This window comes from Glycine max, chromosome 12, assembly GCF_000004515.6.
Source record: "Glycine max cultivar Williams 82 chromosome 12, Glycine_max_v4.0, whole genome shotgun sequence".
Taxonomy (NCBI): Eukaryota; Viridiplantae; Streptophyta; class Magnoliopsida; order Fabales; family Fabaceae; genus Glycine; species Glycine max.
In genome coordinates this window covers 18,553,920-18,626,008 of record NC_038248.2, presented here as the reverse complement: position 1 = coordinate 18,626,008, position 72,089 = coordinate 18,553,920, and the positions used below count along the sequence as shown (strand labels likewise).

The 72,089-nt window shown below is 37.3% G+C and overlaps 1 protein-coding gene across 1 annotated transcript; it reads right to left on the bottom strand.

The window, feature by feature from the left end:
- Window positions 1-55,960: 55,960 nt before the first annotated feature.
- LOC112998560 (uncharacterized) lies at window positions 55,961-57,122 on the bottom strand. The gene is made up of 3 exons (XM_026124675.1): window positions 56,862-57,122; window positions 56,406-56,769; window positions 55,961-56,064 (listed from the first exon to the last, which is right to left on the bottom strand). Exons 1-3 carry the CDS (start codon window positions 57,120-57,122, stop codon window positions 55,961-55,963), a joined length of 729 nt encoding a protein of 242 aa, XP_025980460.1.
- Window positions 57,123-72,089: the final 14,967 nt, after the last annotated feature.

Genomic DNA, 72,089 nt, shown 5'->3' with positions numbered 1-72,089 from the left:
TCGAATGCATTGTGTTTTTTCATCAAAGATCATACCAACCTCGGGTGCACTTGTTGGTGGTTGTACATTATGTTGTTGTTGAATGAAATGGTGTCGATCAATATAGTGTGGTAGGTGGTCAAGGTTCAAGTCGACTGGACACCTAGATTGGTGATATTGCAACGGAGGTGACAAAGGTGTCGTTGGTCCACCAACACCCTCGTCATTGCTTTGGTCATCACTTTGGTCATCGCTTTGGTGATTGATGTGATCAAAGAACTGTTGATCCTCATCCCCACTAAAATCATCCATGTTTTCCTCATGAAATCGTATAATGGGATGTTCATTTCGGTTTGATGTTTGTGTTTGTGGTTGTTGTGAGGGTGACCTAAAGGGGATGACGGATGGTTTTGTTTGTCAAAAGAGGTTTGTTGGGCATAAAAAAAAGAATCATTTTTGGATAATAGTTGTCTGTATGAAGTATAAATGTCAAATGCGTCTTGTATTTCAATGTTGTTGTATGAAGACACTGATCATTGAGGTTCAAGTTGTTGTACGATAATTTTTGTGGAGGAGGTAGTTGTAGTTGTGGACATGACGATTGTGGAGACGATGGTTGTGGTTGAGGAATATGGTCACTAACAACATAAAATTCGACATAATTTAATTATGGATTCTAGAGAATTGTTTCCATCACGCCTCTAAGATCATCATTGTTGAGAAGTTGTGCTGAAATATAACATGTCTGACCCTGATGAAATGAAATAGGGACACAAAATAACAATTAAGCAACTTTTGTAGTTTCTCAAGTAGGGAGACAATTGTTAATTTTCTGAATCAATTGTGTTACTGTAATAGAACGACTGACGTAAATAAAGATTAGGTTCGCACATGTGTACACCGATCCCTGAACTGGGTTGTCTGTAATGTGACCATGGTGGTAAATGACGGTCACAATTTCTTTAGGTGGAGCCATGGTGGTGTTTATAGGATATGAGTGGAAATAATGTGAGTGTTATAGAGTTTGGTTTTGTGAGAATGTTATTGCGTGTGACATGTTGTCAAATGGTGAGATTATATATAAGGTGAGAAAGTTTAGTACAAGAGTTAGGTGACAAAGTTAGGTAGGAGATTAAGATTGGAAGGTTAGGTGAGAGGGTTAGGTGGCAAAGTTAGTTATGAAGGTTAAGTGGCAAAGTTAGGTACAAGGGATAGGTGGAAAAGTTAGGTAAGAAAGTTAGGCGAGAGGCATAGGTAGGATATTCAGTCCATATGAGTGAATATTGTGCAGATGAGGAACGGTGTAGCATGTGAGTGAACAATGAGCAAGACCATACATTAATGTACATGATAGACTGTCTATTGCATCATGAGTGTTGACCGTGGTGTTCTGCATCGCACGCTGAGCTCACGCGGATTATTGAGAACCACGTTAATGGGGGTAAACATATGCATGTGAGTGAACAATGTGCAACACCAAACATTAATGTGCTTGTCAGTGCATGTGAAGGTTAGGTATGACATTGCTCCGTATCTCTGAAATCATGCATGTGTAGACTATTATTATTGAAGTAAATTGAAAACAAAGAGAGCAAGCAAAATGAGTTAAGAGCCAATTTGTGCATACGTTTATATCAAGGGTGAAATCATTCAAAGTTCAAGTGCAAATGCAGTTTTCAAAGGTGACAAGACAAAATCATTACTCTTGAATCCAACAATGATGCTGCCGGACATAATCACCACAATACAGTCATCAATTACAAATAATAATGTTACGCCTATAATTACTGCACTTTGGTATCGCTGTCCTGTATATGAATTCAATGGTCAAGTTCAATATAGGACAATTCAAATTATTGACGAAGAAGGTGTTTTATGCATGTTTCATACATTTGTGAATATGGAAAGTGTAATATGTATGGAACTTCAAAGTTAATGTTCATAATTCATTATCACCTACTCAAGTTAATGACCTAAGAGTAAAAGCAAACACTTTTACTTTGATGTTTTGATTATGCCATACGATCATGATGTTTTGATGCCATATGAACATGCGCTTCTCAAGTTAAGATCAAGACAAAAATCCAAGAGATTCAAGATACATCATCAAGAAGATCTCTAGTGATTTAGGGAGAGAATTCCAAATTTAAATAGCAAGAGGTTTGACCAAGAAATTTAAGCAAAAATGTCTTTTTCAAGAGATTTACTCTCTGGTAATCGATTACCAGAGGATGTAATTGATTACCGGTGGTCAAAATGATTTATAACAGCCATTAGAAATTTAAATTCAAATTTTACACTGTGTAATCGATTACACGTGGATGGTAATCGATTACCAACAGTTACTGAACATTTTGATTCAAATTTTAAAGCCTGTAATCGATTACACAAGTTTTGTAATTGATTACTAGAGGAGATTTTCAGAAAATTATTTCCAAGGGTCACATCTGTTCAAGTGATTTTTACATGGTCATCAAAGGTCTATTTATATGTGACTTGGAACACGAATTTGCTCAGAGTTTTTCAGAACAAAAAGGTCTTATCCTTTCAAAAAGCAAAATTATCTTATCCTCTTAAAAATTCCTTGGCCAATACACTTGCAATTCAATAAGGAATTATTTGAGTGCTCAATTGTTCAATCTATCTCTTTCAAGAGAGATTTCTTCTTCTCTTCATCTTATTTCTAAAAAGGGATTAAGAGACCGAGGGTCTCTTATTGTAAAGTAATCTGAACACGAAGGAAGGGTTGTCCTTGGGTGGTTCAGAACTTGTAAAGGGCTTTTGCAAGATAGTGGAACTCTCAAGCGGGTTGCTTGGAAACTGGACATAGGTACAAGGGTGTGGCCGAACCAGTATAGATCTGAGTTTACATTTTCTATTCCCTTAAACTCCTTCATTTATTATTGCTTATTGCTTCTATTCAGTAATATTAATTTGCATAATTCTTTAGGAGTTCATTTTGAAAGGAATCTTGGGATTTGGGTTAAAATCAAAATAGAATTTTTAATCTTAAAAAGTTTGTGATATCTTAATTCAACCCCCCCCCCCTCTTATGATATTTGAGGCCACTTGTCTAACAAGTGGTATCAGAGCTTCTTTCTTGTATAAAGTTTAGAGCTTCAAGAATAATGGTCTCAACAAACTTCTTATTCCCATAAGGAAATTCAATAAATAGGCCTCCTATTTTTAATGGAGAAGGTTACCACTATTGGAAAACCCTTATGCAAATTTTCATTGAGGCAATAGACTTAAACATTTGGGAAGCCATAGAAGTTGGACCTTATGTACCCACCATGGTGGCTAGAAATATAACAATAGAGAAACCTAGAGAAGAGTGGTCTGAAGATGAAAGAAGATTAGTGTAGTACAATTTAAAGGCTAAAAACATCATTATTTCTGCCTTAGGAATGGATGAATATTTTAGGGTTTCAAATTGTAAAAATGCTAAGGATATGTGGGACACTCTACAAGTTACACATGAGGGAACAACTGATGTCAAACGATCTAGGATAAATATTTTAACTCATGAGTATGAATTATTTAGGATGAAGACAAATGAAAGTATACAAGATATGCAGAAAAGATTCACACATATAGTTAATCATCTTGCATCATTAGGAAGAATTTTTCCAAATGAGGATCTCATAAATCAAAGAAGACAACACTTCAAGCCTAAAAGAAGGACTGGAGAGTCATTTCAAACTCCAACATGCTTTGAGTGCAATCAACCCGGACATTTGAGGGCTGATTGTCCAATCTTTAAGAAAAAAATAGAGAAGTCTGAAAAGAAGACTATTGGAGAAAAGAAGGCCTACACCACATGGGATGATAACGACTTAGAATCGTCTGATGATTCTGAAAAAGAAATGATTAATCTATGTCTAATGGGCAAAAACAATGAAAGCGACGAAGAGGTAACATCTTCTAACAAATCTATTTCTTTTGATGAGTTACAAGATGCATTTGCTGAATTACATAGTGAATCAATTAAACTAGCAAAACTTGTTTCTTCATCTAAGAAAACAATTTCAGATTTAGAGAAAGAAATTTCAAAATTGAACAAAGAAATAGATCTTCTTAAAACTGAAGTTTCAATCTCTAAATCTAATGATAAAGTTTATATTTCTACTATGACTAATGAAAAAGTAAATTCAGAAAATATAATTCTCCTTTCATTACATGTTTTTATTGTGAAAGAAAAGGGCACGACACATCTACATGTTATTTTAAGAAAAATTGCAACAATATCAAAATGATATGGGTCTCAAAAGGATCTTTAGTTAATACTAACACACAAGGACCCAATAAAGTTTGGGTACCTAAGTCACAAACTTGATCATGTAGGTATCTTTGAAGAAGAAATGGTACATAGATAGCGGTTGTTCAAAACATATGACGGGAGATTCATCAAAGTTCACACATATCTCTCCCAAGAAAAGTGGGCATGTTACTTATGGTGACAACAACAAAGGTAGAATTCTTAGAGTTGAAAAAATAGGTACGAATTCTTCAAACTCCATTGAAAATGTTCTTCTTGTTGAAGGCCTTAAGCACAACTTGCTTAGTGTTAGTCAATTATGTGATAAGGGCTATCTAGTATCATTTGATTCTCAAAAACGTCTCATTAAACATAAACATGATACAAATATAAAGCATGTAGGGTATAAAGTTAACAATGTTTATATTATAGACTTAAGCCCAAAACTAGATAATAATAAATGTTTTCTTAGCAAAGATGATGATCCATGGCTATGGCATAAACATATTGCTCACATAAACATGGAACACTTAAACAAATTAATTTCAAAAGATTTAGTTGTTGGTTTGCCAAAACTAAAATTTGAAAAAGATAGACTATGTGATGCATGCCAAAAGGGAAAACAAACTAGAGTTTCATTCAAATCCAAAAACATTGTTTCAACTACTCAACCTTTACAATTACTACACATGGATCTATTTGGCCCTTCTAAAATCATGAGTCTTGGAGGAAGTTACTATGCCCTTGTTATAGTGGATGACTTTTCTAGATACACTTGGACACTATTTATCACTCATAAGAATGATGCATTTCAAGCATTTATGAAACTTGCAAAAATGATTCAAAACAAGAAAAATCTCAAAATTATATCTACTAGAAGTGATCATGGGGGTGAATTTGAAAATAAAGAATTTGAATTATTTTGTGATAAGCATGGCATTGAACATAACTTTTCTGCACCTAGAACCCCTCAACAAAATGGAGTTGTTGAAAGGAAAAATAGATCTTTGGAAGAAATTGCTAGAACCTTATTAAATGACACTCCTTTTCCAAAATATTTTTGGGCTGAAGCCGTTAATACTGCATGCTATATCATGAACAGGGCTTTAATAAGACCCATTTTAAAGAAAACTCCATATGAACTGTTTAATGGTAGAAAACCCAACATTTCACACCTTCATGTTTTTGGTTGCAAATGTTTTGTATTAAATAATGGAAAAGAAAACTTAGGAAAGTTTGATGCTAAGTCAGATGAAGGAATTTTCCTTGGTTATTCCTTGCATAGTAAAGCTTATAGAATATATAATAAGAGAACTATGACTATTGAAGAATCTATTCATGTTTCTTTTGATGAGTCTAATGTTATTTCTCCAAGAAAGGATATTTTAGATGATATTGCAGAATCTTTAGAACAAATGCACATTCATGGGCAAGATTCTAAAGGAAAAGGAGAAGGAAGCAATGAAGATCCTCTAGTAGAAGTCAAAGCAAATAATGATCTTCCAAGAGAGTGGAAAGCTTCAAGAGATCATCCCCTTGACAACATTATTGGTGACATCTCAAAAGGGGTAAAAACTAGACATTCTCTCAAAGATTTATGCAATAACATGGCTTTTGCATCTATGATTGAACCTAAAAATTTAAATGAAGCCATAATAAATGAAAATTGGATAATAGCTATGCAGGAAGAACTAAACCAATTTGAAAGAAATAATGTTTGGGAGTTAGTTGAGAAACCTTAAAACTACCCAATCATTGGGACAAAATGGGTGTTTAGAAATAAATTAGATGAAAATGGCATAGTTATAAGGAATAAGGCGAGATTAGTCGCCAAAGGATATAATCAAGAAGAGGGAATAGATTATGAAGAGACATATGCTCCAGTTGCTAGATTAGAAGCCATCAGAATGCTATTAGCTTATTCATCCATAATGAATTTTAAGCTTTATCAAATGGATGTAAAAAGTGCATTCTTAAATGGCTTTATCCAAGAGGAAGTATATGTTGATCAACCCCCTGGATTTGAAAACTCAGACAAGCCTAATCATGTTTTTAAATTAAAAAAGGCTTTATATGGCTTAAAGCAAGCCCCTAGGGGAAAATTAGATACTACTCTTTTCATAAAGAGAAAATCACATGATATTTTATTGGTTCAAATTTATGTTGATGATATTATCTTTGGATCTACTAATGAATTATTGTGCAAGGAATTCTCTCATGACATGCAAAGTGAGTTTGAAATGTCAATGATGGGAGAACTTAATTTCTTTCTTGGATTACAAATTAAACAAACCAAGGATGGTATTTTTGTTAATCAAACCAAGTACTGCAAAAAGTTAATTCACAGATTTGACATGGAAAATGCTAAGCACATGGCTACACCAATGAGCACTGCTTGTTATTTAGATAAAGATGAAACCGGTTAGTCAATAGATGTTAAGCAATATCGAGGTATGATCGAATCCCTTCTTTATTTATCTGCTAGCAGACCTGATATAATGTTTAGTGTGTGTATGTGTGCTAGATTTCAATCAAATCCCAAACAATCGCATCTTAGTGCCGTTAAAAGAATCATAAGATATTTATTAAGCATTATGAATATAGGTTTATGGTATCCTAGGAATTCCACATGCACCTTAATAGGATACTCTGATTCAGAATTTGCCAGTTCTAAAACAGATAGAAAGAGCACAAGTGGAACTTGTCAATTCATTGGATCTGCTCTAGTTTCTTGGCATAGTAAGAAACAAAACAGTGTTGCTTTATCTACTGTAGAAGCGGAATATATTTCTGTTGGCAGTTGTTGTGCACAGATTTTATGGATGAAGCAAAAACTCTCTGATTATGGAATCTTTCTTGACCATATACCTATTAGGTGTGACAATACCAGTGCAATCAATCTATCCAAAAATCCAATTCAACACTCTAGAACCAAGCATATAGAAATTAGGCACCATTTTCTAAGAGATCATGTTCTGAAGGGAGATTGTGTGCTAGAGTTTGTTGATACAAAGAATCAACTTGTTGATATCTTCAAAAAACCTCTCCCCAAAGAAACATTCTTTTCCATTAGAAGGGAATTAGGCCTCTTAGATATTAGTGATTTGGATAAATAAGGATTGATTGGTTTTTTGAAATCTTAATGTTTCATGATTGATTGATTTTTGATTCTAAGGTGTTAATTATGTTTGATTGGTATGTTATTGTGTGATTGATACTTGTTTGATTGAATTAAATGAGTATTAGTATTGATAATTGACATAGATAGATGTTTTTAGCTTAGACATAACTTTCCTTAAGGGAACAACCTAAATAATGTTCTGGTAATCGATTACCATCACGTGTAATTGATTACACAAGAACAGATAGCTAGTAATCGATTACAACATCCTGTAATCGATTACTAGAAGGCTAAATGCTCCTGTAATCGATTACCAAACCTTGTAATCGATTACATCACGCCCTCTTCTATAAATACTCATGAAAACCAGTAGCACTACGCAGCCACACTCCTCTCTACGTGCCTTCTTTTCCCTAATCTTCAAATCTTCTTAACTCCCTCAATTCTTAACCAAAACATGTCCCACAAAGCCCAATCTTCATCATTTTCACTCCTCTTTCGATTCCACCGATTGAAATTCATTAAAACTTCATCAAATGGCAAAATCGTCGAAGAAGAGAAAGGGAACATCCTCCACCACCACTGTTGTTGGCCTTCGCCGCCACGAACCATCTGAAGCACCCACAGCACCAATTCATCCTTCCTTGTCATCTTCATGATCATCTACTCTATTTTCTTCAGATGATCAACATCTACGGTACAATTCTTAATTTTCTTCTAGGATCATCTTAGACCCTAAGTACCTAGACATAGATTTCTTCAATGATGAGACATTTGACTGTTATCAAGTGTTTCAAAACTCTAGATTAGTTGATTTTATGTCCTTAAAATTGCCATATTATCTTGAACTAGTTAGAGTCTTTTACAACAATTTAAAAATTTAGGATGGTATTATTCATTCTAAGGTGCATGGTATTTCTATGATCATTGATCAATCTATGTTCTTTTCATTAACTAAATTACCCAATCAAGGTGCACCTTTTGAGGGCACCATTGTTGATGACTGGAAGTTTGATTATTCTAGTCATGATGCTTGTCGTATGGTCTGTAATGACCAGGCTGATATGACCAGTAGATTGCTGGTCGGATCATTAACCTTTGATTGTCGCATCATGCACTATATTATCGCTAGAATTATGCTTCCCCGTTCTTCTAATCTGGCTCAAGCCTCTGAGGAGGACTTGATTTTGATGTGGGCTTTCCTTACCGGTTTTCAGATCGACTAGGTTCACTTGGTTAGGTACCAAATGCATAAGGCATTACGGGCCAATGCACCTCTTCCATATCCTCAATTGGTCACCCTTTTTCTCTGTCATTTTCAAATTCCTCTTGATGATGAACCTTTTGTTCAAGTCAAGAGATCTTTTGCTATAGGTGCTGGTGTAGTAACTTCATTTGGTTACTGTAAGGATCGTGATGGACAATGGCTGAAGAAGGACGCACTACCTCCACAAGACGAGCGTACTCCTTCTCCTCCTTCTCAAAGAGATTATTCCTTAGTCCTTATGAATGAAGTTCTTTCAGAATTACGGGGTCTCTGCACATATGTTGGCGAACGCTTTGATTCCTTGGATGGTCGCTTTGAAGGAATGGATACCCGTATCATGCAGCTTGAAGAGGATGTGACTTATCTTCGTCGGTGCTTCGACCTTCCACCACCTTCCCTTTTTTAGATCATTATTATCTTTTATTTTAAGCCGTGTATTTGGCTATGCTTTTTAAGTTATCATTTTCTGAACTTTCGTTATATTTTGGTATTTGGCACTTAGCATTTTATAGTTGGATTATATTTGGCACTTAGTATTTTATGATTGGATTATATTTGGTTTTGACTTATGAATGATTATGTGAACTTTAGTTATCATTTTCTTCCATCTTGTGTTGCTTACCACGTTCTTTGGCTTTGCCAAAGAGGGAGAGAAATAGGGTGGTTTAGAAGCTTAGAAATCATGTGATCATATGATCATTAAGTCCAAAACATAGGGGGAGTATAAAATGAGTGAACACAACATTATATCTTGCATATACTTTCCTTGTATCTTGATTTCAGGAATTAAATTGTCATCATAAAAAAGGGGGGATTGTAGAAGCAAAGACTTTGACTTTGATGTTTTGATGATGTCATATGATCATGATGTTTTGGTGCCATATGAACATGCGCTTCTCAAGTTAAGATCAAGACAAAAATCCAAGAGATTCAATATACATCATCAAGAAGATCTCTAGTGATTTAGGGAGGGAATTCCAAATTAAACATCAAGAGGTTTGGCCAAGAAATTTAAGCAAAAATGTCTTTTTCAAGAGATTTACTCTTTGGTAATTGATTACCAGAGGATGTAATCGATTACCGGTGGTCAAAATGATTTATAACATCCATTAGAAATTTAAATTCAAATTTTACATTGTGTAATCGATTACACATGGATGATAATCGATTAGCAGCAGTTACTGAACGTTTTGATTCAAATTTTAAAGCCTGTAATCGATTACACAAGTCTTGTAATCGATTACTAGAGGAGATTTTCAGAAAATTATTTCCAAGGGTCACATCTGTTCAAGTGGTTTTTACATGACCATCAAAGGTCTATTTATATGTGACTTGGAACATAAATTTGCTCAGAGTTTTTCAGAACAAAAAGGTCTTATCCTCTCAAAAAGCAAAATTATCTTATCCTCTTAAAAATTCCTTGGCCAATACACTTAAAATTCAAGAAGGAATTATTTGAGTGCTCAATTGTTCAATCTATCTCTTTCAAGAGAGATTTCTTCTTCTCTTCATCTTACTTCTAAAAAGGGATTAAGAGATCGAGGGTCTCTTGTTGTAAAGTAATCTAAACACAAAGGAAGGGTTGTCCTTGTGTGGTTCAAAACTTGTAAAGGGCTTCTGCAAGATAGTGGAACTCTCAAGCGGGTTGCTTGGGGACTGGACGTAGGCACAAGGGTGTGGCTGAACCAGTATAAATCTGAGTTTGCATTTTCTCTTCCCTTAAACTCCTTTATTTATTATTGCTTATTGCTTCTATTTAGTAATGTTAATTTTCATAATTCTTTAGGAGTTCATTTTGAAAGGAATCTTGGGATTTGGGTTAAAATCAAAATACAATTTTTAATCTTAAAAAGTTTGTGATATCTTAATTCAACCCCCCTTCTTAAGATATCTGAGGCCACTTGTCTAACACTAAGTTGGGCCAACATAGAGCAAAAGCTGGACAATTCCCTGAAATTAGAATGAATAATTTAATATAATTTGTTGTTGTATTGCGTTTAAGTTTTTCTCAATCTTTATTATGTAGTTGTATGTGAGTGAAGAATGTGCAACACCAAACATTAATGGGGTTGTCGGTGCATGTGAGGGTTATGTATGACATTGCTCTACATCTCTGAAATCATGCATGTGTAGGCTATTATTATTGAAGTAAATTGAGAAAAACTTAAATGCAATACAACAACTACAACTACATAATAAAGATTGATAAATACTTAAACGCAATAAAACAACAAAATATATTAAATTATTCATTCTAATTTTAGGGAATTGTCCCACTTTTGCTCTATGTCAGCCCAACTTAAGTCATTAACTTGAGTAGGTGATAATGAATTATGAACATCAACTTTAAGTTCCATACATATTACACTTGCCATATTCACAAATGTATGAAACATGCTCAAAACACCTTCTTCCTTAATAATTTGAATTTCCCTATATTAAACTTGACCATTGAATTCATATACAGGACAACGATACCAAAGTGCAGTAATTATAGGTGTAACATCATTATCTGTAATTGATGACTGTATTGCAATGATTATGTTTGGCAGCATCATTGTTAGATTCAAGAGTAATGATTTTGTCTTGCCACCTTTGAAAATTGCATTTGCACTTGAACTTTGAATGACTTCACCCTTGATATAAACGTACGCACAAATTGGCTTTTACCTCATTTTGCTTGCTCTCTTTGTTTGCTCTCACAATTTGATATAACGCAACTGTACAAAGTCTTTGGTGATATAGTGCATTTATATATACAATCAATGAGGGGTCCATGATTCATATGAATTAGAATCTCGATGCGTGATACTGGCACATTCGAGTTAACATGCTTTCAAATCTCTAGGCATTAAAATGTGCTTTGGAATCTCGACGCCTTATAATGAGATAAAGTGTAATGTCGAGCCCATGCAGATTGTTGAGAACCATGTTAATGCGGTAAACATATGCATGTGAGTGAACAGTGTGCAACACCACACATTAATGGGGTTCTCGATGCATGTGAGGGTTAGGTACAACACTATTCCGCATCTCTGAAATCATGCATGCGTAGGCTATTTTTATTGAATTAAATTGAAAAAAACAACTTCAAAGCATGGAACAACTACAAATACATAATAAAGATTGAGAAAAACTTAAATGTAATACGACAACAAAATATGTTAAATTATTCATTCTAATTTCAAGGAACTGTCCAACTTTTGCTCCATTGATTCAACAACAATGATTTTGTCTTGTCATCATTGATATAAACGTACGCACAAATCTTTGGTGAGATGGTACATTTATACATACAATTAATCATGGGTCCATGGTTCACGTGAATTGGAATCTTGATGCATGACACTAGCACAATCGTGTTAGCGTGCTTTCGAATCTCAAGGCCTTACAATGAGAAAAATTATAAATGTGCTTTGGAATCTCGAGGCCTTACAATGAGATAAAGTGTGTCATACCCTAATTTCGTCCGGGGACCTTTGCTTGATGACATGCGACCTTTGTTTGGTCCTTGTAAGGTGCTTGGCACCCATCATTAGGCAATTTGTGAAATTCCGGGACATGCCGGAAAACAAAAGAAAATATTGATGCACAATCCGTAAGGTTCCGTGACACACCGAAAATCAAATGGAAGCATCGTTGCACTATTAGTGAGGTTCCGTAACATTCCGTAAGTCAAAAAGGGGATGATTATGTAATCCGCAAGGTTCCATAGCATTACGGAAAGAAAACAAGTATCGTTACGAAATTCGTAAGTTTCCGTAACTTTACGAAAAAAGAATCACCAAAAAAGGCAGGGGGGTGTACTTAGTAAAAATAGGGGTGCAAATAGCAACCAGGCCCAAGATTCCTCCAGAAGGCTGTTGCTTCTGGAGGAAGCAACCCTGCTCGCCTGGGCGAGCTGGGCGGCAACCATCTCCCCTATTTTGCTATAAATAGGGGAGGAAGTGAGAAGGAAAAGGGTTCAGTCCCTTAGGCACTTCTCTCTCTTTCGAATTTGCTTGGAAAAATTGTTTCCGTGAAGAAAATCTAAGCCGAGGCGCTTCCGAAACGTTTCCGTAAGGAATTTCGCGAAGGTTTTCGACCGTTCTTCGACGTTCTTCATTCGTTCTTCGATCTTCAACGGGTAAGTACCTCGAACCAAGCTTTTCGATTCATTCTATGTACCCGTGGTGGTCCACATTGTGTTTTGTGTATTTTTATTCTCGTTTCATTTACTTTTCATACCCCATTTTGACGTGCTTAAAGCCATTTTATTTAAGTCATTTCTCGTTTAACCTAAAAATAAAATAAATTTCCACCGATCGTTTGAATTGTATTATCCGTTAACTTCGGTTAAAATGAATTCCGACCGTTCGGTCGTGCCGTAACCACGTTGGAAATAAAAGAGGTAAAAAATAATATAATAATAAAAAAAATACCTTTTAGTAAAATAAAGCGGAAAATCAATCGGACGTTTTCTCTTTGGGATTTCTCATTCTTAATTGAATTGACTAATAACTAAAGTGAAACTAAGGCTAAAATCAACTCGCCTAGACAAGCTCGTCCATAAAAATAGGTTTTTGAAGTTTGTCATTTCAATTTCTTACTAAGTAAAATGGATCATTTTCAAGGTCCAACGCCTTAAAATGATCACCTTTTATGTAAAAAGAATCACTTGATAAGAAAGAACTACGTAGGTCTGATTTCCTCATCGCAATTGAGGAATACGTAGGAGCAAAAGGAAACACCCTTGTCGACCATAAAAAGAGAAAAAATATAAAAAGGGTATAAAGGATATAAGGACATAAAAGGGAACGTAAAAATCAAAGTCATGTTTGCACATTCGATTAAAGGCTGCCGTCCCTTGTGACGGACGTGTGGGGTGCTAATACCTTCCCCGCGCATAAATACAACTCCCGAGCCTTTCACTTAAAAGTTCGTAGATCGCGTCTTTTCTGGTTTTTCTGACGTTTTCCTCAAATAAACGTTGGTGGCGACTCCGCGCATATTCCTTTCGTGGAACACGCATCCCGCGAGTCACACGTCGCCCTCCCGCCGAAGGGTAGGTTGCGACAGTTGGCGACTCCACTGGGGACTGTTTTTAGAGAGTTAGGCCATTTAATCTTGTGCAATGTTTTACCGTGACTTACCCCTTTGTTGGTTTCCCTTCATTATGTTCTTCTGTATATAAACTCTTTGTTGCTTTTAGTGCGTTTTAAAATGTATGCATGATGTAAATATTTATTCATTTGATGCACACAAAACACCAACACTATTTGCACACACTGTGAGTGAAAAAAGGGCCCTATACCCGGGTTCATGGGAACATAAGGAGTGGAGGTGAATCTGTGATCATGCTAGGTCTCCGACTTGCTTGATTACAGTGAACCCTCATCTAGAGCTTTTCTCTTTGAAAACTTATTGTTGCTAGTAGTCCCTACTGCTGCAATATGTTCTTCGAAGAGGATGATACCTCTAGAAACCATCAAGAGAGATGTGACTATCTTGGGGGTTATCACTAAATGCCTAGTTAGCTCTCTCCCTTATAGGCCCCTTAAATAGGGGCACGGAGCAAACACGCTGCGTGCCATTTTTTCACACTGCCATGCATAAATAGTCATATACCCTTTTGCTTATGCTCAGTGAATTTTGTCATACTATGTACATTCCTGTATTGCGTCTTTTGCATATGCATCGCATACGGGTTCTGTCTTGATCCCCTCTATAGACAAATCAACCAAGGGTCCGGGTCACCGTCTTAAATACATACGTTGGGGCACTCTGCTACCCCTAGACGTTGTGTCTAAGAAGGAGACAGTTCCCCGGGTTCCCGCATTCCTAAGATACATCTGTGTCATATGCATTCCTTCATGCATTCATCCATTCCACCTATGAGATGTCGGAGTTTTGATTTGCACCAGCTTTTTGTCTCACTTTAGTAAGCATAGGGACAAATCAAACCAGCAAGAGGTTTTACCAAGTCAAGGTTAAAAGCTTAGATACCACCAGCATCAAGGAATTAGGGCGGTTGATGGAACCCCTCCAAATGCAAGCCTTCCGCAAGATTTACGGAAAGATCTTAGAGTTGACCATAGCAGAAATATCCATAGAAGCCATTGCATCACTCACCCAATACTACGACCAGCCTTTGAGATGCTTCACGTTCGGAGACTTCCAATTGGTACCAACCATTGAAGAATTTGAGGAAATTCTAGGATGTCCTCTTGGGGGAAGAAAACCATACCTTTCCTCCGGGTGTCTCCCCTCTTTGAGCAGAATTGCAACTGTGGCCAAGGATTCAGCAAGAGGTTTGGACCGCATAAAACAGACTCGAAACGGCATAGCGGGCCTACCACGGAAGTACCTAGAAGACAAGGCGAGGGGTATGGCCAATCAAGGAGATTGGGTCCCGTTTATGGATGTGTTAGCTTTGCTAATTTTTGGGGTCGTCCTCTTTCCAAACGTGATGGTTTGGTGGACCTAGCAGCAATCGACGCTTTCCTTGCATACCACCATAGCAAGGAAAGTCCGGTGGTAGCTGTCTTGGCAGATTTATTCGACACATTTGACCGAAGGTGCAAGAAGAGTAGCACACGGATCGTCTGTTGCTTGCCCGCTCTCTGTGTTTGGTTGGTTTCGCACCTATTCCTGCAAGACACTAGGCATCCATGTCCGCTCCAGAGCCATCGCTCGTGTACTGAAAAGAGAAGAATAGATTGGGACCAGCTTTTGGCTGGGATAGGAGGTAGAACAATCAATTGGTTCCCCCGATGGAAGGAAGGAAAAGAGGGAGTCCTTTTCTCATGTGGAGGGTACCCAAACATTCCGCTGATAGGAATGAGGGGTTGTATTAACTACAATCCCGCGCTCGCTATAAGACAACTAGGGTACCCCATGAGGGGAGCACCGACGGAAGAAAGCATGTCTCCTTTCCTTGTAAGGGATTTCGGCGCGCAAAATTTCAAGGCTATACAAAGAATCCATAAGGCATGGGAAACCCCGTTAAGAAAAGATCAAGAGCTTAGGGGCATTCGTAATGGCATCATTGGGGGTTACCATGAATGGCTGAAAATTCATATACGAGGTTTAGATTGGCTCGCCAAGTTAAAAGTCGTCAGCGAAGAAAGTTTTGAAGCACCGGAAGAGGACGAAGAAGTCCAAGCTCTCAAAAGTGAGTTAGGAAAGGCGAAACTTGCCAAGGAGAAGTTCAAGTTGGCCGCTACACACATCCGGAAGGAGTGTGCCGGATTACGGGAAGAGAATGCAACTACCGCAAGAGCCCTTGAACAAGAGACCAAGAGGGCTCGCAAGGAAGAGTATGGCCGTAACAAATTTCGCGGAGCTCTGTGGGGTAGCAACAGTGAACTCAAGCTGCGAAGGGAAGAGAGGGACCAGTCGCGAGCACATAGCATGGTCTTGAAAGAGGAGTTAGTTGCCTGTTCAAGGTCCAAAAGGAGCTTGTCTCAGCGTTTATGCGAGACAGAGACCAACATGCTAGCTATCATCGCCAAGTACCAAGAAGAGTTAGGTCTAGCCACGGCCCACGAGCATAGGGTCGCGGACGAGTATGCCTAAGTATACACGGAAAAAGAGGCTAGAGGAAGGGTGATCGACTCTTTACACCAAGAGGCAACCATGTGGATGGATCGGTTTGCTCTTACCTTGAACGGGAGTCAAGAACTTCCCCGATTGTTAGCCAAGTCCAAGGCGATGGCGGACACCTACTCCGCCCCCGAAGAAATCCATGGGCTTCTCGGCTATTGTCAGCATATGATAGACTTAATGACCCACATAATTAGAAATCGCTAGGAAACTTGTATGGTCTCTCAGACCTTGACTAGATACAACTTTTTGAAATAAAATGAGTTGGTCCCATGTTTCTACTCCAAAAAGCTTGTGCGAATCAAATCACTCCCGCATCTTATCTCTAGCATGCATTCTTTCTTTCTTTACCCACTCCTCACGTTTGGTTTTTTAGGGAAAAACAACATAACTAAACGCGCCACAAGGCATCCCTATCGCACCAGATCCAAATCTAGATCGATGGGTCATCAAGAGGAGACACAGGAACAGATGAAAGTCGACATGTCGGCTTTGAAAGAACAGATGGCTTCCATGATGGAGGCCATGTTAGGAATGAGGCAGCTCATGGAGAAAAATGTGGCCACCACTGCCGCTGTCAGTTCGGCTGCCGAAGCAGACCCAACTCTCTTGGCAACCGCGCACCATCCTCCCTCAAACATAGTAGGATGGGGAAGGGACACACTGGGGCACGATGGCAACCCTCACCTGGGATACAACCGAGCTGCTTACCCTTATGGATTGCCGCCCAACTACTCACCACCCGTCCTGCAAGACGATGCGGGCCATCTTGCTTCTCCCGTCCTTGAAAGAGAACCTCCTCAACAGCCCGAAGAGGTCCACAAAGACCCTCAAGACTATGCTCGAAGGGATGTCGAGTTCTATCCCCCGATCCCCGAGGGGCCGGCACCCAGCACGTTGCCTCAGCCCAACATCACGACACAACCAATAGTTTTGTCCACAGAAGGACCGCCCCCGGCAACTGAAGAAAGGAGGAAGCTCGATCTCCTCGAGGAAAGATTGAGAGCCGTGGAAGGATTTGGGGACTATCCGTTCGCAGACATGACGGATCTTTGCTTAGTACCCGATGTTGTTATCCCCCCGAAGTTCAAAGTGCCGGACTTCGACAAGTATAAAGGGACGACTTGTCCCAAAAACCATCTCAAGATGTACTGTCGCAAGATGGGCGCACACTCTAAGGATGAGAAGCTATTAATACACTTCTTTCAAGATAGCTTGGCCGGAGCCGTGGTAGTTTGGTACACTAATTTAGAAGCTTCCCGTATCCGTACTTAGAAGGATCTGATTACTGCCTTCTTAAGGCAATATTAGTATAACTCCGATATGGCTCCTGATCACACTCAGCTGCAGAATATGTTCAAGAAAGAGGGCGAAACCTTTAAAGAATACGCCCAGCGATGGAGAGATTTGGCGGCACAAGTAGCTCCTCCCATGGTTGAGAGAGAGATGATCACCATGATGGTAGACACTCTGCCAGTGTTCTACTATGAGAAGCTAGTAGGTTATAAGCCGTCCAGCTTCGCGGACCTAGTGTTCGTCGGGGAAAGAATCGAGGTAGGGTTGAAAAGAGGAAAGTTCGATTACGTTTCCTCCACGAGTGTGAATGCCAAAAGAATCGGGGCAACAGGGGCAAAAAGGAAGGAAGGAGATGCCCATGCCGTCTCTTCAACGCCCGCGTGGGTCAAACCCCCGCAGACACCTCACGGTACCCATCAGTATGCGCAACATCACCCGAGCTTCTCGGCTCATACCGGGAACGCCTCTAGTTCAGCACCCGAGCAGCCTAAGGCACCCATCCAGAGGGAAGCTCCCCAGGTTCCAACTCCGAACACGACTCGCCCGGCCGGTAATTCCAACGCGACAAGGAACTTCCCTCCGAGGCCATTTCAAGAATTCACCCCACTCCCAATGACGTACGAAGACCTCTTGTCGTCCCTCATCGCCAACCATTTGGCTGTGGTAACTCCCGGAAAGGTCCTCCAACCCCCTTTCCCAAAGTGGTATGACCCTAATGCAACTTGCAAGTACCATGGGGGTGTCCCGGGGCATTCCGTTGAAAAATGCTTGGCTCTTAAATACAAGGTCCAACATTTGATGGATGCTGGATGGCTGACCTTCCAAGAGGATCGGCCCAATGTGAGAACCAACCCGCTTGCCAATCATGGAGGGGGAGCAGTTAACGCCGTTGAGTCCGATAGGCCGCGCAAGTCTAAACCTTTAAGGGATGTGGCAACCCCTAGGAGGTTTATCTTTGAGGCCCTACAAAAGGGAGGTGTGATTCCCCATAGTGGGTGTAAGGAGGATTCTTGTTTGCTGCATTCCGGCGAGCTGCATGACATGGAAACGTGTTTGGGAGTAGAGGAATTGTTACAGCGGATGATAGATCAAGGTCGACTGGAAGTTGGCAGTGAAGGAAGAGAAGAGCAGCACATATGCATGCAGTCCACGGATGGGAGCAGTGTCGCGAAGCCCAAACCCTTGGTGATATACTTCACTATGGGCACAGCTTCACAAAAGCCCGGACACCCCTTAGCAGCTAAACCTGTTCCTTTCCCGTACCAAAATAGCCACGCGGTCCCATGGAGATATACACCTCTGAGGGGGAAGGAAGAAGAAGCCACCGACGTCAGCTCGTTGTCGGCTAAGGTAACAAATATCACGGGACTGAGTGGTGTGACCCGTAGCGGTCGTGTGTTTACGTCTCCGGACCTACCAGTCCAACCTGCGAACGTCAAGGGAAAAGGAAAAGTGGTGGAGGAACAAGATGACGAAGCACCCCATGCTTCGAATAAAGATATTCCGGCAAAAGGCCTTCCGGAGAAAAAGGATGGTAAAAAGGAGGTGTCGCTAGAGGAAGCCAGCGAGTTCCTCCGTATAATTCAGCAGAGCGAATTTAAGGTTATCGAACAGCTCAACAAAACCCCGGCCAGGGTCTCACTGTTGGAGTTACTCATGAGCTCCGAGCCTCATCGGGCTCTGCTAGTAAAAGTTCTGAACGAGGCCCATGTGGCCCAAGACATCTCGGTAGAAGGTTTCGGAGGGCTGGTCAATAATATCACTGCCAATAACTATCTTGCCTTCGCCGAAGAAGAAATCCCCGCCGAGGGGAGAGGGCATAATAAAGCTTTGCACGTATCGGTCAAGTGTATGGACCATGTCGTAGCCAAAGTGCTCATCGATAATGGTTCCAGTTTAAACGTAATGCCTAAAAGCACGTTGGAGAAATTACCATTCAATGCTTCCCACTTAAAACCGAGTTCAATGGTGGTTCGTGCCTTCGACGGCACCCGCCGAGAGGTTAGGGGAGAGATCGATCTCCCAGTACAGATAGGCCCTCACACCTGTCAAGTCACCTTCCAAATAATGGATATTAACCCCCCCTACAGCTGTCTGTTGGGGCGCCCGTGGATCCACTCAGTGGGAGTTGTTCCCTCTACACTCCACCAAAAGCTGAAATTCGTAGTGGAGGGGCATTTGGTCATCGTGTCCGGCGAGGAAGACATCCTAGTGAGCTGCCCGTCCTTTATGCCTTATGTGGAGGCCACAGAGGAGTCATTAGAAACCGCTTTTCAGTCTTTTGAGGTGGTGAGCATTTCCTCCGTGGACTCCTTCTCTGGGCAGCCTTGCCTGTCCGATGCAGCAGTAATGATGGCCCGAGTTATGTTGGGGAACGGTTACGAACCCGGAATGGGTTTGGGCAAAGACAGCGGCGACATAACTAGCCTGATAAATGCCAAGGGAAATCGAGGGAAGTATGGTTTAGGCTATAAACCCACTCAGGCGGATATGAAGAGGAGCATCGCGGGAAGGAAGAGCAGTGGTCAAAGCTCGCAGTTGAGACAAGAAAGTGAAGGAAGTCCACCCTGCCACATAAGTAGAAGCTTTATAAGCGCGGGTCTGGGAGATGAAGGTCAAGTGGTCGCGATATACGAAGATGATGTTCCGAGTACATTGGATTTGGTACGACCATGCCCTCCTGATTTCCAGTTGGGAAATTGGCGAGTGGAGGAACGCCCCGGCATTTACGCAACGAGCATAATGTAAACCTTTACGGTTTTAAAAGCTCTATAGTTGGGCCTAGGCTTTAGAGTTTTTCCTTTTGTTAAGGCTTTGTGTCTTTTGTTTTTGAATTTATAAATACAAGGATCTTTCTTCATCTGTTCCTACGTCTCTACCCATTCTCATCCATTTGCATGTTTACTTCTTTATTTCTGAAACGGCAGATCTGATGACGAGTCCCCCGAAGGTACTAATACCTGGGATCCGTCTATCAACTTCGAGCAAGAAATGAATCAAACGGAAGATGAAGGAAACGAGGATGTGGGACTTCCCCTAGAATTAGAAAGAATGGTCGCCCATGAGGACCAAGAAATGGGGCCTCATCAAGAAGAAACAGAACTAGCAGACTTGGGAATTGGCAGTGGAAAAAGGGAAGTAAAGATAGGCACAGGTATTACCGCACCTATCCGTGAAGAATTAATAATCCTGCTAAGAGACTACCAAGACATCTTTGCTTGGTCATACCAAGATATGCCCGGTTTAAGTTCTGACATTGTACAGCACCGATTACCTCTAAATCCCGAGTGTTCCCCGGTAAAGCAGAAACTGAGAAGGATGAAGCCCGAAACATCCTTGAAGATAAAAGAAGAAGTGAAGAAGCAATTTGACGCTGTTTTCTGGCCGTCGCTCGGTATCCATAATGGGTTGCCAACATCGTACCGGTCCCTAAGAAAGATGGGAAAGTACGAATGTGTGTGGATTATCGGGACCTGAATCGGGCCAGTCCCAAGGACAATTTTCCTTTACCACACATCGATATCCTCGTAGATAACACAACCAATTTCGCTTTATTTTCCTTCATGGACGGTTTCTCCGGTTACAATCAGATAAAGATGGCACCAGAGGATATGGAAAAGACTACTTTCGTCACCCTGTGGGGGACGTTCTGTTACAAGGTGATGTCCTTTGGACTCAAGAATGCCGGGGCAACTTATCAACGGGCCATGGTAGCTTTGTTCCATGATATGATGCATCAAGAGATCGAGGTCTACGTGGACGACATAATTGCTAAATCTAAATCCGAGGAAGAACACCTTGTCAACCTGCGGAAGTTGTTCGAAAGGCTTAAGAAATATCAATTAAGGTTGAACCCCGCCAAGTGTACCTTTGGGGTCAAATCAGGGAAATTACTTGGTTTCATTGTAAGCCAGAAAGGGATAGAGGTAGACCCTGAAAAGGTGAAGGCCATCCTTGAGATGCCGGAACCCCGTACAGAAAGGCAAGTCCGAGGTTTCCTAGGACGCTTGAATTATATTGCCAGATTCATATCACAGCTCACCGCCATTTGTGAGCCGTTGTTCAAGCTCTTACACAAAAACCAAACTGATCGCTGGAATGGGGATTGCCAAGAGGCTTTTGGAAGGATCAAGAAGTGTCTTATGAATCCCCCCGTGCTTATGCCACCAGTACTTGGAAGGCCTCTCATCTTGTACATGACAATCTTAGACGAGTCAATGGGGTGTATGCTGGGGCAACATGACGAATCCGGAAAGAAAGAGCGCGCTGTTTACTACCTAAGTAAGAAGTTCACGACCTGTGAAATGAATTACTCCTTGCTCGAAAGAACGTGTTGTGCTTTAGTATGGGCATCCCATCGCCTAAGGCAGTACATGCTGAGCCATACTACCTGGTTGATATCCAAGATGGACCCGGTTAAGTACATCTTTGAGAAGCCGACTCTCACGGGACGAATCGCCCGGTGGCAAGTCTTGCTATCCGAGTTTGATATAGTTTACGTCACCCAAAAGGCGATAAAAGGAAGCGCCTTAGCAGATTATTTGGCTCAATAGCCTCTTAACGACTATCAGCCCATGCATCCTGAATTCCCGGATGAGGACATCATGGCCTTGTTTGAGGAAAAATTGGACAAAGATCGGGACAAATGGACCGTATGGTTTGACGGAGCGTCAAACATTCTAGGCCATGGCGTTGGGGCAGTATTGGTCTCTCCGGACAATCAATGTGTACCTTTCACAGCCAGGCTAGGATTCGACTGCACCAACAACATGGCCGAATATGAAGTATGTGCCCTGGCCGTCCAGGCAGCGATTGACTCCAATGTCAAACTACTCAAGGTGTACGGCGACTCAGCGTTGGTAATCCATCAGCTAAGAAGGGAATGGGAAACTAGAGATCCCAAGCTGATACCCTACAAGGCCTATATCAAGGAATTGGCTAAAACCTTTGATGAGATCTCTTTCCATCATGTTCCCCGCGAGGAAAATCAAATGGCGGATGCGCTTGCTACTTTGGCGTCTATGTTCCAGCTAACGCCGCACGGGGATTTACCCTACATTGAATTTTGGTGTCGTGGCAAACCTGTGCATTGCTGCCAAGTAGAAGAGGAACGGGACGGTAAGCCTTGGTATTTCGACATCAAGAGATATGTCGTAAGCAAAGAATACCCGCCAGAGATTGCCGACAATGATAAGAGGACATTGAGAAGGTTGGCGGTCGGTTTCTTCATGAGCGGAAGCATACTGTATAAGAGAAACCACGACATGACACTCCTGCGGTGTGTGGATGCCAGGGAGGCAAATCACATGATCGAGGAAGTCCATGAGGGCTCGTTTGGAACACACGCCAACGGGCATGCTATGGCCAGGAAGATCCTAAGAGCAGGTTATTATTGGCTTACCATGGAAAGTGAATGTTGTGTCCATGTAAGGAAATGCCACAAATGTCAAGCGTTCGTAGATAATGTCAATGCTCCACCGCATCCTCTGAATGTCATGTCCGCCCCTTGGCCTTTCTCCATGTGGGGAATAGATGTCATCGGGGCCATTGAGCCCAAGGCCTCGAATGGTCATCGCTTCATCCTCGTAGCGATAGATTATTTCACCAAGTGGGTCGAGGCGGCCTCCTATACCAATGTCACAAGGGGTGTGGTGGTCAGGTTCATTAAGAAAGAGATCATCTGCCGATATGGTTTGCCAAGGAAGATTATCACGGACAACGGCACCAACCTGAATAACAAGATGATGGGGGAAATGTGCGAGGAGTTTAAAATCCAGCATCACAATTCCACGCCCTACCGGCCAAAGATGAATGGAGCCGTGGAAGCGGCCAATAAAAATATCAAAAAGATTATCCAAAAGATGACCGTGTCATACCGAGATTGGCACGAAATGCTCCCATTCGCGTTACACGGTTACCGAACTTCAGTGCGAACGTCAACTGGGGCAACGTCGTTCTCATTGGGATATGGGATGGAGGCTGTGTTACCATTTGAGGTAGAAGTCCCGTCATTAAGGATCTTGGCAGAATCCGGATTAAAGGAATCAGAGTGGGCTCAAACGCGCTATGACAAGCTCAACCTCATTGAGGGTAAGCGCTTAACGGCCATGAGTCATGGGCGCTTGTACCAGCAAAGAATGAAGAATGCATTCGACAAGAAAGTACGTTTGCGCAAGTTCCATGAGGGAGACCTTGTGCTAAAGAAAATGTCCCATGCTGTCAAGGACAATCGAGGAAAATGGGCCCCGAACTACGAAGGTCCTTTTGTTGTGAAGAGGGCTTTTTCCGGAGGAGCCCTGGTGCTTACCAACATGGATGGCGAAGAGCTACCTTCACCCGTGAATTTTGATGTCGTCAAGCGATATTATGCTTAGAATCTGGGGCAATTAAGGATGTCGCTGCATGTTCTTTATCTTTATGTGTTTTCTGGATTTCCCCCAGGGATTCCCCGTCTACTGTATCTCTCAAAGAAATGAACGTGGATTTGAGGCTTTAGTCCTCACGTTGGTTTCAAACCTTGCGTTAATTTGTGATCACCTGAGCCCTTCTGCTCAGTTCATGGGATGCCCCAAGCGCTTAATTAAAATTGAACCTAAACCAACTTTCGCTAAAATTTGCTGCGTTTGAAAACATTCATGCATACGCATACGCATGCATATTGTTGTGGTAAAACAGGGGCAGGATCATCTTGAGCTACCTTCTGGGGTGGGGACAAAACATGAACAGCAGAAACCAGTCAAGGTAAGACAACAACGCGGTCAAGATTGGCCAAACCTGGTTGTTTATTACATGCAGGTACTTAGGAACGGATGCAAGTGAGGATGGAGTCACGACCGACGGATCGTTGTCCCTTCTCTGCGCTAAGCAGGCAGAGAACGTCGCTGCAAGGCAGCCCCGTATCCTTTGTATTCGCAGTTTTCTTTTACTATTTGTTTTAAAAGAAAATAATAATAATAATAAGTCGACGCCTAAATTCTAACTTAAGTAAGTTTAAGTTAGGCAAAACGCTAACCCATAAGGAAGGAGGGGACATGGTTAATGTTCCTCTCAAAAAAAAAAAATGCAGGTTAGCTCGCCTGGGCGAGCTACCCCTGCACCAAAATATAAAAGTGACGAAAGGGGGGACATTTTTGCATTCAAAAACTTCTTTTCCCCCCTTTCAAAAGCCATACCCACGGGATTTACGAGTTTGCAGCCCTAGGGTCATCATTTTTCGCATTTTTTATTCCGTTTTGCGCTTTTATTCATCACCAACAAGTAAGTATTCCATCCCTAAGCTTTCTAGCTTTTCATTGGTGTATTTTGATCTCCTTTTGGTGCTCTAAATTGTGGGAATGTGCTCAAATATGTGGGGCAATTTTGGTTTGTTTTCTTGCTTGATTAGGTTGAATTGGGGGTTTGTATGAGATGGCCCTAGGCCATAATGCATTTTGAAGCAATGGGACATGCCACATTGTCCCCGTTATCTTGCTATTAATGCCTAAACGCGCGCCCACCAAGTGTTCGGTGAAATGCCTCAATGGCATTAGCGCGTGGTTTTCGTAGGGAAACAACTCGTGGGGCATTTTGGTTTGCACATATTTTCTATTTTTTGGGACATGCATTCATTCCCGAAAGGGCTAGAGTAATTGCCCCACATATATCCTAGGCCTAGGAACCAAAGTTTTTATGCAAAAGAACACAAGAGGAGGTGCATATTGGGTAAAGTTACCCTTTTTGGCCAGCAATCAGCTATGAGCCATGCTACAATAATTTCTCTACGCCTAGATGTTTAGGAATTTTGCTCATCATAAATGTGTAGGTTTAGAATAGGTAGCAAAATACCTTTGGCAAGTTACACTTTGGGTGTGGTAGCAAAATACTTGGATGTATGTACATGTGATTTTTGGTAATCAAAATGTCTCATAAAAAAAATACATGTATGTTGCATGTTATGTAAAGAAAATACCTTACCAAAAATGCCTTTTAATTTGAATGCGAAAGAAAATATACTTGAATTGGCATGCGGCTTTAGGTAGCAAAAACACTTGAATAAAGCATGAAATGTAGCACCTTTTTGTGTAGATAGCCAAGATTCATCACAAAGTTTGTATATGCATAGGTATTAGAAATACCAGAATGTGCACGTGTGCAATTTTTGGTAGCCAAAATGCTTTGAGTATGCGTGTGTGTAAATTTAGCCAAGGAAGTACATGTGATGTAGGTAACAAATACACCTCGGAAGTACATATAAATAATCTAGGTGATGAAGGTGCCTTGGTTATGCATGGGTGCATTTTCCTTAGTTAGAAGAATATCTTGTGCGAGTGAATGCTCGTAAGGAAGTATGTGCATGAGTTTGCTCTAAATTTACATTGATGTTTGTGTTTATTAAAGGAGGTTGTATGCCATTTTTGTTTTAAGAGTAGCATTTCTTGGTAAAACTAACTTTCCAAATGTTTGCCTTCGCAGGAAATGGCCTCGAGGAAGCTTGCCTCAAAGAGGTCCAGGAAGGATAAGGCGGCCGAAGGAACTAGTTCCACTCCTGAGTATGACAGTCACCGCTTTAGGAGCACTGTACACCAGCAGCGCTTCGAGGCCATCAAGGGATGGTCGTTTCTCCGGGAGCGACGCGTCCAGCTCAGAGACGACGAGTATACTGATTTCCAGGAGGAGATAGGGCACCGGCGGTGGACATCACTGGTTACCCCCATGGCCAAGTTCGATCCAGAAATAGTCCTTGAGTTTTATGCCAATGCTTGGCCAATAGAGGAGGGCGTGCGTGACATGAGGTCCTGGGTAAGGGGTCAGTGGATCCCGTTTGATGCCGATGCTATCGGCCAGCTTCTGGGATATCCTTTAGTGCTGGAAGAGGGCCAGGAGTGCGAGTATGGCCAGAGGAGGAACCGGTCTGATGGGTTCGATGAGGAGGCCATCGCTCAGCTGCTATGTATACCGGGGCAAGATTTTGCCCGGACTGCTGCAGGGAGGCGAGTGCGAATTATGCGCACCAACATGACCACCCTGACTCAGATATGGATGACTTTGCTGCTCAGCAGCATCCTGCCCACCGACCATAATTCCGACCTCCCCCTGTCGAAGTGTCAGCTGGTGTACGCCATCCTAAAGCGGATGAGCGTCCATGTGGCTTAGTTGATCGCTGATGCCATTTATATTTTTGCAGGTATGGCGCCTACCAGGCACCCTTTGGACCCAGATAAGTCCAACAGGGCCCTGGGATTTCCCGCACTGATCACAGGACTCTGCCAGTCGTTTGGAGTCCCCGTGGCACCTACCAAGGTGATTCGGCCGCCCATCACCCGGGTTTTTATTGAGAAGTACTGCACCCAGAGACAGAAAAGGAAAGGGCCAAAAACACGCAAAAGCCGAAAAGCCCACCAAAAGAACCCATTCCCAAGGGAAGTCCTATTGATCCATGATCACGCATGTAATTTTTTATTTGATAGGAAATAATTTGCAAAGTCAAGTCATGACATATCTATGGTTCGGAATTAGGATGAAACACTTACCTGTGCGAGATTGATACACTTTGAGTGATTTTCTTCTATTTTTGTCGAACCCAGTGTTTCCTCTAAATGGTCATTTAGAAACGAAATGCTAACATCCAAAATCTCATTTATGGTTATGAGAAAATTTCATCAGCAGATTCTCCTTCCTCGATAGACACATTGTTTTTGTCCGGAAAGCATATGTTGATCTGATTAGTTGGAAGTTTTATCTCTTTACTAAAGCACGTTTGCATTTTAGTGGAGAAAACACCGAGACTTTTTCAAGTCTCACAAGTTATCCAGAACTACGTAGGTCTGAGTTCCTCATTTGAGGATACGTAGGAGCAAGAGCCTCGCTTTTGTCGACCACACCGCTTTTTGTTACCATGACCCGAGAGCTGGTAGCCCGCGGAGACACCTTACGGTTATCCGCACCTCGTCATTCAGTGACCCCAAGTGTGATTGGTGAGCAGAGGCCAATTGGTCATCTGTGCCCTTTCCGGAGATGTCAGCATCTTCCGGTGGAGACTTTTTCAAGTCTCACAAGTTGTCTAGAACTACGTAGGTCTGAGTTCCTCATTGGAGGATACGTAGGAGCAAGAGCCTTGCTTTTGTCGGCCGCCCCACAATCTCTGTCATACTGACCCTGAGGTCATATGACATGCACCCTTTTGTCATCCAGAGGCGGCGGGCCCGATGACATGCGGAGACAAAATTTGGTCATTCCGCACCCCTTTGCCATTCAGACACAGTCGTGTCCGATGGCACGCAGAGACAAATTATGGTCATTCTGCACCCTTTTGTCATCCAGAGGCGGCGGGCCCGATGACATGCGGAGACAAAATTTGGTCATTCCACACCCCTTTGCCATTCAGACACAGTCGTGTCCGATGGCACGCAGAGACAAATTATGGTCATTCTGCACCCTTTTGTCATCCAGAGGCGGCGGGCCCGATGACATGCGGAGACAAAATTTGGTCATTCCGCACCCCTTTGCCATTCAGACACAGTCGTGTTTGATGGCACGCAGAGACAAATTATGGTTATTCTGCACCCTTTTGTCATCCAGAGGCGGCGGGCCCGATGACATGCGGAGACAAAATTTGGTCATTCCGCACCCCTTTGCCATTCAGACACAGTCGTGTCCGATGGCACGCAGAGACAAATTATGGCCATTCTGCACCCTTTTGTCATCCAGAGGCGGCGGGCCCGATGACATGCGGAGACAAAATTTGGTCATTCCGCACCCCTTTGTTATTCAGACACAGTCGTGTCCGATAGCACGCAGAGACAAATTATGGTCATTCTGCACCCTTTTGTCATCCAGAGGTGGCGGGCCCGATGACATGCGGAGACAAAATTTGGTCATTCCGCACCCCTTTGCCATTCAGACACAGTCGTGTCCGATGGCACGCAGAGACAAATTATGGTCATTTTGCACCCTTTTGTCATCCAGAGGCGGCGGGCCCGATGACACGCGGAGATTTACATCATCTTCCGTACTTACAAGGTCTGTCATACTGACTTTTGAGTCACGCTGACGGGCAAAAATACCCGAGTGGTTATCCGTATAAACATTCTTTTGCTATCTGTAAGACAGAACGCTTGATAGCATGCAGAGACTGACAACGTCTTCTGCACCTTTTGTTCCCCCGGGAACAACAAGTCATTTGCATGCGGAGATTTTATGGTCACCCGCGACTCTTGTCAACCGAGAGGAACGAAATTAGTGTCTTATCTTTACTTTCCTTTTATCTCCAATAAAAGACAAGTAAAGAGGGGCAACTGTCATACCCTAATTTCGTCCGGGGACCTTTGCTTGATGACATGCGACCTTTGTTTGGTCCTTGTAAGGTGCTTGGCACCCATCATTAGGCAATTTGTGAAATTTCGGGACATGTCGGAAAACAAAAGAAAATATTGATGCACAATCCGTAAGGTTCTGTGACACACCGAAAATGAAATGGAAGCATCGTTGCACAATTAGTGAGGTTCCGTAACATTCCGTAAGTCAAAAAGGGGATGATTATGTAATCCGCAAGGTTCCATAGCATTACGGAAAGAAAACAAGTATCGTTACGAAATTCGTAAGTTTCCGTAACTTTACGAAAAAAGAATCACCAAAAAAGGCAGGGGGTGTACTTAGTAAAAATGGGGGTGCAAATAGCAACCAAGCCAACTTGGGCCCTCCAGAAGATTCCTCCAGAAGGCTGTTGCTTCTGGAGGAAGCAACCCTGCTCGCCTGGGCGAGCTGGGCGGCAACCATCTCCCCTATTTTGCTATAAATAGGGGAGGAAGTGAGAAGGAAAAGGGTTCAGCCCCTTAGGCACTTCTCTCTCTTTCGAATTTGCTTGGAAAAATTGTTTCCGTGAAGAAAATCTAAGCCGAGGCGCTTCCGAAACGTTTCCGTAAGGAATTTCGCGAAGGTTTTCGACCATTCTTCGACGTTCTTCATCGTTCTTCGATCTTCAACGGGTAAGTACCTCAAACCAAGCTTTTCGATTCATTCTATGTACCCGTGGTGGTCCACATTGTGTTTCGTGTATTTTTATTCTCGTTTCATTTACTTTTCATACCCCCTTTTGACGTGCTTAAAGCCATTTTATTTAAGTCATTTCTCGCTTAACCTAAAAATAAAATAAATTTCCACCGATCGTTTGAATTGTATTATCCGTTAACTTCGGTTAAAATGAATTCCGACCGTTCGGTCATGCCGTAACCACGTTGGAAATAAAAAAGAGGTAAAAAATAATATAATAATAAAAAAAATACCTTTTAGTAAAATAAAGCGGAAAATCAATCGGACGTTTTCTCTTTGGGATTTCTCATTCTTAATTGAATTGACTAATAACTAAAGTGAAACTAAGGCTAAAATCAACTCGCCTAGTCAAGCTCGTCCATAAAAATAGGTTTTTGAAGTTTGTCATTTCAATTTCTTACTAAGTAAAATGGATCATTTTCAAGGTCCAACGCCTTAAAATGATCACCTTTTAAGTAAAAAGAATCACTTGATAAGAAAGAACTACGTAGGTCTGATTTCCTCATCGCAATTGAGGAATACGTAGGAGCAAAGGGAAACACCCTTGTCGACCACAAAAAGAGAAAAAATATAAAAAGGGTATAAAGGATATAAGGACATAAAAGGGAACGTAAAAATCAAAGTCATGTTTGCACATTCGATTAAAGGCTGTCGTCCCTTATGACAGACGTGTGGGGTGCTAATACCTTCCCCGCGCGTAAATACAACTCCCGAGGGTTTCACTTAAAAGTTCGTAGATCGCGTCTTTTCTGGGTTTTCCGAAGTTTTCCTCAAATAAACGTTGGTGGCGACTCCGCGCGTATTCCTTTCGTGGAACATGCATCCCGCGAGTCACGCGTCGCCCTCCCGCCGAAGGGTAGGTTGCGACAAAGTGTATTGTGCTTTGGAATCTTAACATAGTTTATGTGATAAATAGATGGGAGGTGCATGGAAATACCACATTTTCATCACCAACTTCATATTTTATATCATTTTTACTCGATTTACCATTTGACATCGTTGTCATGGCTCATAAATCTCTATTGCATCATCAACACGTTCACCGTTCACGTACCATGATTAACGACTTAATCACTTCATATTACCATACAATACCTGAACTAGATCCACAAATTACACCATTATTATCGTCTAGTGGGTTCCAATATATTGCCCTAATCAAACAGTGCAAAATTGATCTTGCATTGATCACTACATTGGTTGAACGATGGAGGCCTGAAACACACACCTTTCACCTGCCATGGGGTGAGTGCACCATCACACACAAAGATGTTGCACTACATCTAGGCATTAGAGTCGATGGTCGTGTTGTGACTGGACCTAGCTTCTTACATTGGGATGCATTATGCGACGAGTTACTAAGGGAGATCCTTCTAGGAAATGCACGTAAAGGAGTTGCACTGAAGCTGACATGGTTGCTAAGCATCTTACATGCATCATTGACTGAAGAATCAACAATACACCAACTACAGTGCAGGTGTGGAGTTTACATAATGTACATGATTGGTAATGCTTTAATTCCCGATAAATTTGGAAATAGAGTTCATCTAATGTATTTGAACCTTTTACATGATTTGAACAACATAAAAAATATAGTAGGGGTTCTTCTTCTTTAGCAAACCTGTACAAAGAACTATGTCAGGCATTATCGAAGGTTGGTAAAGTGATGAGTAGTTGTGTCATACTATTATAGTCATGGGCTTGGTGCCACAAGCCTTATATTGCACCAAGAGTACCACAACCCAAAACAACTTATCCACTGGCTAAAAAGTTATTTACATATAGCAAAATCTAAATTTTTAATTTCAATGTCGTGTATTATAACATTACAATGAATACTGGTTTTGTATGTTTTACATTTTAGATGGAGTGGTGGTAGATTAGAATATAGGGTCATACCTAATTGTGACTTGGTCGAATATAGATCTCGTATAGATCATATGGAGAGTTGTGATGTATAATACTATCATGAACTACACCATCAATATGTACATATTAACATTTACTAATGATGCATTGTTAGCATATATTTCAGTTTTCTTGGGTCCCGTATAGAGGATTTGAAGGACACCTACCGAGACATGAATACAAAGACATGGAGATTTGGCCTACATGTACTGCAATTATTTGTTTTCTGAATATGGAATGACATCAAATAAACCGAGTCAAGCTACAATTTGGACTACAACAAGATATCTCTGTTGATCCCATGAATCTTGATTGACTTCATCAAATTGACATGCGAGGCAATATTTACAGTGACTGGATGGAATATCATGCGGAGTGGACTAATATATCGAAAAACAAACACAATGATGTTTTAACTAGGCAATGGGTTGAAGGAATAATGACACGTACACCAATGTACATGGAATGGTAGAGGAAAAACACTATTTTGTTTTTGTCTCTTACACAACAACTAAATGATCCACGCACAACAATTACCCATAATGTTGCAGGGACAAGTGTTGAACAAACACACTTTGGAAATTCCACATCATCAGTCAATGTATTGTACTCCTTCACCTGTTCATCAAACTTTTGGTCAGAGTAGCGAGTCAGCCAGCACAACCAGCCATAAATGGATGACCAATTTATTTGGTGTTGATTTGAATGCACCAAATTCTCTAGCATCATATTTAGCTTCTTTACAACAATTCAATGCACCACATTCATTTGGAGAGCAAGGACAAAGTTCTTCAGCTACAACAACCCACACTAAATATACTGACATAGAACAACATCATCATGACGTGGGAGAACTAGTCATACAAGAAAGAAGCACTCCGCAACGTAACCGACGTCTGCCGCCCTATGGGACTAGTCATCATCTTGGTCATTGAAGTATAAAATATTGCGATAATTGGATCAAATATGTTTAAGTACCCCTATAACGGTTTTATCAAGCAATACCTCAAATTAAGAGTAAAAAAAAAGTATGTTTGTGACTCTTAAAAAAATTTGGACCCATGCAACTATGTGATGTAATCCTACCCCCCAAGGGAATTGGATAGAAGACTCCAAGAAGATTGGGTCAGAGAGGCAAGCGAAGACCCAAAGGTTCTCATGAGCCTTAGGATAGATTTTGGGTCCATGGGCTAAGTATGAGCCCACTTATCTTTGTACATATTAAATTAGGATTTCATTATTTTTGGGCCTTGTATTTAGGGCTCCATAATGTAGGTAGGGTACCCTAGAAATGTAGGATTTTTCAGCCCTTGTATTTTAGGGCACCTAGACTAGTTTTGTATTAGGGGTAGTTTTGTAATTTCACATGCATTTAGTGAATATTTGATGTGTGTATTGAGAAATAAATTTAATTGAATTGGGACAAGCCCAATCCAATTAAATTTTAGAGGGGGAGGTGAGCATTTTCTTGCTACACTCCATTGCTACATCATATAGTCACACTTTGTGCATGTCCTTCATGCTTTACATGTCTCATGACACCTAAGCACACTTAGTGGAGAATCTTGGACTTGATCTTGGATTAGTGGGCTGAACCATAGCTAAAATTGACTAATCATAATTAGTGAAATTTTGGCCTCCAAAATTTGGCTCCACAAATTCAATTTCAAATTCAAGTGAAATTTGAATAGAAATTCAAATTTCCCTCCAATATTGTGTGACACTTAATCTATAAATAGAGGTCATGTGTGTGCATTTTTTCAACTTTGTTCATTTGAAAATTAAACTTCAGATTTCAGAGCTCCCTTAGAGCACAAAATTTCATGCTCTTCTCTCCCTCTCCCTCTGTTCATCTCCTTCTTCCTCCAAGCTCTTATCCATTGCCTTCTATGGTGGTGAGCTACTTATAGACTCATCTTCTCCTTGAAGTGGCGTCTCCTCTCTCTCTTCCTTCTCCATTTCGCTGCCATTCATCTTCCAAGAAGCAAAGGAATCCATTGATGAAGAAGATCCTAGGCCTACAAACTCCAATGGAGCTTACATCATGTGGTATCAGGAGCATCTTCATCTAGGTGATGTTCTTTTGCTTCCTCTATCTTTTTGTTCAGCGAATTCTCTTTAATTCCTTGTCTTCATCTTATTCTCCATGTATATCCTTCATTGTCTTGTGGTTTGCTGCTGTTTAGAGTATATTCAAAAAAAATAAATCGATTAAATCTTAGATCTACACTTGTTCTTGCATTTTTAGGGTTCAAATTTTGTAGATCTACTCTTGAATCATGTTTTTGTGTTGATTTTAGGTTCTATCATTTTTCATTCATAATATTCTTGTGCTGAACCTTAGATCTAAATTTTCTTCCAAAATATTGATTAGAAAAAAAACACAAAAATCTAAGTGTAAATCACTTAATCCATGTTGTCTTAGAGTCAAGTTTAGTCATAGTAATTGTCACATTATGTTCTAAGTTTGTGTTGAATTTTATTTTGTTGATTGAATTCTAGATACATTTGTTCATGTATTCTTGTCATTCTTAGCCTATCTTTTGAATTTTGAGTCTAATTCATGCATGTTATTTAGTTCATAACATGTTCTAAATCAATTCCTAGAAGTAGTCTTGTTGTTGAACTCTTTTTTTTTCTAAGTATCCTACATGATGTTTATGATGAAGTTGAGTTGTGGTGCTAAGTTGTGGCTGGATTTGTGAATCAAAATAAGTCTTCAGCTCTCTTCAATTGTGTTATTCAAGATAATTGAGCATAAGCAAACATAAATCGTAACTATCCAAGCCTTAAGCAACATAAACACTACTCTTGATTTCTAGGTTGAAATCGCTGGTGTTGGCAACTTGAACATACGAACTTCTATAAATTACTGGGAATTGGTCACTACATGTTTTGAGCTGAACTTTTAACTGAATTTTCTAGACATCTGGAAAAAAAAATTATGAAAAAAGAACCAAGCGATTTGGATTAAAGGAAAAAATAAGAAAAATCACACAAGTTGGCTGAAAAATCAGTGTCCAGAAAAAAAAAGTGAAAGGGAAGTGTGCTTGTTATTTTGGCTAAAAATTTGTTCTATAATTGGTGCTTATTTTATACCAATCCTAGTTCTGAAATTTCAACTGAAAATTATTGTGAAAACAAGCGCCAAAACTAGAGGTTTCTTGAGTCTTTTTTTAGTTTTTCTACTCTACTCTAGAGCCATTCTAGGTTTCTCTTTGAGTCCTAGCTTGCTTTTGTGTGCTTTTCATTGCTTTAATTGTTGAATAATCCTTGAAAATTTGTCTTGTTAAAACTCTATTGGTTTAACTTTCATTTCATTTTTTTTGGTCTTTGGTTATTGCTTGTATCTTTGTTTCCTTGCTTATGAGTTGCCATATAGGGAATTGGAAAGGAGGATTGGTTCCATCCCTTGAAGAATTTGAGTCAAGAAGCAAGGGGCCAACCACATTAAGAACTATTGGACTAAGAAGCACTCCAAATTGAGTGAAACACCAAAGAGAGAATAGCCACCACAATTGAGGAATTTTTTTTGTAATTTTGTAATTGGCAATTTGCTTTGCTTTCAAATTTTGTAACAAAAAGGCCTTTCATTGGAAGTAAGTTGGGAGCCTCCAATAGGTCACCCTACTTCCATTTGTGTGTAATAATTTTAGGCTATTTTCCCTTAGGATAGTGAGTGTTTTTTTGGAAACCTTAAATGAGGTCATCCAAACACTCTTAGGATCCGCCTAGTTTGCATTTCTTGCACTTTAATTTCTTGCTTACTTTCATAGCTTATTTCCTTTACCCTCCATTGTCAAACCGCCTAGATAGGTTGCTTTTTACCAATTAGTTTTTACCTTATCTTTCACACCTCTTTTAGTGTTTATTTTGGCTAGTTTCAATCATAGTTTCTTTTACCTTTTGTTTTCAAACCCCCAAAAAGAAAGAACCATAACTTAGGAACCAACATGAGTCTTCATTCTTCATCTAGTGTTAATGGTGAGGGTTCTACTCCTAAGGACCCCTCGTATAAGATATTAGATGAGTTGAGATCCCTTAAGTTGTGGAAAGAAAAACCAGAGAGAAAAGAAAAAGGAAAAAAAGAGTGGAAGAAATAAGTCAAGATGAAAAAGAGAAAATAAGGGAAGAAGAAAGAAGGAAAATACTAAAAGAGTTAAGAAAAGAAAAACATGTCTCTTCTAGTAGTCATAACTCTTGCAAGAGCCTAAGTGAAGAACTTCGTGACTATTATGAAGGAAGACATAGGTCACATCTTAGACCTCACTCCCATAGGAGAGAAAAGGAAAGAAAGCCTCAAGAGGCTAACATTAACCTCCCATACTTCCATGGGAAGGACAATGTAGAGGCTAACTTAGATTGGGAAATAAGGGTCGAGCAACAACTTAAAAGGAAGCCTACCTCAAAATTTTATGGCTCTCACTCTTATCCAAAGAAAGACCAAGGTCAAGGCATCTTAGGGGTGACACCTTCTAATCCCAAAGATGATAAGGGGAAGACAATAGAAAAGCAACCCCTTAAGGCTAGTATGCAAGAGAAGACTAGCTCCATTAAGTGCTTTAAATGTCTTGGAAGAGGACACATTACTTCTCAATGCCCCACCAAGAAAACCATGATTATGAGGGGCCAAGACATTTATAGTAGCCTAGATGAGGTTACTACTTCACCTTCCTCTAGTGAAAGTGAAGAAGCAAAAGGGGAAGAATCTAGTGAAGAAATCTACCCCTAAGAAGAAGGAAAACCTTTAATGGTTAAGGAGGATTGTAAGGAGGTAAGTATCTCCTCCAAGAGGTTAGCTAAGAAGGAATGTCATTTTGAAATAAAGACAAATATTAAAGAAACTTCCCCTCTTAGACAACCTCCACATTTTCTCCTTTGTAAAAAGACACATGTTAGCATTGCCACACCTCTTAGGCTTGAGTTTATACCTTAAGTAAAGGAGTTTTTGGATGAGGGTTTGGTTTGCAAGAGCTTAAATCCTTGTGCTTTGTTGGTGCCTAAAATAGGTATTATTAGGCACCAAATCCCTATGATAGGTGGTATGATGAATGTGTTGAGTGGTGCAACCCTCTTTTGTAAAATCACTCATGCACCCAACATCTTCATGATTTGTTTACATAGGGACTCATTAGGTAGGTTTGTTCTTATTTTTTGTTTCAATACAAACTTAGGTATTCATATGGGACACCTTAGGTTTTTCATAATATTTTGTAGGAATAATCAACATGAAAATAAAGAAAAAGATATGTTTTATTCCATTACTTTCCTTAACTTTTTAAATAGTGATCAAGGGCTTCAGGCTTCAATGACTTAACAAACTTTTACAAAAGGTTTGTCCCATATTTTTCTATACTTGTAGCACCACTCATTGAGTTGGTTAGGAACTATGTTCTCTCATGGGAAGATCGTCAGGAAAAGGGTTTTTAGTCCTTATCCTTCTCTAACATACCCAACATCACTAATACCTATGTTTTTATTCTTTTTAGAGGTGTTGAGGAAAGAATTAATGAGTTTCAAGAACCTATGGATTTGAGGTCAAATCCTTTTCAAGGGGGAGGGAATGATGAAATCCTACCCCCAAGGGCATTGGATAGAAGACTCCAAGAAGATTGGGCCAGAGAGGCAAGAGAAGACCCTAAGGTTCTCATGAGCCTTAAGGTAGATTTTGGGCCCATGGGCTAAGTATGAGCCCACTTATCTTAGTACACAATAGATTAGGATTTCATTATTTTTGGGCCTTGTATTTAGGGCTCCATAATGTAGGTAGGGTATCCTAGAAATGTAGGATTTTTTAGTCCTTGTATTTTAGGGCACCTAGACTAGTTTTGTATTAGGGGTAGTTTTGTAATTTCACATGCATTAAGTGAATATTTGATGTGTGTGTTGAGAAATAAATTTAATTGAATAGGGATAAGCCCAATCCAATTAAATTTTAGAGGGGTAGGTGAGCATTTTCTTGCTACACCTCATTGCCACATCATATAGTTACACTTTGTGCATGTCCTTCATGCTTTACATGCCTCATGACACCTAAGCACACTTAGTGGAGAATCTTGGACTTGATCTTGGATTAGTGGGCTGAACCATAGCTAAAATTGACTAATTATAATTAGTGAAATTTTGGCTCCAAAATTTGGCTCCACAAATTCAAGTGAAATTTGAATAGAAATTCAAATTTCCTTCCAATTTTGTGTGACACTTAGGCTATAAATAGAGGTCATGTGTGTGCATTTTTTCAACTTTGATCATTTGAAAATTAAACTTCAGATCCCTAAGAGCACAAAATTTCATGCTCTTCTCTCCCTCTCCCTTCATTCATCTCCTTCTTCCTCCAAGCTCTTATCCATGGCCTCCTATGGTAGTGAGCTACTTATAGACTCATTTTCTCCTTGAAGTGGCATTTCCTCTCTCTCTTCCTTCTCCATTTCGCTGTCATTCATCTTCCAAGAAGCAAAGAAATCCATTGAAGAAGAAGATCCTAGGCCTACAAGCTCCAATGGAGCTTACATCACTATGCTTAAGTGCCAATGATCTACACTTTTTTAAAATTATGTCCAACACATTAATGATATTCATAACAAACTTTTTCCATATTTTGAACATCAAAGAATCCAAAAAAATATATATCGTGCACCAGTTCCATGGACATCCAACTCAAAATAGGAACACAATATCGAAAAAAGTATGATTTGGACCCTTGCAACTATGCTTAAGTGCCCATGTTTTGATTTTTTAAAAAAATTATGTCCAACACATTAATGATATTCGTGACACCCTATTTCCATAGTTTGAACGTCAAAGAATCCAAGCAAAATATATTGTGCACTAGTTCCATGGACAACCACCTTAAAATAGAAAAAATTATGATTTGGACACTCTGAAAATTATAATGGACATCTACTGCATCAGTTACCAGGGAAAAATCATAGTCCAAATTGAAAACACTCTGTAATTTGCACACGTCTCTAAAAAATTAAATGTCTCACCTGCAAAACTGACATGAGATGGACAACTCATAATTTCTTTTTTCACTCTGAAAATTATAATGGACGTCTGCTACATCAGTTACCAGAGATAAATCATAGTCCAAATTGACAACACTATGCAATTTGCACACGTCACTAAAAAATTAAATGTCTCACCAACAACACTCTACAATTTGCACATTGTGAACCCTTGCAAATATGATTAAGTGTTCATTTACCCATTCATCTAAATGCACAGTTAACTAGTGACTCACCTAACTATAAGAAAATTCTATGAATACCATTACAACTAAAGACATTCATAGAATTTTCAAATTCTCATCTCAATCCCTACCACAATGTGTCACCCAACTACATATGTTTGTGTTTACTACAACGACAAAATCTGCAACACTAATGAGGGCAACACCTTCATTAGTAACAACACAAAAACTTTCATGGTCAACAAGGTCATAACCTTTACACAATTACTTGAACTTGTTCACCAAAAACTAAACATTGAATCACAACAACATATCCAACATCTCCACTTTCGGTGCCATATATTTGAGTCAGGACGATGTTATATGTACACATCTTTTATTTTGTGAGATGATGCTGATGTTCAACAAATGTTCAACATTTTTTACAATAACCCATCACTACCATTTGTGGTGTTATTTTCCATAATCTGTGACAATAATAACCCACCAAGCAACCAACATGGGTTAACCTCCAATATTGAGGACTTGTTGGGTCAAAAACCATGGTAGTGATACCGATTCCTCTTCCGGGCCCGAAGAAAGTAACATGTCTCCATCCCACGAAACAATATTCAAACGGGATTGGTAATCTAGGGATGATTCATATCTTAGTTGTTTCTGCTTTGAGGTTTTCATGTAGTGTCTTATGTCTGTGTTCAGTGGTTACTTTACGTAATGAAATAATTTTTTTGTAATTTACACTAGACTATTTCAAAAAATTAAATGTCTCACCAACAAAAATGACATAAAATGAACAACTCATAATCTCTTTCTTCACTCTGAAAATTATAATGGACATCTGTTGCATTAGTTACAATGGAAAAATCACAATCGAAATTGACAACACTCTGCAATTTGCACATGCCTCTAAAAAATAAAATGTCTCACCAGCAAAGTTGACATAAAATGGACAACTCATAATCTTTTTTTTTACTCTGAAAATTATGATGAACGTCTAGTGCATTATTTACAATGGAAAAATCACATTCGAAAATGACAACACTCTCCAATTTGCACACGCCTCTAAAAACTAAAATGTCTCGCCAGCAAAACTGACATAAAATGGACAACTCATAATTTTTTTTTCTCTCTGAAAATTATAATGGACGTCTGTTGTATTAATTACAAGGGAAAAATCACAATCCAAATTGAGAGCACTCTACAATTTGCACACGTCTCTAAAAATTAAATGTCTCACCAGCAAAACTGACATGAAATAGACAAGTAGACAACTTAGAATCTCTTTTTTCACTCTGAAAATTATAATGGGTATCTGCTATATTAGTTACAAGTGACAAATCACAGTCCAAATTGACAACACTCTGCGATTTGCACACGTCTCTAAAAAAATTAAATGTCTCACCAGCAAAACTGACATGAAATGGATAACTCGGAATTTTTTTTTCACTCTGAAAATTATAATGGACGTCTGCTACATCAGTTACCAGGTAAAAAGAAATACTGGATTCCATAAAAGCCTTTAGCAAGAACACAATTCTAACCTTATGAGATTCCAATACACATCAATGGGGCAAAATGCTCATACAACTATAAATAACACAAAACACCCTCAATACAAACGTACAATTTCACAAAACATACCTTCACAAACCAAATTCAATCTTATTACTATATCATTTTTGGGAGAAACAAGCAGCTATACCATTGCTAACTCGAGATTAACCTTCATTTTTTCAAATGGATCAATCACTCACAACCAAACAGATGTTTATTTCTAGAGTCCCACTCCAACACTAATGCGAGTTCTTAATGACTGTTCTTTTGATACACTCAAGATTAGAATGCACAACACCCTTTAACTAACCAATGATCAATTAATGAATGAAATCTACTATTGACAGCCATTCATAGACGTAGGTCAGCAATTTTTTTTCAATCTCTACAACTGAAAAATGATGATGATGTTTACACAATGTTAGTGTGCAATGAGCAAAACTCATGTGTTGGCCCTATAGAATTGTTATGTACTATCAATAGAACACCGGATGATATACTCAACCTGCTTCAATCCACCATCACTCCTACTCATGATGCAATTATGTATTACAACGGGAAGTGGAACATACCACGCCAAAGTGGGTTTTTTGGTTACTCCTTCACTGAAACAAATCCAATAAGATTTGACATTCCTTCAGGATGTAGCATGGACAAACTCTAAGGATTTAATCAAGCAAGTTGCACCTATGGGGTTCTCCCTTATGAAATTCACGAATCTCAATTAGTCAGACAATTGTTCTTTCGACAATTAGGTCATGCTAAGTATTCAAAAAATTTAATCGAATATGAAATAACAGAATTGAAAAATGACGAAGACGTACTAAAGGTGATAGTACAATCCAACTATTGGAAACAATTCTATCCAATCGAAATTTTAGCTATTTTTAGCAAACCAATAATCTAAATGGAAGAAGACATGTCTCCTGCACAACATCTTTTAGACTATCATTAATTTCGTCATATTTATGTTACAATTGTATTTTTAGTGCGTTTTGTTATTCTCATCTATCATCACATTGTTTAATTTTATGTGTATCAATTATTCGTTCACTGTATTTTTTAATTTGTTTCAATATTATTGACTAATTTTTTTTAATTAATGTACATAACAAAATAATAATTTTAACGACATATAAATTTAGCTAAAAATAATACATACATCGTAACTAAAAAATTATACTATAATTTTCTCAAATTTTTACATTTTCCTTTATCTATATATATCTCTTAAAAAATATAAAAAAAATTCTAAAAATTGTTTTAATAATAAATTGGAGAAAATAATTATTTTTTAAAAAATTATTTTTTAATAAAGAATATATATTATTAGACAATTTTAATAATTTTTATTATTAAAAGTTTTAATTTTTTTACTAAAGCAAGTATATTATTAGAAAAAATTATTTTTTTTTAAAAATCACCTACAAAATATCTTATATAAATTAAATAATAGAAGAAAAATAATTATACTTAATAATATTATTTTCTTATTAAAAAATTATTTTAATAAAATCAATTAAAAATACATTTATATAATATAATATTTGTATTATTTTAATAATTTAAATTAAAATCAAATTTAAACATACAAATTAGTTAAAAAAAGGATCCTACGTGGTCAAATCCAACTTTTCAAAGTTGCATGAAAGGTAGATATATTGAATTTTTTTTAAAAAAAATATATGAATTTTAAAAAAACATAAGGGTGAGAAGATGTATTTTGGGAAAGAAACACTTAAAGAGAAACCATAGAAGTTTCTATTATCATTTATCCTTCCTCATTTTTTGTGTGGAAAGTGTCGAGGAAAAATGTCCTCCCCCAAAGGTAGCCACATTTAGTAAAAGAAACACCTACAGACAAACCACACCGACTATTTTGAATTATTAAAAAATTCAAATGCAACCTGCTGCACCCCAAACTTACGCCAACGTAGAGATTTGCCTGACAGAAGGAAAGAGTCGTGTCAACCAAAATGTCTATTAAGAATGAAATTTTATTTATTTTAAATATTACTAACTAGTCAGTAATCAGTGGTATAGGTTGTCAGGTTCATTGGATACAGTGAAAATACATAAAAAATAAATTAAGATAAATTTAAATTAAAGTTGGATTCTAAAACTTTTAATGACAGGGTCAATAATAGATACTACTGTTATTATAAGAATAAAGTAAGGAAGAAACATCTTAAATCATCATGAATGACAAATAACTCGATAATCCTTAACTTTTTTATAAATCATTCCTCCCAATTAATATAAATTCACTATATACTCTTTTACTAAAAACTAAAATAATACGCTCTTTCATAATTTTTAATATAAATTTAATACTATTTTTATTTATTAATTATTTAACCGGTGTCTTAAAACTTAAAAGTCCTAAAGGACACCGGTTAATAACTCTCTTATTTGTATTTTGTAAAACTTCTGCTAACACAGTACAAATGAAGGAGTATTTAAGGTAGGCCGATATTACGATTATTGGTAATACATGTCTCATAATCTCAATAATTAGAGGTCACATTAATTAATTTTGCGGGTCAACAATATTACACGAATGGCTCCCACTCTTTCCTTTCTTTCCACATCTTCATACTTACTTTTCATCGTTTCTTGGCCTTTATATGGGGGTTTGGGCTACGAAATCTTCCAACATTTGCTGTATTGCGCAATGTTGCTGACAACCTGTCATCTTTGGACGAAAATGTCCGGAAATGCAACAAAAAAAAAATTATTTTCCTAACTGCCACATTCCCAGTAACTTTAATTAATTATGTGGGAAAAAAAATTTGGTTAAAAAACATCTATTCAATATTTAAATTAAAAAGTTAGATGAGAAAATAATGCACGGATTTTGAACAATGATGACCATAGGAACACTTGGAGATGAGATGACCGTTGTTGCAAAGATTGGACACAGAAATTAAAAATTATTGAAGTTGTTTCTTGACGTTTCAGGACAACTAGCAAACAGCGTAGCATCAGTTTGGCCGTATGGTTAAAATATATCTATTTATAAAATAAAGTATTTTCATTGAAATATATATATATATATATATATATATATATATATATATATATATATATATATAATGAGCTAATTAACCTTTCTAAAATGAGAAAAAGATTGAAAGAGTATTAAAAGAAAATAAATATTTTGATTATAGTATAAAAATTTTAACCTCATAAAATGGAAAAAAATATTATTTTATAATAAATATATTAACTAATTATATTTAAATTATTATTTATTATAAAAATTTCAACATCATAAATTAATTCAACAAAATAATTATTTATGAAATTATTTAAAATTATTTTATACAAGTTTTACATAAAAATGAAAGGATTTAAAAGTAAAAGAAAAAAATTGTTGAGACTTGGGTATCGATTTGTTTTAAATACCTCGAGAAATAATTTTTTTGCATGATCTTACCTAATTTGAGAAAAATTGTCTCCTGATATGATAATTGTAATCTTTATCATTAAATTAAAAATAATTTAATTCAAGATATTAGTAATGAAGTAAATTTAAAATTAATTTTAATGAAAACATATTTAATAAATTAATTTAAATATATTTTACTATATTTATGTAAAAATAATATTATTATATAAATACTAATCAACAAAATATTTGTATATAATGTTAATAAAGTAAACATATTATTTGGTAATAAATATATCAACTAATTAAATTTAAATTAGTTTTAGTATAAAAATTTCAACCTCAAAATAAATATTATTTGTTAAGATTGGATGGTCCAATGGATCAACTCGACGATCCATCTTTGCCTATGATTTTTATGATTACAAAGATATAAATTATTGATGAACTAATGAACTATTTATAAGTAAACAAGACCTACTACATATAAGCACACTTAGTATTATTTCTTATTCTACAACTCTAATTATTAGGCATCCAATCATTAAGTGGAAATTATTTTATTAAAGAGTAATATCCAATGTCTAATGTGCTATTATAATATTGTCGTCCACTCTTTGTGAAACCTAGTGTCTATAGATTATGTTTCTTTTATTCTCGTCCAATGGACTTAATCACTCACACTATCTTTTTTATATAAGAGATAAGTGACGTCCAACGATAGTATTGAGTTCAGTGTTAGCAACAAAAGGGAAGTGCACAAACCTAACTACTTGAAATTTCATTTTGCCTCTTTTATGTTTGAATTGATAACATTTGAATTTAAGGTAAGTATATTATAGAAAGGAATGAAAAAAGGATATTCCTCAAGGGTCACTTTCGCTAAGGACAAGAGTCACATGTAACTGTTTGTACCATGTTTGCAGTTGTATGTACTATGTTCTTTCTTTCTCCAACCAAAGTGTGCCACGTTGCTCTGTTCCCAGATGTGAGACAATGGTCATATCAAGAAAACAAGCACGGATCCCACAACAATTACTTCACTAAAGTCTATAAATAGAGACTCAAGTTCTGAAGTGAAGTAGATAAGTGAAATGCAAAGTGAAACAACAAAAGTGAAATCAATATTTTCTTTAGTCATTGGACAATACATTTTGTACTTGAAATAGTTATATCCTTTGCTTTGCAATGTTACTTATTTTGTTTGAGCTTATTGTTTATACACTCTTTGTGTTTTGAATCGTTATATTCAATCAAACGATATGTTTGTGAGAGTTGAGAGTAGCTTAGTGACAAACAATACTTGGGTATTCTTAGATTTAGGAGAAGTCTTAAAGTGTGTCAATAGTGACCTTGAGAATACTAGTGTAGCCACGAGTGGCAGGATAGAATACTTGTTTGTAATCATTCTTTATTAATGGAACTCTTTACAATTTGTAAAGGAGAATTAGACGTACCTTAATTCAAATGAATTAGTATAAACTAAGTGTTTATGAAATAACAACAATCATACTAGAAGGGAGGTTGAATAGTGTGTTAATTAAATATAATAACTTGTCATAATGAAAAAGCTTTATCACCAATTTAGAAAGATATATGCAATAGAGTCATCCACTGATAAGAAAAACAAGTTTGATGAAAATCCAGTTTGGTTGTCGAGTAATTATAAATCTATATTTTGAAAAGGGTTTTTAGGTAAACAATTGGTGAGAAAATAGTTCCAAGGTAAGCTAACAAAACACTTAATAAGACTACTTAAGAGAGACGTAGAAACACTTGGTTTATATTGGTTCACTCAAATAGAGCTACAACTAGTTCTTCTTTACGCAACTATAAAGAGTTCTACTAATCAAAACATTGATTACAAACAAGTATTCTCATTGCCACTCTTGGCACACCTTCAGACTCCCCCTGAATCTAATACCACCCAAGTATAGTTTAACATTAAGCCACTCTTGACTTTCACAAACAAAAGTTTGAATCAATATAGAGATTCAATAACACACAAAGAGTGAATAAATAGTTAAGCTTGGATACAAAAATAACTTTTCTTAGAAAAGGATGGACAATATAATATCAAATGTATCATCTAGTGATTTTGCATAGTTTTGCTTCAGAGATTTTCTCATTCCTTTTCTTTAATGATTCTTTTGTGCTCTACTTTTGAGTAGAGACTACCTTTTATAGACTTCAATGAAAGATCCGTAATGGGATTAGTGTTGAGTCTTGGTATGAGCATTGTCTGAGACACCCTCTACCCTGATATACATATTTATATAATAAAATACATGTAAATGTGGAATTACATAAAATGATTTTATTCAGTAAACATAAAAGAGTTCACATGAGTAAAAAGTTCACATGAGTAAAAAGTTCACATTTGCGTTAATCACCAAATTAAAAACTTATTAATTAAGGGTATGAATACATTTTCTCCTCAAAACAAGATTGTCCAAAATTCTAAAGAATGAACTAAAGACTCAACATGTGAAACAAATGATAAAAACTACATGTCCATAACTTCATGCAATTAATACAGAAACACATGCCTTAATGTCATATCCTATCAGTGCATTATGTCTCATCATTCTCTAGCATGAGGTTCTTTAAAGTCATTCACCTAACCATGTGCTCCTACAAACATATGGTTCAAGATCCAAACACAAATAGCACACACGCATATACACACATAATATATATATATATATAACATCACTTGTCTTTAAGGATTTAATCACAAAATCACATTCCACACCTTCACATTAATCATGTGTTCAAAACAACACATCTCAAGTACAACACAACATCTCACACTCACATAATTCATCACCCATAATCACGTAACATGTCACAATGATCATTACACAAACGTTGTGCAACAGATACACTAAGACTCAATCCTATAACAATGTGATACCATGTTAGTGAAAAAACAACACCAGGGAGCCTAAGAGTACATAACAAGACACACCACACAATGTGTATGTCAACACCAAGTGAAGTCATAAGGTAATCAGTCAGGGTCACTTTATTTTCCGAGAATGCTTTAATCATATGGTATCAACATAAGCTTAAAGGAACACTCAAATTGAGTGTATTTACCCCCAAAGCCTAGACTCTGAAGAATCCATTATGGCCTCACATTCCTGATTCAGGTCCAACCCCTAAAATAACTTTTGCACGCAAACACTGCTCATAAATTGTACAATACCCACGACCTCACACTTGTTTTCAAACATGTTTAACGCACTACGCTACAATTTAACACCTGAAGTTCCTAACTTGGATCCCTACACTTTCTTTTTAACACCAAAGGTTCCTAACTAAGAACCCTACACTTTCCTTTTCAACACCTCGGGTTCCTAACTTGGAACCCTACACTTTTCTTTTAACACCTCACACATAAACACTTTTCTCAAGGTAAACACCAGTTGGTTATTGTATAATTCATAATTCAAAACAAAAGTAATATCACATCTTGTATTAACCAAAAAATTATTCACAACCATATTTCATGTTCTCAATTTAACATCTCACACAAGGGATATAGTAATCCTATAAAGTTCATACTTATCTTGTTTGAAAGTTAAAACAATTATCTACAACCCTTATGTTGATCAAAAAACCGGTTTGACCATTAACTATGTCTAAACTTAAGGTAAACATTGGATCATTGCTTAATCCTCACAACTCGACCTTTGCTCAGTAATTTGACTCTCTAGGGGCTATACAACTTCGAATTGGGTGAACCCAATGATATTTGTTATATAACATCCAGGGATACAACTTTTATGCAGACCAAAAAACCTAATTCAATCATTTTCTTAGTCATTTTTAGACCACAAGTTAACTCATGTTGTGAGGAAAATAGTACGAGCTCAAAACAACTAATTTTCACTAAGCACGGGCGTGCTCTCATCAAGCACGATTGTGCTTCGTAAAAAACCTCTATTTCATGAAGCAAAAGAGGCACAATTCAGACCTTAAAACACACCCAAATTCAAAAAGAATATCACATAACATATGATCACATCATGTGACCCATCAAACATGAGCAATTCATAGTTATCATTGTACAAGCAAAATTACAATACAATAAAAAACATCCCAAAATAAACCCTTTCCTCTCATTTATTTAATTTCTAAAAACTCTATTAATTTTTAAATAAAACTCTTTTTATTTATTTTACAAAAAATGGAGTGTTACATTGTCTCACATTTGGAGGCGAGACAACATGACACACTTTGATTGGAGAGGAAAGGAATAAAAGTATAGGCAACAACATGTGCACATCTTCCGCGTTGAAAGCGACCTTATGAAGAATATTCTATAAATACCTTTTATTCTCTTCCATTTTGGCCTTTCCTTCAATTAAAATGTTAGTAGTTCAAATAAAGAAAGACAAAATTGAATTTCTTAAAGAGAGATTGTGCACTTCCCTTTGTGGATAACATTGTCTTTTCGTACCCAGTTGAGTGTCACTTATAAAAGCATAAAATAAGTATGTAAATGATTTATATCAAGTGGACATGAGTAATAAACACTTAGTATACAGACGTGATTTATATCACTTACAGTGTGTTGGATGCTAGATGCAACTTAACAAAATTATTTTCCACTGTAAGTATGGATGCAACTTACTAGAGCTATAGATGTTGACATAATAATCAGTAAGCTCTTTTACAAAGTTTTTCCTATGCACTTAACAAAAACTAATTAGTTTATCAACAATTTATACTTTTGTAAACATCAAAATCTAAGGTGTTGTAGGTTGTTCAGTTTAGTGGATTGTCTAAACCTAACAATGTTTCCTTTTTTGATGATAATACATAGTATAAAATTTGACTAACATAAAACATAATCAACATGATAAAGGATATAGAAAAGCATGATTATGAGATATGTAGGAGAGCAGATATATATGTAAAGCATTTATATACTTCCCGAAGTTCAACAATTTTAATGATGAGAATAAGGATAGATCATGCAAGCATATATATGTATAACAACAACAGATTAAGCAACAACAAAAATATGCTCCAAATGCCACGTTTTCCATTTATGAAGAGTTGTGCTTACAATAAAAATTTCTTTTTCTCCCTATTTTGTCATAAACAAAAAGACAATGGGTTCAAAGAAAGAAATGATGATAGACTATTATAGTCACTCTTGAACTTGACGTGGTGGTTGAGGTTGTGTTGGTGGTGCCACATATATATGTACTAATAAAAAACGAAATATAAATGCAAAATTAATTAAAAGTTTTAAAACATTTAAATAAAATCATTTCAAAAAGGGTAAAATATTCACATTCGCTTTTAGAACATCAAAATATAACTTGTCCAAATAAATAATAAAATCATCTTGGCTCAAAAAATGGTCGTCCAAACTGAAAGAAAAGAAGTCAAATTAATAGCGGAAAATATAAAACAACTATATTGTTCATGGAACTATCATATATGAAATAAAACCCCATGCCCCGATGTCACATCTATCAGAGTGTTTCCTTGACAAAGGTTAAGCCTCTCCATCTTCAACATGGAGCTCATCATATGTTGACTCACCTGAAACAAAATGGCATTCAACCCAAATACAAACACACACCAGGATTGAATTATTACATTCGTATATAATAAAACACCAGAGCATGTGAAACATATAAATACATAGAGTTGAATTTACTAAACAACATCACTTTGCAAAATCACGAACAAGTATTCACACTTATTCAAGTTTACACACTCCAGAAAGAAACACCAAAAACTCAATCATTAACTCAATGAAAGTCAAACACAAACTTCATGCAACATATATACTAGACTCAAGCCTACATGCAATGTGGTACCATTTTTAGGGCAAAACCCTCATCGGGAACTGATAAGTGCCAAATTTTAGTTATTTTGGGATTAAATTGTTAGCACTTACTTATGCTTTAATTGAAATAGTTTTTTTTATAAACTACCCCTAAAACTAGTTGTAACTATATATTGTACATTTACTAATATTGTTGTTTAAATATGAAAGATTCGTCTATGATTTTATAGGTTTTGATGGTTGTTTGTTAGTCTAGAAACAAAGCTAAAAGGAAGGGCAAAATGGTCTTTTCATGAATATTTCTGACCGTAAATTCGCCCAGGCTTTCAGCCCTAAGCAAGCCACTTGCTTAGGCTAAGAGAAAACTTCAACCCCAAGCAAGCCACTCGCCTGGGCGAGCTGATACCTTCAGCCCTAAGCAAGCAGCTTGCCTAGGCGAGTTTCCCTTGCAGTAAATGGCTTTTTCTATAAATAGCCATGCAGAAGAAGAGGAAAAGAGATCCAGCAACCTGAAAGCTGAGAGAAAAACATAGAAGAAGAAAAGTGGGGCCAAGGCACTACAGAGTTGTGACCGTGGATCACTTCCTTCGTCATTTCTCTTGTTAGTTTTTTGCTTTGCACAATGATCGGTTAGTTTTTCTTAAGGATTGGAAGTAATCTTTGAACCCTTATGCATCCCTTTTGATATTATATATGTATTAATATTTTCTACTCATTATTGGTAATTTTATTCTACTCATAATGCTTTATTCTATTTGATCATTAATGTCATGAAATAGGATTTTAAGTGAGACTAGAAAGTAATCTTAGAATTTGAGTTAAATGATTTTACTCTTTACGTTACGTTGCTAGGAATAGAGCATAACGTTTTGATTGCAAAAAGCATGAGAATATAATGGTAACATTGAGATATTTACTTCATATGCGAGGGATCAATATTTAGTAAATGTTCTCATGTTCCAAGTGCGAGGAATCGACTTGGGATAACTATGTGTGCATTAGTAATGTTAGAAAATGATTTATACTTTTTAATCATATTAGGATACTAAGGGTATGAATGATTAAATTCAATCCTATGTTTTCTTGAATTAATTTAAATCGTTTCCATAATTTCTGTATTTTCGACACACTGAATTCTGTTATTTTCATATTTTTGTTATTTCCGTAAATTTGTTATTTTTACAATTCTTTTACGTTCAACTGTCTTTAGTTAGTTAAACCAAAACCAAATGGCATTTGATTGAATTTGTACATAACTATTAAACTGATCACCTTTATCCAAATGAATTAAGTAACTCATGTCCCTATGGAGACGAACTCTTTTATAAATGTGAAACCTACAACGACAATTGGTACGCTTGCCAAAAGTCCTAATAGAAACCTAGGAGTACATCACAAGACAAACCTCACAATGTGTAAGTCAGGTCACTCTCACTAATTGAAATCATAGGGAGTTTTTTTACGAGAATGTCCCAACCATATGGGATCGACACATGCTAAAAGGAACACTCAAACCGAGTGTATTTACCCCCACGACCTAGACTTCTAGTAGTCCATCAGGGTCTCTGCCTCTAGTTTTAGGTCCAACCTAGAAAACATTTTAGCACACAGACTCTATTTGTGAACTATGCAATACACACAACTACTAAATTGTTTTTAATATCTCAATAATTTTCAAAGTTATTTTAACTCATTGTGCCTCAAGTGATTGAACTCATCAAGTTAGCACGATGGAGTCCATCACAAAATTCGTCATGCATTAACTCATTGCCCTTAAGGGTCTTACATTGCACAGTTCATAGCTCACAACTCAATACACATTTATCTCAAATCTATCCACAATATTATCAAACTCCAACACTTGAATCATTTTCGGAATCATACTATAAAACACTATAGGATTATAAACATCAAATACTAATATAAATAAATATACAACTAAATCTATATACATCAAACTAGCACACATAATACTAGATCATGAATTTCAAAGAAAGCTTTCAATGCACCATTTCCAAATAATTATATGAACACTTTACCATACATTTACACACACACACACACAAGTAACTAACATGAAACAAGGCATAAGAGTAAACAATTCAAATATATTAAAAAAAGTAGAAAGCAAATATACTGGACTCAATTATATGAAACAAATTACCATAAGTAAATATATATTATAGTAACTAAAGTTTCTGTTGAAAATACATTTCCAAACTAACATGCATAATATGATATTATTAACATGAGTTAATCTCAAATATTTTTAAAACATATATGTGTGTGTGTGTGTGTGTGTGTGTGTGTGTGTGTGTGTGTGTGTGTGTGTGTGTGTGTGTGTGTGTGTGTGTGTGTGTGTGTGTGTGTGTGTGTGTGAGTTTGAAAATACCCTTTGATCTATATATGTTAAATATAAGTTTTTGTATTTTTCCATGTATAAACAAAAAAAAAAGGTAACTAGGTGAATGTTAAATTTACATTGATTGCGAATTTGGTTAAGCGAATTGATATATACAAACACACACCAGAAAGTATATAAAATAATTGTGGACTTGTTTAAAATGGTTATATTATATTAATTCATATATATTTTTGTCCACTTTACTATTGCTCCTTGAGAAGAATGGCCAATAAGTTCCTGTTCCAACATGATCCTAGTGATACAAGGGATGGAAAACATCCAATAGTAATTTCAGCATGGTTAATATTTTTGTCCATTAACTATTAAAATTCACGCCACACATCCAATAATGGTACAAAGGGTGTGCCTCAACAGGTGCAATTGGATGCCATAAAAATTCATATTCATATATCTAATAATACAAATATTACATGAATTGAAAGACAACTCATATATCTGAGATTCATATTTTAAGCCATGAAAAGAGAATACAGTTACCAAACATTAAAAAAGGAATTTGCCACAACTCAGAAAAAAAGGAATCACGATAACACCCGTGCCCGCTTAAAACAAATGAATTTAATAATTTATTTGATTGAATTTAAATACAAGAGAAGGAAAAGAGAAAATTCACTTCCCGTAAACCCCTCCTTACTTAACATCATCAATTCACGCTAATTAGAAAAAGTCCCAATTTCTAGGGTTCACACTTAATATAAGAACATATCAATTTCACAACAATTTCGCATCGGGACATCAATTGGTCCATCAAACATTGTCAATTTGCAAATAAAAGCATAACAACATAATTGAATTTCATAAAATAGGAAAAAATAATCCAAAATTTATCCTCTAGGGATCCCTACTCATGTTTATTCTAATCCTCAGGTGTGAGTAACTCATGCCTTACCTCGATGTAGTCACTCAAGAGTTTTCCCTTAGCAATGCTGGTATTTCCAGTGCTCTCTAGAGCTCCTCCGGTTGCTCTATCAGGATTCTTAAGCATCAGAGAAAAAGAAACAGAGAACGTAGAAAGTGTTTTGTAAAACTACTTTGAAGGTTAAAAGCTCATTTATATAGCGAGAAATCTGATGACTTAATTCTTATTCCGATTTTATTAATTATAAAAAACACTTTTTTTCTCTCTATTAAATAAAAAGGATAAATAAACATTTCTCTTATTTTCTAAAAACTCATATTTATTATTTATTCTAAACCTTTATTTTTATTTAAATAAAAACTTAATTAAAAAGCCTTTTAATTAATTTTTACAAAAAGAAAATGGGGTGTTACAACTCCACCGAAGTTTTGCCTCAAAACTTACCAATGGTGAATATGCATCACACATCTGGCCCTCTAACTCCTAGGCAGCATCCTCACTCGAAGCGCGCCCCCATACCACTTTAACCATGGGAATATTTTTCCCCCTCAGTTGCTTGACCATACAGTCGTTTATCCTTAGTTGCAGTATTTCATATGTCAAGTTCTCTTTCACTTGGACATCATCCAACTCGATCATGTGCACCATATCATAAACATATTTCATGAGCTGAAAGATATGGAAGGCACTATGGAGATTAGAGAGAGATGATGGCAAGGCCACCTAATACGCAATTGGGCCGAAACAAAGGGACTAATGAATCTAGGTGTGAGCTTATGAGACTTCAACGCCCTGCCAACCCCATTCCACGGAGTGACTATCAAGAATACATGATCACCTACAACAATTCAAGGTCATTTCTTCTTCCATCGTGGTAGCTCTTCTACCTACTTTGGGCTGCCCTTATCCTCTCCTGGATCAACTTGACCTTTTCAATGGTCTACTAAACCACCTCAGGTCCTAAGGCAATGGTGTCACTGAGATCTACCCAAAATAGAGGTGTACTACATCTCATACCATACAACGCTTGGTAAGGTGCCATACCTATACTAGAGTGAAAACTATTGTTGTATATAAACTCTATCAAGGGTAAGAAACTATCCCAGCTACCCGCTTGCTCTAACACATAGGCTCTCAAAAGGTCCTCTAATGACTGGATGGTATGCTTGGCCTAATCATTGGTCTATGAATGATAAGCAGAACTCAACCTAAGTTTGGTTCCCAAGGATTTATGGAGACTCTCCCAAATTCTAGAGGTAAACCTGGGGTTTCTCTCATAAACTATGCTAGAAGGCACACCATGTAGTCTAACTATCTCATTGATATACAAGCTAGTCAACCTCTCTAAGGAATACTTAATGTTAATTAGGATGAAGTGAGCAAATTTTGTCAACCTGTCCACAACGATCCAAATGGAATCCAATCCCTTTAGGGTCCTAGGTAACCCCACAACAAAATCCATAGAGATGCTATCATACTTCCACTCAGGTACCTCTAAAGGTTGCAAATTCCATGAAGGCTTTTGGTGTTCTATATTAGCTTTCTAACACACTAGGCAAGCAGGGACAAACTCATTAACCTTCCTCTTCATACTCGGACACCAAAACATCTACATAAGGTGCTCAGACTACTCATATGACCCTCTTCCAAGATCGCTTTCCTAAGGTCGGGTACACTAGAAACACACACCCTATCCTGGAATCTCAAGACTTCATCAAGCCCCACTTTAAAATTAATCTCTCTCATTGCAGTTATGAACTCTAACTGGGTTGACAAGAATGGGTCAGACTTCTGACCCTCACGAATCTTGCTCAAGAGGTCACTCGTGACTCTCAACATACCCAACTTAATGCTACCAAAGGTGATCTCACATGCTAAACTCATGTCTTTAAACTACTATAGGAGGTCTAACTTTCTAACCATTAAAGAAAACACTTGAAGGGATTTCCTACTCAAGTCATCAACTACTACATTGGCTTTACTTGGGTGATAGATAAGCTCAAAATTATAATCCTTAAGGAATTCTAACCATCTCCTCTGCCTCATGTTAAGCTCTTCCTAATCAAACATGTATCTAAGGCTCTTATGGTCAATAAACACCTCAAATTTTGATCCATAAAGATAATGCCTCCAAATCTTAAAAGCATACATTATGACTACTAACTTGAGATTATGTGTAGGATAATTCTTCTCATGAATCTTGAGCTGTTGGGAAGCATAGGCCACTACTTGGCCCCGCTACATAAGCACTCCACCCAAACCCATCTTGGATGCATCATAATACACCACAAAGGGGTTTGCTCGAGTCGAGTAACACTAAAACTGGTGCAGTGGTCAACCTCTCCTTAAGGGTAAGCAAACTACTCTCACACTGGGCATCCCACACAAAAGCATGATCGTTACGAGTCAACTTGGTCAAAGGTAAGGCTAGCTTAGAAAAATCCTCTTTGAACCTATAGTAGTAACCTGCTAACCCAAGGAAGGTCCTAATCTCAAGCACTGACTTAGGGAACTCTCAGCTCATAACGACTTCTACCTTAGAAGGATCTACTGCTATTCCCCCTCTAGATATAACATGACCCAAAAAACTCACCTCTTCTAGCCAAAACTCACACTTACACAACTTGGCGTACAACCTATTGTCCTTGAGGGTCTACAACACAACCTTTAGATGCTCCTCAAGTTCCTCCCTATTCTTGGAATCACTAAGGTATCATTTATGAAGACCACTACAAAGCTATCTAGGTAGGGATGAATGATCCTGTTCATGTAGTCCATGAACACACCAGGGGCATTGGTCACACCAAAAGGCATAACCAGGTACTCATAATTGCCATAATGAGTCCTAAAGACAGTCTTTGGAATATCCTCAAAATTCACTTCAATATGGTTGTAATCGAACGTAAGATCTATCTTACTGAACACACAAGCCCCCACTAACTAGTCCATCAGGTCATCTATACTAGGCAAAGGGTACCTATTGTTAATCGCCACCTTGTTTAGCTGACGATAGTCTACACATAGCTTTATGGTCGCATCCTTCTTCTTGACTAACAACACCGACACTCCCCAGGGTGACACACTACACTAGGTCTCACAAATTGTTTCTCTAAGTGCTCTTTGATCTAACTATTTCTTAAGCTTGCTCAGCTCTATAGGGGACATCCTATAAGGTGATAAGGATATAGGTCCAATATCAAGCACTAGGTCAATGAAGAACTCAACCTCTCTCACAGTTGGTAACCCAAACACCTCCAGAAACTCCCTCCCCAAGGGTATATCCCTCATAGGGTTTTGGTCTCAGCACTCATACTAGCTAAGATCATGTATACATGTGCATCCTCTCTCAAAGATGCTTCAACCTGGTTAGCAGACAAAAATATATCACCTTCACACACACCAAAATCAATGAAGACAACCAATTTCTCAAAATAGTTCAATAAGATGTGGTTGGAAGATAAACAGTCCATACCAAAAATAACATCAATTTGGCTCAAAGGTAAAACAACCAAAAAAATTAGAAACTGTTTATCAGAAATTAAGATAGGACATTGCTAGTGCACATCAAAAGTTAAAACAAACCCACTAGCAGGTGTATTGATAATCAAGTCAAATTTCAAAGAAGACACAGGCAAAGCAAGTTTTTCAACATAGACACGAAAATAAATGAATGTGTCACACTTGAATCACACAATACAACTAAGGTCACTTGACTTATGAAACACATACCTTGGATGAGATCATCGAACTGTGCGACATCAACACCACTAAGAGCAAACATTCTCCTCATTGTCCTCGGTCGTCCACTTTGGTTATTAAGACTCCTACTACTCTTTTCCCTCCTGGGATGTGGGCAGCTAGTACTGATATGGCCCTTACCTCGGTAGTTGAAACAAGTCACGTCACTATTTGGGTACTCACGAGCAAAATGACCAACCTTACCACACTTAGCACATCGAGATGGAGTAGCAACTCTAGTCGAAGCACCACCCCCACAACCTCTATGAATAGGCTGAGGCACCCTGCTAGCTGGATGAGAACTCCCACCACCTAGTTGAAATCCTCTACTGGTGGGTTGGAATCCATCGGTTCTCTATCCCCCAAAACGATTGTCATATTTCCCAAGAGGGGCACTGATGCATGTTTCCATCAGGCATAATATGGCTTAGCATAACTGTGAGTCACATGATTCTTCTCTTTCCTATGACCGGCATTAGCATTCCTATAGAATGCGTCCTTCTCCCGCTGATACTCGTCAAACACTCTGCACATGTTGTTCAGTTGTGCAAAGTTATGGATATCATGGCAGTTCACCATCATCTTCACTTCTAGTCCCAGGCCATTGATAAACTTCACACATTTGGTCATCTCCCTAGCTTCCCCTTGATAATGAGGAAAATACTTGACTAGGTTCTTAAACCTAGCTGCATACTCTGTCACCACCATTTTCCTCTATTTCAGCTCGAGGAACTCCATCTCTTTCTTATTCTTCACATCTTATGGAAAATAATTCTCCAGAAAAGTCTGTCTGAAAGTCTCCCATGGGACAACAACACCACCAGCTCCCTTCAAATGTAGATGGGTGTTCTCCCACTAGTACTCTACCTCATATGCTAGCATGTGAGTAGCAAACCACACCTTCTACTGGTCCTGACACTCCATTACCCAGAAGTCTCAATCTCCCTCAGACAAAGCTCAGTACCCTCAAGATATAACCCCTTTTAAAGGTAGATAGGTCATTCCACTAAAAGTGATCTAAACCATGGTACATAGCTGCTCCTCCACCGCCTCCTTGATTAGCCATGACTTACGCCAGGTTGTTCAGAGCCTTGGTAAGAAGTCATTCACATTCATTTCCTGCAACCATCACTTCTAATGTCAAGTAACAAGCAAAATAATTGAGAAACGTACAAACACAACAGAGTAAGTCTCTAAACATAATGAAACAAGGCACACAACACGTACAACAACACATCAGAGTACACAAGGAAACATAGAAAGCTCATAACACACATGGTTGAAAGGTTCGACCTGCTCTTATACCACTTAATGTAACACCCTTTATCCCACACACATATATAGTAATAAAAAAGGAATATAAATGCAGAATTAATTAAAAGTTTTAAAAAACATTTAAATAAAAGCATTTCAAAAAGGGTAAAAGTTTCACATTCAATTTTCAAATATCATAATAAAAATTGTCCAAATAAATAATAAAATCATCTTAGCTCAAACAAGGTTGTCCAAACTAAATGAAATGAAGTTAAACTAAAAGCAGAAAACATAAAACAACTATACTATTCATGGAACTATAACATATGAAATAAATCCCCATTCCTCAATGTCACATCTATCAGAGCATACCCTTGACAAGGGCTAAGCCTCTCCATCTCTGCATGGAACTCATCATATGATGTGATGTAAGCTCCCTTGGAGCTTGTAGGCCTAGGATCTTCTTCATCAATGGATTCATTTGCTTCTTGGAAGATGAATGGCAGCGGAATGGAGAAAGGAAGAGAGAGAGGAGATGCCACTTCAAGGAGAAGATGAGTCTAGAAGAAGCTCACCACCATAGGAGGCCATGGATAAGAGCTTGGAGGAAGAAGGAGATGAATGAAGGGAGAGGAAGAGAAGAGCACGAAATTTTGTGCTCTAAATGAGCTTTGAAATCTGAAGTTTAATATTCAAATCATCAAAGTTCAAAAAAATGCATACACATGACCTCTATTTATAGCCTAAGTGTCACACAAATTTGGAGGGAAATTTGAATTTCAATTCAAATTTCACTTGAATTTGAAATTGAATTTGTGGAGCCAAACTTTGGAGCCAAAATTTCACTAATTATGATTAGTGAATTTTAGTTATAGTTCAGCCCACTAATCCAAGATCAATTCCAAGATTCTCCACTAAGTGTGCTTAGGTGTCATGAGGCATGTAAAGCATGAAGGACATGCACAAAGTGTGACTATATGATGTGGCAATGGGGTGTAGTAAGCAAATGCTCACCTCCCCCTCTAAAATTTAATTGGATTGGGCTTCTACCAATTCAATTAAATTTATTTCCAACCACACACATCAAATATTCACTTAGTGCATATGAAATTACAAAACTACCCCTAATACAAAAACTAGTCTAGATGCCCTAAAATACAAGGGCTGAAAAATCCTATATTTCTAGGGTACCCTACCTACATTATGGATCCCTAAATACAAGACCCAAAATTAATGAAACCTTAATCTAATATGTACAAAGATAAGTGGGCTCATACTTAGCCCATGAGTAAGTTAGGTCACTCTCACTAAGTGAAATCATAGGCAAACCAATCAGGGTCACTCTATTTTGAGAGAATGTTCCAACCATGTGAGATCGGCACAAGCTTAAAGGGGAACTCAAACGTATTTACCCCCAAGGCCTAGACTCCGAGGAGTCCGTCAGGGCCTCCCCCTCCTATTTTAGGTCCAAGCTAGAAAACATTTTAACACATAGACTCTACCTATGAACTGTGCAATACATGCAACTACTCATTTTTTTAAAAATGATTTTAACTCATCGCGCCTTAAGTAATTAAACTTGTCGGGTTCCCATTTTGAAACCCATCACAAAACTTATCGCCCTTAATGGGTCTTACAGTTGTGTGATTGCATAATTCATAACTTACAACTCAATACACATATATCTCAAATCTAACCATAATATTCTCAAACTCCAACACTTGAATAATTTTCGGAATCATACTATAACAACAATACAATATTATAAACATCAAATATTGATATAAATAAATATATAGCTAAATCTACATATATAAAACTAGCACATGTCATACTGGATCTTGAATTTCAATGAAAACTTTCAATGCACCAATTCCAAATAATTATATGAACATTTTACCATACATTTATGTGCATGTGTGTGTGTATATATATATATATATAGAGAGAGAGAGAGATATGTAACTAACATGAAACAAGGCATAAGACTATAGAATTGAAATATATATAAAAAAGAAGTAGAAAACAAATCTATTGGACTCAATTATATAAAAGAAATAATCATAAGTAAATATCTATAAAACAAATAATCATAAGTTGTCGTTGAAAATAACTTTACAAACTAACATGCATAATATGATACTTTTAACATGAATGAATCTTAAATAAAGCATGAGTAACTCATTCCTTACCTCGATGTAGTCACTCAAGCATTCTCCATTTGCAATGGCGACGTTTTCGATGCTCTCTAGAGCTACTCTTCCGATTGCTCTATTAGGATTCTCGAGCATCAGAGAAAATGAAACAGAGAACGTAGAAAATGCTTTGTAAAACTGCTCTGAGGGTTTAAAGCTCCTTTATATGGTGAGAAATGTGATGACTTAATTCTTATTCCTATTTTTTTAGTTTATTTTATTAATTATAAAAAACACTATTTCTAAAACTCTCTTTTTATTTTCCAAAAACTCGTATTTATTATTTATTCTAAACTTCCATTTTTATTTAAATAAAAAACCTTTTTAATTAATTTTTACAGGAAAATGGGGTGTTACCGTGGTGAAGATGGTGGTGTTGGTTCAATAAGTGGGGGTTGATGGTTGAGAGGTGGGGATGCAGGGGCAACAATAGATGCAAGGGCAACAACAACTCCTAAGATAGTCATTTGAGTTTTTTGTAGATTTTGGAGTAGAACAACACTAAAGTTGGAGAACTGCGTTGTGATGGAATTTTGCATTGAAAGCCTAAATTGCTCATTTTCTTGCCTCTGTCGTTCAATGAAGGAATCCATTGCTTGACCTATCATATCTTGGACTTGATCTCTAGTCATAGCAGAGGGATGAGCATAGTTGAGTGGGGTAGGACCTGAACTAGTGGAGTAGACAATTATAGCATGAGGTGCACCCTTCTCATTTGACATAGCTCCATTTGAGGTTGTGGATGCTTGTTGTATTCTTGGCAAGCATACCAAGTCACACAAATAGTATAAAATGGAAGTTTAACTATTGTATCCAAGACTCTTGTAATACTCAATGAAATAACAATGTTCATAACTATGGCTTTGGGAAACTACAATTATAATTTGATTAAAATTCGAAAATGTAAATAGCAATAACATAAATAAACAAAAACTATTTTTGGCATTTTTACAAACATATGCAGTAAAATAACAAAGGATAAAAGATTTGGGATTGATTTTACTAAAGCACCTCTTCATGCAAACAAATATCACTAATCTAGATCAAAGCCCAATTATTATCATTAACTCACAAAAATACTCAAACCCCAATCCGTCAAATGGAAAGAATCTAAGTCCCTTGACCAAACTATCAATCCCTTGATTAGTTTAATCAAATGACTTGCTTTAAGAAGAACAATTAAAAGATGACTAACAAGCTTTATTCCATCCCTAGACACAAAACCCATTAGGTGCTCCTCTCCATTTCTAATTTCAAAAGCATTTCCCAAAGAAAATTTAAACCATAACATCAAGCAAAGGGTGATCAAGCTAAAGAAAACATTAATGATTAGAAGAGAACACTTAATAATGAAAAATAAACACAGATTAAGAATCTAAATATAAACATAAGGATGGGTTCAACTACATCAACCCCCAAAATGGATAAACCTCACTACATGAAACAAAAAGAAGAAAATAAATGAAAAAGAGGATGAAAAATGGTAGGGAATCCATGAAGGGTAAGGGAGAGCTTCCCAAAGAATCTAAATATAAACATAAGGATGGGTTCAACTACATCAACCCCCAAAATGGGTAAACCTCACTACATGAAACAAAAAGAAGAAAATAAATGAAAAAGAGGATGAAAAATGGTAGGGAAGCCATGAAGGGTAAGGGAGAGCTTCCCAGCTGCAACCTAAAAGCAGGCTGAGGCTGAGGTACGCATTGAGCTTAAGGTGCACGCTGATCCTTACATTTCTGACCCCTTAGCCTTGAAAATTTCCTTTGAAATGGCATTGAATTGGATCCCAACACTAGCTATCTTCTTTCTTCATTTATTTCTTCGACAAAATAAACTAAAATTAGATGAAAAATCAAATATTTAAACTATGTTAAAGCTATTCTTACTTATTCAAAACTTAATTGTAAACAAGGTCAAACAAGTTTAAATGTATTCAAATATTAACATAATTGCCCATAAAATGGTCATTAAAATAATGTTCTTAAGGCAATTATCAGTGGACTGTTTAGACGCTGGTTCTTTCTCTTGATGAACAATCTCATCAGCCTGAGCTGTTTTGGACAACTCTAGAATTTCATTCATAACACTAGTGTTTGTGAGATTAATAATAACCTCACGAACAATGTTGTCGTCCACAGCTTTGGCACTAGTAGCAAAAAATGATTCTTCTTCCATCTTGGCTCTTCTTTCCTTCTATGCATCATGGAGCTTAGTCTTATGATCTCCAAGCTCTCTTTCCTCCATTTTGTTTAGATCATAAGTGGTCTCCCATGAAAAATGGTGGGAAGGCTTTTCAAGCAAGTTTCAACATCCTTGGTGAAATATGCACAAGCATCATCAAAATGATACATCTTGACTAGACACTTGAATGAAGTCATGGTGATCAATATTGTTACTTCCATCGTAACTAAATGAGAAAAGAGAGTTTAGAGATCATAAGACTTTAAAATCATATGCATGTAGAGCTTGAACGAGCTTTTTTCCATTGAACAACGAACTCTAGTTCCTTGAATAGTTCACCACTTCCACTTTTATCTGTCTAGAAGGCATTTCTTCGTAATAGCAAAGTTAAAAACACTTCTTCTTTCCAGCATCACAAATTGGTAGACGAGGGCACACCTTGTTCATAACAACTTTGATGTCGATGACCTTTGCGATGTGCAACCTATCCCTCCAAGCATTGAGTAGTCTAACAAGTAGAGGTCTAGGTCTACTGGATTAACAGGTAAGAGCTTTGTAAATGGCGTCCAGATGTTGACCTTTTTTCTGAAACTCACTCATGGGTGGTTATACTTCTTATGAAGGATTTCTCCTATGTTTCTCAAAAAAATCCCAAGGGATACTTTTTTGAGTGCTCCTTTTGTCTTTCTAGAGGTTTTTCCATATACTTCTAGTGTGATCTCAATGGATGGACAAATTCATTGTTGGGTTTCAGGCACCAACCAATGTGGTTGCATTTTGATGACTTTAGATTGTGCTGGATGTGTCCACTAAGGAGGTGCTAAATGATCTATGGCATTTGATGAAAGAGCCTTGAATATTTTAGATGGTGTATGCACATAGTCATGCCTTGTCCATTCTGGTGCTTGTACAAAAACAGACTCTATAGAGATAGGCTTTCCTTGGACATCTTCAAAGAAAGGAGATGAAGATTAAGGATTACCTAAAATGAATACCAAAGGAAACCTCTGAGAAATCGTTAAAGGTACCTTTTGTTGCAAAAAACTCCTAAATCTATCTAGGTGTGTGAGAGATAGAGGTAGACGTTTTTTTTGTTGCAGTGAATGGACGCTTGCCGTAGTGGAAAGACATGAGCATCTTCAGTAGACTCATTGTCTAATGAGGATAGAGGAGCATATTCCTTGTCTCCAACAATAGGAATATAACAATCTTTGTCACCAATCTTGGGATTAGCTTTGGTGGCTCTAGTCTTGACTCGTCTTGGAACAACAGACAAAATGACAACATCTTTGGTTGTAGCTGCTAGTTTGGCAATCCTTTCTTTCTTGGGGGTAGAAACAACTTAGGCAATAGCCTTTCATTTTTGAAGGACAATCTGGACATTGTTTTCATCATCATCGACAATTTCATTGAGTTCTTTCAACCTCTGAGGAACAAACTTTTGAGGAGCATTGGCAACTAGATGAGTAGGAGTTGACACTCTAGACTACTCATGTATTCTCTTAGTTCAGTGATACTCGGTCAATAAATCTTCTTCCTTGTCCTTCCTTTGGGGTTGCTTCTTTGTCCTTTTCTTCTTCTGCTGGTCATTCATAATCTTCTAGATCTTTTTGACAATCCCAAAGCTATTTAGACCCTTGCCTTCACCAACCATAGCATTGGCTAGCCTTTTAGGATTTCTTTTGTTGATTGCATCCTCATCCACTTAAAGAGCCTCCTTTAGAGTTTGTTCCATCATTACCTTCATAGATTTTAGGTTAGTTTTGCTAAATTTTTTCTGCTTAGCAACAATTGAACCTTTGGCTATGATGGTGTGATTAGAGTCTTTGTCCATCCTACCAAAGACATGATAAACTCCTTAATCCCAAAGCATCTTATTTATCAGGGCAGCATAATAAATGTCGTCCGGTCCACCTAAGCCCTTTAGATTTTTTTGGATGTTGATGTAGAAGGTGTGAGGTAGGTTGAATGGAAAGTTTTCTATTAAGTGGAAGAGCATAAACTTATGTAGATCAGACAGAGTTGTCTTCGACCAAACTTTGTGAAGAATACTCTTGTTAAGAATGTTTTCCCTTTCAAACATCAAGTTATAGACGATGGTCTCTTGATCACCTGTATTTTCTATGTTTTCCTTGTAAAGTGCTCTTGCAACATTGGAGTCATAGTTATTCTCCCACCCTTCATGGTATGTGCTCCCTTCATCAAGGCAGCCTGTGGCCTTGTCTATAGAGTCACTGGAAAGCACCACCTTTGCTCCTAGAGCCTTGGATACTATAGTTTTCCTGTTCATTAATTATGCATTCCTCTATAACATTCTGATATGTTTTGGGTAGATGGTCTGAGGCTCATTGAAGAAGAGGCTTGCCCCACAAAAAAGTATTGTCTTGTGGAGTTTGAGACCTACGTTTTCTAGTTTATTGATGTCAAAGAAGTGTTCTACATGGGTTGAGGGTTCATTATTAGTGTGGATGGTGGTTATCTCCATGGTGGGAATGGTCTCAGCTAAGGTTGAGTTTGAAATGACCATTAGAGAAGGCCGAGGTAGGGTTTGGATACAAAGAAGGAAGATGAAGTGTTTTATGATAGAGGAAAAGAGTGATTCCAAAAGCCTCTTTTTAAGGGTCTATTATGGGCTTTTGAAAAGCAATCATTAGGCTCGTTGTCCAAGAGCTAACTTAGAATAAAGTGTTACAACATCTTTTTATAGATACGTTGTGTTTAACTTAATAAATGAAAATGTTTATGTGAGCATCCATATGTTGAACAATGTTGTGTGTGCTAAGATTCATTAGATGATATGTCCTTTGATGCAATAGTTAAACCACAATATACTTTTTCAATTTGCAACTCTATGACAACACTCATTAAAACGATAAGGGTAACAACTATACAATCAACTTCTTATCATATCCTAAACATCAAGGTACCTTCAATCTCTTATTATCTCCCTTTTCTCGACTCAACCTCGATCTACAAAGTCAGAATGTTGGATCTTCATTCTCAATTAAATCATGAATATAAACACATAACCTCATAACATGGAGAACAAGAACATAAAATACAACTTAAACATTTCATGAAACTTGGTATCAAGAGGGAAAGTCATTTCATGAAACTTGCATGTGCACCCTCACAACTTTATCAAGATTCATTTTTTCTTCAAAACACTCATCCCATTTAAAAGCAAGGATGATAAAGAAACAACTCATCTACATGGATCAAACGAATCACATAGAAATCGAAGGCAATTTATCCATAAGGAAATAATTGCTCAAAACATGTTCAATTAATTCATTTTCTCCGAAGACATAGAGACAAGAAGGAATCCATGTCACCACATGATTTGAAAAGGAAAAATGTATGTAAGTTACTCATGCATACGGAATCATAAAGACTCTAATGAGTAAAGCAAACAAAATAACACAAGAAGGGGGATTAAATGGTGTTTTCAAATAAACATAGATTCCTTTTAAATTGTTTCTCAAATTCCAAAGATGGTTCAAAAAAAGATTGTTTAGAATGAAAATACTTTGTGTTTAGAAGAGAACTTTATTAGTTTCTGGAAAATATAATTTTAGAATGAAAATCTCAAATCTTTTGATTATAGACACAAGTCTTTCTCTGAAATCTTCTTAGTAAGATTTTATTAAAATTTTTCTTGATGATTAACTTATAATAGTAGTGTTTAGTAACATATTAGATAATAAATCATAAGTGTGGAGAAGGAAGAAGATAACACAATGGATATATACTGGTTCATCCCAAGTCACAGTGCTATGTCGAGTCCTCACCCAAACTAGTGAGATTTCACTATCGCAACTCTAGTTACACTGGTACACAATAGCACAACACCTCAACTCAAGGTTTCAACGACCTAGAACTTCACCTAAGTCCTAGAACAACATTTTAAAAATTATTCAGTGACAATTCCACTGACTTAAGGTATACACATTTGCTCCCTCACCATAGCACCAACACTTGGCCTTGGATTGGAGTCTTATACTAGGCTATAGCAAAAAGGTTTTTGTGTAAAGGTACTTCACATATATAGGTTCTTCTTAAAATAGGAGTTTTCTACTAGGAATACATATCTCACTTCTCACATATTTACAATGTAATCTTAAGTTGGAAGTGGGTCACTCTCAACAGAAAGGTAAAAGCAGATTTTCTCACTCAGAGGAGGCTAGTGTTTACAATTCTTGCTTCAATGGAGTTGCTTGCTTTGAATGGCAACTTGGACCTCTTTAAGAAGGCTTTCAACAAACTATCTATTTGATGTAAGGACCACACTGTGCTTTGTTGCAGGAGTTCGGACATTGTGCCAACAATGCTATGTTCAGTCAGAATTCAAAAGTCATTATGAAATTTTCATTCTAAAGTACAACTTAGTGAAACATATATTATAAAAATTTCCTGATATGTTTGTTGAGTAAAGATCTTGATGTGTAGCAATTGTTTTTTTAATAAAGATTGATGATGTGTCTTTGTAGATAGTTTAGCTTCATTCTTCTTCATTATAGGACACAAGTTTATTCATAATTGATCCTTCAATGCCAGCTATTGTAGTTGTGATATATTATCCTTTGTTTAGTATTTTGAAATCTGTTTGATTAAAGGATAAAACTCAGCTTCTTCATTATCTTGAATCATTAAATTAAGCAATCTTCAGCCTTCTGATGAATCCTAAGAATATGACTCATGTGGAAGTCTAGAAGAGTTTCAATACCTTCATTAAATGTTATGATTTCAAGACTTTTGATTATACCTCAGAAAGTGTATCATATGGATAGCTTGATTCTACCAAGCTTTGTTTTGATCAGAGTTTCAAAGGTTTTATTGCTTTGAAAGATAGTTTGGTGTAGAGAGATTCAAGTCTTGATGCAGATAAGATATTCTTGGCTTTGATCAAATGTATATTGACACAAAGAAACCTTCAGATGTCTATTTCTAATGTAACTTCATTCTCAAACATGACTCATTTTTTATTTACTATTGTTTCTTCAGTTTGAAGCTTTGTAGAATTTCTTTGCAATTTCATATCATGGTAACTTTAGACGAAAGCTTTGGTCATCAACATATGTGCTTCAATTTATCTTCTAAAAATTACTTCACTTTTATGCAAATTGCTTCCTTTCTGAACACATCAAAATGCTAGACTTGTCTTTGGTTTATCATTTATCACTAAAACACCAGCAAGCAAGTTAGTCTACATATCTTTCTTTGTCATCCTTATAATTTGCATGACTAATGGTTTGTCATCTTTCCCTGTATCATCAGTATTACCAGTAGATTTGGATCCTACCTTGCCATTAGTTGCCGTTGTGCGAGTATTTGTAGCTGCATTATGAGTGACAGTCCTTCCAGGGGCAATTTCATGATCATGTTGTCCCTCATAGGTAGTTATTATAGTTTTTGAATCATGAGAGGCCCTTTCCACATTATTTTTGACAGGCCATCCAAGATTCGAGCATTGATAATAAATTCTGGAAGAGTGGAGAGAAAATGCAGTCAAATTAATTTAAAACATTTGTGAACATTGACATGGCATGGTTATAGGAGTACACAGGTTTCTGTCATTGCTTACATGAGTGATTAACTATTTTTCTGATTTTATGGAATCAATGGTGGATTCAAACCAATCATGATGGGTTCTGAAAACATGAGGAAATAGGAATTTTTCCATGTGGACTATCTATGTGGAACTCTCAGTATTGTCATGAAGAGCCAATAGAAACCAATGAGTAATAAGGAACATAAATGAGATTGGAAACACTTAGTTAGGCTTAGGGTTCATCATTGTTTATGCAACTAAAAATGAAAATTTCTAAGTTTGAACAAGTTGATCATATTATGCAGCATATATAAGAATTTTCATAGGTGATGATCCCTTTCTTTACATACGTAAAATATATAGGTAGAGTTGACTTATTGCCATTTCTCAAGTGAATTCAAGAGCCTTCAGATAATTTTTCACGTTTCATGTGCAACTTCATTAGGGTAGTCAAGAAAGAAAACGACTAGAAAGGAGATTATCGTTAAAATTCATGAGGAATATTTTTAAAAGACAAATTTTACTTTAATTAGTTGCTTTTATTCTTGTCATTAAGATCTCATATCAAATATATATGTTTGTAAATGTTTTCTTGAAATTCTACAACTTGTTCTAAATAGATCTCATATCAACTTGTTCCTGTAAATGTAAAAAAGATATAATGTGGCATTACTTAATTTGAGAATTTAATATAAAAAAAGTTTAAGTTAAATACTACATTTTTATTTTAGCTTAGTTTAATTTTAGAGTATCTCTAATACAAGAACTCAATAGGAGTTTTTATGAACTTTTTTGATGAATCCTTTTGTTACCACAATCAAATCAGCCAAGATCACGGAAACATCCCCTCAAGAAACTCGTCTAAGTTATCATCATCGCCATCAATTTCATGATCACTTGCTGAAGTCAAAGCCTTTTTCCCTTAAATACATGGTCAAAAAAGTTTAAGCTTGTAATAGACAATTAAATTTTTGTGAGTAAGAGCATTTCACAATGAACATTATACAAACTTAGAAGAGAGAGACATAGAAAACCAACGAAAGTAGGGCTACGAATCGTAAGACTTATCATTAATAAAGCGTGTGACGAGGGTGGAGAGCTCCACCGTCTGTTGCCCTAACTCCACAGCCATTGGTTTCTTGTTTGGTTAGGATTCTTCCCGATCTATTGTGTTGTGTCAGAGCAGCAACATCAAAACTAGGGTTTTAAGCGAAATGAAATAGGGGAACTTTTATATGGAGAACAACAACAAGATGATGCCCTCTCCCAATTCCTCTTTCTATCTCTAACACACACACTTTTTAATATAATTCCCTCAATCGAATTTTAATTGATATATCAAACTTTGTGTTATATCACACTTAGCATGGAAATATTTAATTTGTAGGCACTATTTGTGTAGTTGTTTGCATCATGATCACAACATTCGTTATTGGACACTATACTGATCATCATCACAGGTACAAAACCTTTTGACAAACTTTTGTTGCTTATTATTGTTACAAATCTTTTTGTACGTTGTTGTCTGTCATTAATGTAATATGATTTATACACAACTTTTGGTCATCATGAGTGAACCTTAGATTCTTGTTTGAGATTGAATACAATGATTCTTGCGGACAGTTTGCATTAATCGTTGTACTGAATCTTGAATTGTTTGTTTGGACAGTTTGGGAAGACTGATATTTTTATGTTAGATTCATGCGTTAAGGTTAAGATTATTTTGTTGAATTTGATGAAATTTCAAAACAATGCATTTCTAGTTGTTCTTTGAGTGCACACTTGATTGTCGGGAAATTAATGTCACCGCTTTCATGTCATGTACTTAGAGATCAATGCGAAATGCTGCCAAAATTTCATCAAATTTAATAAAATAAGATTTACCTTGACGTATGAAGCTACCATAAAAATATGTCTTCCTTAAATGAAAAAGTGAGATTTTCATGCATCAAATAACTTTTGGAGTATCACGGAGTTATTATTTAGATGGATTAAAGTTGGATGAATGAAAGTCACATGAGCCCTGCATATGATGAAGGCATGGAACAGTTCCTGCAATTTGCTGTGGAAAGAAGTCGACCGGATGAAAACGTGAAATTTTTTTTGTCCGTGCATAATAAGAAGAATTATACAACATGGATATGGCATGGTGAATTGAAAGACATGCAGAGTAGGTCCTAATCTAAATCGTTTGATGTAAAAGTGGGAGATCACTTGGAGGATATGATTTGTAACTTTGGACAAGAGTCTTTTCAGCAAGCACATGCCCCTATGTATGATACATTGAAAACTTATTCCAAAAAATTTTTGTATCTGGGGTGCAAGAATTCCTTGATGTTGTTGTTGGCGGTGTTAAGCTTGGTTAATGGGAAGGCCAGATATGGGTGGAGTGACAAAAGTTATAGTTTGCTTCTTAAAGTAGTGCACGATATGCTTCTAGAGGAAAACAAGTTGCCTAAAAGTTACTATCAGGCCGAGAAGATACTGTATAGACATGAATTTCAAGAAATGCCCAAGTGCCCTAGGTGTGGGGTATCACGATACAAAGTGAAGGATGATGCGGAGTATAGTAGTCATGAAAACTCAAACAAGGGCCCCCCAGTGAAGGTGTTGTTGTATCTTCCCATAATTCCAAGGTTTAAGCATATGTTTGCTAATAGAGACGATGTAAAAGACCTTACATGGCATGCAGATGGAAGAAACTGCGATGGAATGCTCCATCATCCGGCTGATTCCTCCCACTGGAAGAAGATTGATCGTTTGTATCCAGATTTCGGCATAGACGCAAGAAATCTTAGGCTTGGACTAGCCACTGATAGAGGCAAGAAATCTTAAGCACTCAACATAGTTTGTGGCTAGTTTTGGTAGTAATTTACAATTTTCCTCCTTGGTTGCGCATGAAGCGAAAATACATGATGTTGTCTATGATGATATCGGGCCCAAGACAGCCAGGAAATAAAATCGATGTTTATCTCAATTCGTTGATTGAAGACTTGACAAAGTTATGGGACGAGGGGGTTTTAGTGTTTGATGGGTTTCGAAATGAGACTTTTCATTTTCGTGCAATGCTTTTTTGTACCATTAATGACTTTCCAGCATATGGGAATTTGAGCGATTACAGTGTTAAGGGTCATCATGCATGCCCCATCTGTGAAGAAGACACCAGCTACTTACAACTGAAGCATGATAGAAAAATAGTCTACACTAGGCATCAATGTTTTCTAAAATCCCATCACCCATACAGGCGATTGGAAAAAGCATTTAATGAAAGTCAAGAGCATGAAACTACACCGATACCATTAACTGGTGTGCAGGTTTTCTAGTAGGTTCAACACCTGAATACTATATTTGGAAAGGCTCAAAAGAAGGAAAAAAGTAAAAGGTGCATATGGAAGAAGAGGTTGATTTTCTTTGTTCTTCCGTACTAGTCTGATCTAGATGTCAAACATTGTATTGATGTTATGCATGTGGAGAAAAATGTATGTGATAGTGTCATTGGGACGCTCCTAAACATTCATGACAAGACGAAAGATGAAGATCTAGCTGAGATGGGCATATGATCGCAATTACATCCAAGGTCTGATGGTAAAAAAATATATCTGCCTCCAGCTTGTCATACTTTGTCCAAAAAAGAGAAGATCAGTTTTTCTCAATGTCTGCATCGGGTCAAAGTCCCACAAGGATACTCTTCAAATATTAAGAGCCTTGTGTAGTTGAAAGATCTTAAGTTGGTAGGCTTAAAGTCTCACGATTGTCACGTGTTGATGTAACAATTGTTAGCCATGGCCATACGAGACATTTTGCCTAACAAAGTCAGGCTTTCCATAACTCGGTTGTGCTTTTTCTTCAATGCCATATGTAGCAAAGTCATTGATCCTGTCAAGTTAGATGAGCTAGAAAATGAGACCGCTATTATATTCTGTCAGTTGGAGATGTATTTTCCTCCTGCTTTCTTCGACATCATGATTCACTTAATTGTTCATCTGGTCAGAGAAATCAAATGTTGTGGTCCAGTTTAGTTGCGGTGGATGTACCTGGTTGAGTGATAGATGAAGATCTTAAAGGGGTATACCAAGAATCTACACTGTCCAGAAGCATCTATTATGGAAAGGTACATTGCAGAAGAAGCCATTGAATTTTGTTCATAGTACATTGAAAAAGCTAAACTTGTTGGCCTTCCCGAGTCTCGGGATGATGAAAAAGTGGGAGGTAAGGGTTCAAGAGGATTGCATGTTATCATGAAGATTTGAAACAAGCTCATTTGTATGTGTTGAATAATAGTAATGATTTTTTTCCATACATACTTTGCCGCAAAGGTTTAGTGAAAGAAAGTAATCCAAAATGTCGAAGAACAAGGTCTTGAAAGAGCATAACAAGACTTTCCTGGATTGGTTTAAAGATATAATTTTTCCTAATGATAATGCTTCTGAAACGTTAAGAAAGCTAGCAAATGGGCCTAAAAGAAATGTTATAACTTAGCAAGGATACGAT

What these genes read in the sequence shown, in the direction of transcription:
- LOC112998560 (XM_026124675.1), bottom strand. Translation starts at nt 57,122, where the DNA reads ATGGTGGTGACAGAGTATGCAGCTAGGTTTAAGAACCTAGTCAAGTAT. An exon ending in ATAGGAAAGAGAAGAATCAT is followed by an intron (nt 56,770 to 56,861) that starts GTGACTCACAGT and finishes TTTGGGGGATAG; the next exon opens with AGAACCGATGGATTCCAACC. An exon ending in GTTCGATGATCTCATCCAAG is followed by an intron (nt 56,065 to 56,405) that starts GTATGTGTTTCA and finishes GTGTGTGTGAAG; the next exon opens with GTGATATATTTTTGTCTGCT.